At 35.0% G+C, this 72,089-nt stretch overlaps 9 protein-coding genes and 2 pseudogenes across 10 annotated transcripts in view; 3 read left to right on the top strand and 8 right to left on the bottom strand.

Annotated features, from left to right (window-relative positions):
- Positions 1-340, bottom strand: part of LOC120204229 (homeobox-leucine zipper protein MERISTEM L1-like) — a 4,460-nt gene extending 4,120 nt beyond the window's left edge. The window contains exon 1 of the mRNA XM_039204348.1: positions 89-340. The gene's annotated coding sequence lies outside the window, so the exon portion shown is untranslated. The remainder of the gene's footprint in view (positions 1-88) is intronic.
- Positions 341-17,743: 17,403 nt separating this feature from the next.
- Positions 17,744-23,559, bottom strand: LOC120204026 (CRIB domain-containing protein RIC10-like). The gene is made up of 4 exons (XM_039204128.1): positions 23,502-23,559; positions 23,307-23,404; positions 23,162-23,207; positions 17,744-17,898 (listed from the first exon to the last, which is right to left on the bottom strand). Exons 1-4 carry the CDS (start codon positions 23,557-23,559, stop codon positions 17,744-17,746), a joined length of 357 nt encoding a protein of 118 aa, XP_039060059.1.
- An 833-nt stretch (positions 23,560-24,392) lies between these two features.
- Positions 24,393-25,333, bottom strand: LOC120204027 (CRIB domain-containing protein RIC10-like). The gene is made up of 4 exons (XM_039204129.1): positions 25,276-25,333; positions 25,075-25,184; positions 24,726-24,989; positions 24,393-24,443 (listed from the first exon to the last, which is right to left on the bottom strand). Exons 1-4 carry the CDS (start codon positions 25,331-25,333, stop codon positions 24,393-24,395), a joined length of 483 nt encoding a protein of 160 aa, XP_039060060.1.
- A 2,495-nt stretch (positions 25,334-27,828) lies between these two features.
- On the bottom strand, positions 27,829-28,535 carry LOC120204028 (probable dolichyl-diphosphooligosaccharide--protein glycosyltransferase subunit 3B). The gene has a single exon (XM_039204130.1). It carries the CDS (start codon positions 28,378-28,380, stop codon positions 27,829-27,831), a length of 552 nt encoding a protein of 183 aa, XP_039060061.1. The 5' UTR covers positions 28,381-28,535.
- Positions 28,536-29,512: 977 nt separating this feature from the next.
- Positions 29,513-30,580, bottom strand: LOC120204230 (polyubiquitin). Its single transcript, XM_039204349.1, has one exon. The coding sequence runs from the start codon at positions 30,524-30,526 to the stop codon at positions 29,609-29,611; it is 918 nt and encodes a 305-aa protein (XP_039060280.1). The 5' UTR covers positions 30,527-30,580; the 3' UTR covers positions 29,513-29,608.
- A 2,827-nt stretch (positions 30,581-33,407) lies between these two features.
- Positions 33,408-35,139, top strand: LOC120204232 (annotated as a pseudogene).
- Positions 35,140-37,247: 2,108 nt separating this feature from the next.
- On the bottom strand, positions 37,248-39,654 carry LOC120203945. 2 transcript variants are annotated; one of them, XM_039204078.1, is made up of 5 exons: positions 39,353-39,654; positions 39,031-39,222; positions 38,797-38,872; positions 38,315-38,519; positions 37,248-38,209 (listed from the first exon to the last, which is right to left on the bottom strand). In XM_039204078.1, exons 1-5 carry the CDS (start codon positions 39,377-39,379, stop codon positions 38,128-38,130), a joined length of 582 nt encoding a protein of 193 aa, XP_039060009.1. In that variant the 5' UTR covers positions 39,380-39,654; the 3' UTR covers positions 37,248-38,127. The 2 variants fall into 2 exon arrangements, with proteins under 2 accessions (XP_039060009.1, XP_039060008.1); XM_039204077.1 differs by having other exon boundaries at positions 38,797-38,884.
- A 1,014-nt stretch (positions 39,655-40,668) lies between these two features.
- LOC120204056 (NDR1/HIN1-like protein 26) lies at positions 40,669-41,391 on the top strand. The gene has a single exon (XM_039204147.1). The coding sequence runs from the start codon at positions 40,714-40,716 to the stop codon at positions 41,386-41,388; it is 675 nt and encodes a 224-aa protein (XP_039060078.1). The 5' UTR covers positions 40,669-40,713; the 3' UTR covers positions 41,389-41,391.
- A 768-nt stretch (positions 41,392-42,159) lies between these two features.
- On the top strand, positions 42,160-42,936 carry LOC120204029. The gene is made up of 2 exons (XM_039204131.1): positions 42,160-42,568; positions 42,713-42,936. Exons 1-2 carry the CDS (start codon positions 42,358-42,360, stop codon positions 42,934-42,936), a joined length of 435 nt encoding a protein of 144 aa, XP_039060062.1. The 5' UTR covers positions 42,160-42,357.
- A 149-nt stretch (positions 42,937-43,085) lies between these two features.
- Positions 43,086-55,618, bottom strand: LOC120204030 (annotated as a pseudogene).
- A 14,242-nt stretch (positions 55,619-69,860) lies between these two features.
- LOC120204254 (putative receptor-like protein kinase At4g00960) overlaps positions 69,861-72,089 on the bottom strand; it is a 3,565-nt gene continuing 1,336 nt past the window's right edge. Inside the window, exons 3-8 of the mRNA XM_039204369.1 lie at positions 72,014-72,089; positions 71,717-71,927; positions 71,406-71,643; positions 71,184-71,331; positions 70,753-71,096; positions 69,861-69,871 (exon numbers count right to left, since the gene is read on the bottom strand). The exon at positions 72,014-72,089 is cut by the window's right edge and continues 40 nt beyond it. Coding sequence (XP_039060300.1) covers positions 70,764-71,096; positions 71,184-71,331; positions 71,406-71,643; positions 71,717-71,927; positions 72,014-72,089 — 1,006 coding nt within the window. The 3' untranslated portion in view covers positions 69,861-69,871; positions 70,753-70,763. The remainder of the gene's footprint in view (positions 69,872-70,752; positions 71,097-71,183; positions 71,332-71,405; positions 71,644-71,716; positions 71,928-72,013) is intronic.

The raw sequence follows: 72,089 nt of genomic DNA on the forward strand, positions 1-72,089 counted from the left end.
AAAAACAACCATTTATTTCTTAAACGGTTAAACCAAGCTATTCTATCCCCATGGAAGAAGTGAAAGAAACTAGCAGCAAAAAAATTACCTTAAAGATTATTGGAGAAGACGACTGAGAGCAAAGAGCAACAATCTTCTCTTCTTAAATGCAATGGCGAGTCGGTCATTGGAAACATCATGTTGGGAAACATAGACAACCAATGACTTTTAAAACCCTAACCAGCAGCAGCCGTACAAGTTACAGATATCTGTCTCCCTTCCTGCTTGTTAGATTCTAGGCTTCGGATTCCTTACTACGGTTGATATAAAATGTCTAAACACTTATTTCGTACGCTCTCTTTAACATAGCAGAATATTATATAACAAAATATATGAGAGAGAGAATGGAGAAAAATGTTGTCAAAAAAGATACGCTGCCATTAATTAACAAGCTGGTCCAGGGGAAAGAAAACTGGTTTCGAGAGTAAAGACTTTGTCACAGAGGAAATACGAAACGGAAACCCTTTTTGAGCATTTGTTGAGAAAGATTAATGAAAAAGGATCGAGGGTCTTTAAGAGTTTAGGGTTCACTGGAAAAATCCCACGGCCACGGTGGTTTTTGGCAGAAACCTACCACCAAGAGAGAGGAGATTGGTAGAGAAGAAAAATGAAGAGAATTGAAGAAACAGGTGGAGAGGATGAGGAGTTAATTGCAGAGCATTAATGGTGGGTGAGAGCTTTAATTGCTAGTCATATAGAAAAAAGCATCTTCCCTTCCTTCGTTTAAATTTACTTTCCAAATCGGGGTTTTAATTAGTGTTTGCGGTCACGTTTTTTATTGCGTCGTGTTTATCACGGTTGCAGATATAATGGATGCTATTGCGGTCATTATGGATATCGCGATCATGAATATTTTTTCGAAGGAGTTGATTTTTTTAATAAAAAAACCTATTTTTTTAAAAAAAGTTAAAATAACGGAATAGATGTTTGCTATTGTCGCGATTGGCCGCAATCCACCGCTATTGGTGTGATTCCGCTTCCAACGTTATTTTCCGTGATAGTGGTTTCGGACATCATTGCGATCGCGATATAACAACCACGATACTGTTATTCGACCGTTATTTGAAACCTGTTCGAAAGCTTTAAACTAGGTTTTCGCCCCAGATTCAATATCCATAGGTTTTTTCTTATAACCATGCATATATATATATATACACACAGTATATACAGGCTGTTCTGCAATTGCAGATTTCAGAAGCATTATATACGTAAAATAATGTGGATACATGCATGCATATGCATTCATTACATATGCTTGCCTACCATACTCTATGGTGCAAATCTCATAATTTTCAAACAAAATTCAGTCATGTCTCTTTCTTATACCATATATATATATGTATATTAATTATCGACAATTAAAGGCAAAACCAACATCACAAAAAACAGTATAAATTTCCATAAAATAATGTTCTTTTCCATGTGATATTTCAACTATATAAATACCCAAGGTTTTGTTTTAGCTACCAGACTATTGTAACATTTATTATCTTTCATATTTTTTCTAGTAATTTTTTACGAGACATGAACTTTAAATTTATTCATAAAAAATATCATATTTAATACATTTTTTTTTGAAGTCTAGACGATTTTAATGTGGTATTCGTTCAGAACTTTAATCATTAATAATGTACACACATCCTATAAACACAATAATTCAAACTCGGATTTTTATGGTGAATAACATCTTTTTAACCCTAAAGATATTTAATGTATTTATCATATTTCATATTTTGTATCCTTTTTCTTTCACTAAAATAATTATTCTAGAAAAATCACATGTGTTATAAAACAATCATTATATGTGAATTACAATAAAGTTCAAATTTATTGTAAGAATAAAGATAATTAGTTTAACTAAAATATATTAGGTTGAATTAAAAATACAATTATGTCATTAATTATATAAACTTTGATTATTTTTAAATATTGTAAGAAAGTTTTGGACACTATGATAATAAATGAATAAATAATAGGACAATTCTATATATAATTCTAAAATTTTAAAGAAATTATTAATATAAATGATAATAATTTTTCTATTTTTAAACTTTTAAATATCAAATTATGATAACTTAGAAGGGTTCACAATTAAGTATCTTTTTTACATGATAATGTAATAACTTGTCTTAACTATGCATTGTTTTAATGTTATTCTTGGAAAGAATCAGTTTAACTGCTTTTTATACTGGTTATGTAAACTTTACAAGTAAAAGTGTAAATAAACATAACACAAACTATGTAACACCCTAGTTCAATCTGATCCAAAAGTTAACAGACTAGATTCTTACACTGGATCACCGAAGTGATTAACCTAATATTTTTCTATAAGAACGATCTCGAAAAATGCATTTGAAATAGCATCCATGAAATCACATAAAAAATCATAAATAGTTAAATTGTAAAAGTGGGAAGCTCTCAAAATACATCCCAACATAATATATATTAAATAATTCAAAATAGAATTACAACTTAGTACAAAGAGATCTATGAATGATACATTTTCTCTACAAGACTCAAAATGTACTCTGATGCTTCGACAATGTGGAATCACTGATCGATGATAAGCTCATCGAGAGATCTCCTAAGAAATTGTTTGCGAAAGTAAATTCTGAACATTGAGCTCACAAACTCAGTGCTACATTAATAACTATACTATACTACATGCATCTACTATATGAGCATGCTAGCAGGTATAGGCATAAACATACAAGAACACTAACATGCAAAGCTGAGGTAGGCATCATGGTGTGATCGGAGGACTTTGCATCTCAGGACGCACACTCCTCTAACCTACTTATGATATTGTAACACCCTAATTCGATCAATCTAACCCAAGATCCAGAGGATTAGAATATTACACGCAACCTGCAAAGTTGCTAACCATTTTTTTTCATTTAAAACATCATATATTTATGAAAAGACATCAACAATAGTCATAAAATACTTCTACAAAATGGAGCTTTGTGACACGTAGTTTAAATCAAATAATACGACTCAAAGTTTACAAATCCAAATACATAAGTAAGGGTCCTATGAATACACATGTCTACTACAAGTAATCATATAATACTCTATAAGGAATACTGGAAACCCTAATACGACGGTACTCCTTGAATGACTCAATATAATAACCTACGAATGAAAACATCCGAACGCCGAGCTTACAAAGCCTGGTAGTATAATTGCTAATCTAAAGTAACATACGGATCTTATAAACGTAAGCATGCTAGAATATATGGTAATAAGCAGTAGGTACATACATGATCATAATCAAGTTCTACCTACTTAAAGTTCAACAATTTTGCCTCTTTAGTTTAAGTCTCACTTTTTCTTTAGTCTCTACTAAGGGCCTCGCCATGAGTTAACGTATACTAGGTCTCTAACCTCAGTATCTTCTTACAATGCATCATCATGCAACACACAAAGATAGTAACCGATGTTAGGTACAATCACACAATAAGTAAGCATCATGGTGTAGTTCGGTGTCACTTTAGCATCACAAAACTCACACCCCTATTTGCTTACTAGAGGTACTTTAGGTAAGATCTAGGTCATATACCATCAACATCTCACAAGTACCCTAGGTGAGGTCCGGGTCACATATCATCGGCACCTCACAGTATCATATGCTAGGTCTAGGTCACATAACATCAACACCTTGCTACGATAGTCTACTCTTCTAGAGTACTCAGAACGTGTTTGGGTCACATAACATCAACACAACATTCAACTAGCATCTAAAGTACCTTCACACTAACTTGGATATATCTGGATATTTCTCAAATAACTAGACGATCGTCACACACACAAATAACTAGACGATCATCACACACACAAATAACTAACTCGAGTGTCCTCATCGTCTCCCGAGCGGTAAACAAATGCATAAGTCTTATGGAATCTTACCTCATAAGGTTCTTATGATTATCACACATATAATATTGTTAACACATTGTTATCTCGCCTTTATTATCAAGTTTTTCTAAAGTGTTAAATGTCTCAACACACACGTCAACTAATGTCACACGAGGGAAATCAAAGTAGCTCGGTTACTCGCTATTGAACTTATCATAATCAAGTGAGATCATCCCCTTACTCGACACTATCTCACTCGTTCTCTCATATAATATATTACGTAAGGAATTCTTAGTCTTTTAGTTTTTTATATCCTTAAGGCAATTAGTAATCTTTACCCACTTGGTATATTACTACTAGTCTAACACTCAATTCAGGGTTGGTTCATTGATAATAACTCCCTAATCATTCTCACCACATTTCCCATTGAATCACCCTTGAACCAGTAGGGTAACTTGCTCATATTTGATTGTAGGTGTCCATATGGTACTCGATTCCCTCTTTCTTTAACCTCAAGCCATTCTTCGTCTCACTCGCTGAGACATCTTACACAATGATCCTTTATTCGTAATTACCTGATATGTGTTCGATTGAAGTTACTTGGAAGTATTACGTTTAATATAGTTGTTTCTGTTGTAACCCACTACTAATATTGTTTCTAGGTACATTTTGCCAATTAAGTCTCTTACGGACTAAGTACCACCATTACGGGTCATCCTGAACTCTTACGAGCCTTAACAAAGTCAAATTTAACCATTCAAAATGAGTAGTATCGATACCTTACATGCAATATCGATACCCCAAATAAAAAATACCATTTTATCTCTAATTGGGCTTAAACCAAGCCCAATCCAAACCAAACTTGGGATAAAGCTTCCCACATGGCTATTCCATTTATCCAAAACCCTATCGGGTTAGCCCAAAACTACTAACTCATGATTTGAGGCGTTATAAACTATTTGTGAATCTTTCTCGTAATGTTCGTTTATATTCATTTATTATACTAAGTAAACGAGTATGAACAAAAATTATATGTTCATTAAATAAACAAACGAATGAAAACGAACATATGTGTGTTATATTCATTTATGTTTACGGACAAACTCGTTTATTGGCTCATTTATAAATTTGTTTATCGACTTGTTTATTGACTCGTTTAATTGGTTCTCCTTTTTATTTTATTTTTTTGGCATTTTAAAAAGTGGTGAAGATATATATTAAATTGAGCATAAGGTAAACTTTGAAGTTCAAATTTTAAAGCCTAAAGAACTTAATAACTAGTAGCCTAACTTCGTTATTTTTCTTTAGTTTGCAAATAAAAGGATAGAATGAGAGTGTTGGTTGTCGAACATTAAACAAACATACTTGTGAACATTAAATGAACATGTTTATGACTGCTAAATGAATAAATACGAACACCTTAAAAAATTAATAAACGAACAAGAACATGATACTGAAAATTTAAGCGAACATGAACCAAACATAAATACATTCAAAAATAAATAAACAAACAGAAACATAATTTTATTCATTCAAACTCATTTCATTTACATCAATGTTTACAAGGTAAATGGATATTGTGAAATGATTGTAAAAAGTACTTCGCAACAGTCACTGATTCTATAATCGAAGATATGGCCCTTGAAAGTATTACTTTTACGACTAAACTTCCTTATGTTTCTCTTAGTGATACTTTTTTATTACTTCTTATCAAGAATTGATTCCCCAATGAATTGAAAGATTAATTTTATGAGCTTCTTGATAAATATTTCCTTATATTCAAAGTGCCTTCATGAAGAACTTTAATTTTGTTTGTGAAAAAGAAAGATAATAACTATGATCTAAGTAAAGTAATATGTCATGTATTGAGGTGAAATTGTGAAAGAGAACGATGAGAATTAGGATTTTATAAGAAGAAAAAGATTGAGAAATACAACCCCATTTGGTAAGATGCCTTGCTCCCTAGGCCTTCAATTGGCTGACCCAACCATACCCATAATCTTCACATGTTCCCTTTATCCTAACCAAAGTTAATCTTTTTGGTCTCTCCATCTTTACTTCATGTTTTTTACATTCTCATCCCTATTTCCTTTTCAATCCCTAATTGCTACCCCAATTCCTTTCTAATCCCTAATTATTATTGATTATTCCCTAAATTATCTTCCTCAAGCCCTAATTCGAGCTTCATCATGACAATACCCCCTTCTCCAAATAATCCTTGTCATTAAGGATCAAAATCCAGAAAAAGGTCTTAAGGATTGTGTAATCTTCCCAAGTTACGTCTTCGCCCCCATGTTCGTCTATTAGATTAGAATTTGAGTCACCATCGTGTTGTCTTTTAATCATCCGTTTATCCGAAACTATGGCTTTATAAACCTTCAACTGGTTATCTGCAACAATCTCTAGAGGATCGATAGAGGTAACTCCATATTTTCCCATCCTTCTTAAGTAAGCTGATGTGAAAAATTGGGTGTAATTTTGAATTTGATGGTAATTGTAGTTTGTAAGCAACTTTATTGATCTTTTTCAAAATATTTTAGGGATCAAAATATCAAGCAACCAATTTTAAATTTTTTCTGAGAGCAATTAAAGTTCGCTGATAAGATTGAAGCTTCAGTTATACCTTTTTCTTTTCCTGAAATTCTCTCAGTGTAATGCTTATCTGCCATTTGCTTAATTCAATTGCTAATATGTTGTAATTGTTCTCGTAGTAAAACATTTAATTTATCTATTTGCTGCTTAATGTCTTGCACTGTTGCAACTTTAGTTTCCCCTGACCATGCTAGATTAGGAACCTTATAGCCATAGAGTGCCTCAAAAGGGGTCATTTAGTTAGTGTTGTACCACCATTCAGCCTGTGCCAACCATTTTTCCCAATAAGTCAGTTTTAGAAAATACATACATTTGAGATATTACTCTAGACATTGATTAAGTATTTCAGTTTGACCATCTGTTTCTAGGTGGTAAGAAGTGTTGAAAAATGTGCTTGTACCCAAATGCTTATTGAGTTCTTACCCAAATAAGACTTGTAAAAGATTTGTCTCTATCTGAAATAATAATTTTTGGGGGAATATAAGGTTTGTATACTTGTTCCAAGTAGAATTTAGCAACATCTAAAACTATGTAAGGATGAGCCAATGGCATAAAGTGAGCATACTTAGTAAATTTATTTATTACTACTAAGATGCAATTTTATTTCAGAGAAGAATGAATGACTTCCATGAAGTCCTATAACACCCCAACCCGTACCCGACCCGGATACGAATCTGCGGTGTCACATTTGACTTTTCAAAACTTGACTCTTATCAAAAGCATGAAAAATCTAAACTTTTATTAAAGAAAATACATTAATTTACATAAGTTAGACCAAAATAGTACAAAATCGATCATAGCATGTGTAATTCACAACTTGGTTACATGCCAACACACTTAATACAACAAAATACATACTTTGTAAATAACTTCTAATCTGATCTAGTATTAATTGTATGGTGTCCTTGCAACTCCTAATTCTGGTCTTCTTGTTTCTTGGTACCTATGTGTAAACCACTTACACGTTAAGTCATAGACTTAGTAAGCCATAATAGAATATGTAATCATGAATTTATAAAACATGCAATACTAACAATCAATTATAACATTACAATTTACATGTATCTACTAACTATAACATATGTTATTATGATATGCGCATATGAAACTTAACATTTTATTGAGAACAGGAGGTACGTGAGTACACTGAGGTTGTGCACAAAATTTGTCACCATAGCTCAAATAAATTCCCACTAGGGGCACTGAAAATTTGTCCCGAATGACCACTATATCCTGAAGGACCATTGATAATCTCTCGACTCTTGGCATACTAATTATACCTACAGCTCTCATATCGTATAACATGGGCTTAATTATAAACACATATTTCATTTTCATATATCTTTTATCACTTCTCATATAAACACATCATTCACTTCACATGCACACATATAATCACTTTTCTTATTACACATACCTGGATTTGTTCTCTTATAAGTGCATACATTCATATTCTATTATATTAATAGTTATGCAAGTACTCATTATAACCATAACATATGCATGTATATGAAAAAGGAAATCATGACATCAAATATAGGAAATAGACTTATCACAAGTCTTATTTCTATTAAACTATAACTATAGTATGCACTCACCTTTATCTCACTTGATTTGAATCAATACTAGCACTTTATCTCTCTCTCGATCGTTTCTAATCCTTCGATTGTTCCGGAATGGGATTACGTTCTATATCTACATTATCATGCATTAATACATATTAGTATTCCAAATGACATACTCTAATCTTTCATTTATTAAACTAAAGAAATTTTATTTTCTACTTAAACTAGTATCGGTATCCCCTATAGGGTATCGATACATCCCTTAACTGAGGTATCGATACCATGCCTAGGTATCGATACCTATATTATATTCTATAATTTTTCATTCAAAGATAGTATCGATACCTTCCCTAAGGTATCGGTACCCTTGGTATCGATACTGTTCTTCAGGTATCAATACCCTTTATAAGTCTTCCTAAATTTTGCTCTTGAAGTATCGGTACCTGTTGCATAGGTACCGATACCCCTAGCCTAGAAATCACTTTTTAAGCCTAAAAATTCACTCAATTCAGCTCAAACACTTCATGTTTCATCCCCTTACATATTCTTAACTCACATACATATGCTTAAACCCATTAATACTCATTTGTCACATCTTTAACCTTAAAATCCTCTCATACATATGTAAATCAAGAATTACACTAACTTTTCAACATGTTCTAATTCCAATTCTAACACTTCATACTCCTTAATTCCATTAATGACAAGTCAAATTTAGTCTTGAAATCTAATTACCACTTCTCTACCAATATTCCATTTAAGAACCCTTCATTTTTAATCTTTCATATTCCTTTTATCTTGTTGTTTTAAGACAAATTAAGCTTTCTTTAAGCTTAAGTGTCACCTAATAATCAAAACCAAGCTTAAATTTCAACTAATAATCAACTGATAAGAAATCTTACCTTTGCCTTGAGCTTCACGTATGAAAAAGGAAGAAGAAAAAGAGGAGAACTCTGAAAACTAACTTGGCCTCTCTTTCATTTCCACGTGTGACTAATATATAACCCTCTTTAAAGTAATTATCTTACTATCAATTGAACATTTTACCCTTCTATTCCTCCTTCTTTATAATTCAATCCTACATAATATTTCCAATATCAGTCCTTAAAATATTCAATTATTCTACTTTAATCACTATATTATGAAGTTTTACAATTTAGTCACTAACCCGGTATTGAGGATGTTACAAGTCCATAGTAATGACTTCCTAAGCATTCTAAGGAACTGGAATAGACTATAATAACCCTAGTTTAGGAACATGTTCAATCTTTGTTCTCTAACACACTTCACACTTTTGTACATGTTTGTTGATAATAGACATCTTATTTGGTCAAAAAAAGATTTAACCCTTTGAAATGTACCTTGGATACCTGAATGACCCCTTGGGGTGAATCATGCAAAGATGTAACAATTTTTCCTCTAATATCTCTAAAACTACCCACATAAATTTTATTTTTAAAGTACAAAACTCATTTGATGAACTTCCAGTCTCCCCCTTGATATGGTAAAATAGTTAACATGGAGTTTTTTTTCTTTTAATCGTTCATCATTTTCATAGCTCCATTCAATCTCTCTGGAAAAAGTAGGTGTAATTATTGTTAGAGAAAATAACTTCAGTGACCAAAAATTCCTTATAATATACGCTTTTAACCAACTTTCTTTGGATTTGCGAAAATGACCAACAAATTCGCAACGCGAACTCTAATTTCGCAACACAGGTTCCAAAATCGCAACGTGAAAGTCAAATTCACAACGCGAATAGGTAAATCACAACGATAATATATAAATCACAACGCAAATTCTCCAAATTTGCAACTCCAATTTCGCAATGCTAATTACCGATATAGGTAATTAGCGTTGCGAAAACGAAATTCGCATTGCGATTTTCCAAATTCGCAAAAATTACAACGATAATATGTAAATCGATACTCAAATTCTCCAAATTCGCAACTCGAATTTTGCAATGCTAATTACCAATATAGGTAATTAGCGTTGCGAAAACGAAATTCGCGTTGCGATTTTGGAGAATCGCGTCGCGAATTTTGTTTTCACAACTTGAATTTCGCAACGCTAATTACCTACTTCGGTAATTAGCGTTGCGAAAATGAAATTTGCATTGTGATTTTGGAGAATCGCGTTGCGAATAGGTAAATCGCAACGTGAATTCTCCAAATTCACAACGCCAATTACCGATATAGGTAATTAGCGTTGCGAAAATGAAATTCGTGTTGCGATTTTGGAGAATCGCGTTGCGAAAACAAAATTCGCGTAGCGATTTTCCAAATTCGCAACGCGAAAGTTAAATTCGCAATGCGAATAGTTAAATCGCAACGATAATATGTAATTCACAATGCGAATAGGTAAATCGCAACGATAATATGTAAATCGCAACGCGAATTCTCCAAATTTGTAACTCAAATTTTGCAACGCTAATTACCGATATAGGTAATTAGCGTTGCGAAAATGAAATTCCCGTTGTGATTTTGGAGAATCGTGTTGCGAAAATGAAAATCGGGTTGTGATAGTACTGTTTACCTATATCAGTAATTAGCGTTGTGAATTTGACTTATGTGTTGCGATTTACATATTCGTGCTGGGATTTATCTATTTGTATTGCGAATTTGGAAAATCGCGTTGCGAATTTGGAAAATCGCGTTGCGATTTTGGAACTTATGTTGCGAAATTGGAGTTCGCGTTACGAATTTGAGATCGCGTTGCGAATTTGTTGGTCATTTTCGCAAATCCAAAAAAAGTTGGTTAAAATCGTATATTATAAGGTATTTTCGGTCACTGAAGTTATTTTCTCTTATTGTTACCTCTATTTGCAAAAATTCCATGAATCCATCTGTTGCCTTGAGAGTTCATAATTAACTTTATTGGTCCCTTTCTTTTAAATTGTTGTTGCTAATTTTTATTCTAACAGATATTTCACTGGTTTATCATCTGTCTTGATGACAAAAGAACCACTCTCCAAATATTATCTCCAGTGTGAAAATTCCATTAACATGTTTAGGTCTAAGAGCCTTATTGAGGTAGGCTATAGGTCTTCCTAAATGGGAAATAACTACTCCAATGCCTATAGAGATAACATCGATTTTCAAAAAAAAAATTTTAGCTAAAATTGGGTAGATCTAAAACTGAAGCTTGGCACATCATTTTCTTTAGTTGTTCAAAGGTTGCTTTAGCTTCTAGTAACCATTGGAAATTCCCCTTTTTGAGCATATTTGGTAGGGGTTTACTCAATTGACCATACCCCTTTATGAATTTTCTATAGTAATATGTCAATCATAAGAAACCCTTGAGGCTTTAAAATTCTTAAGCAAGGGCTACTCCTGTATAGCCTTGATTTTGGATGGATAGGTAGCTACTCATTTTCTTCATATCAAATGTCCTAAGTACTCAACTTGCTGTTGTCCAAAGAAGAACTTTTTTTTAGCATATATCTTGCTCTTCAACAAAATTTCTAGTATAATCTTTAAATATTGTTCATATGCAGCCAAGCTAGGACTATAGACTAGCATTTCATAAAAAAACCAGTACAAACATCCTCAAATATTTTCTAAACACCTCATTCATCAAAGATTGAAATGTGGCAGGGGCATTAGTAAGCCCAAATGCATTACTTTAAATTCATAATGCCCTTGATGAATCCTAAAAATAGTTTTAGGAATGTCTTCACTCTTTATTATGATCTGTCAATATTTAAACCATAGGCCAATTTTTTTAAAAAAATTACTAAGTTTCTTTCAACTCATCCAACAAGTCTTCTACTATAAGAATAAGGAATTTTTTCTTGACTGTTGTCTATAATGAACACAAAACCTTCAAGATCCATCCTCATTCTTAACCAACAAACAAAGAGAAGCAAATGGACTCTGACTCACTTGAATGATGAAGGATGCCAATATCTCATCAATTTGTTTCTCTACTTTTGCTTTGTGGTGATGTGAAAACCTGTAAGGTCTAAAGGTTTACAGGTGGAGAATCATGTTTTAGCACGATTGCACGATCCTACCTTCTTGGAGGTGTATTCCTTTAAGTTCTTTGAAAGCTTCTTTAAATTATTTTAGCAGGGATTGAAGCTATTTAAGAACTATACTATATGTTACTTTTACAGTCAACCAATAGATTTCCCCTTCATTTCACTGTTATTTTCTGCTAACTTCTAATTTTTTTCACTTGATAGTGCATCATTAACTTTATTGGTCCCTTTCTTCTAAATTGTTGTTGCTAATTTTTATTCTAACATTTATTTCACTGGTTTATCATCTGTCTTGATGACAAAAGAACCACTCTCCAAATATTATCTCCAGTGTGAAAATTCCATTAACATGTTTAGGTCTAAAAGCCTTATTGAGGTAGGCTATAGGTCTTCCTGAATGGGAAATAACTACTCCAATGCCTATAGAGATAACATCGATTTTCAAAAAAAAAATTTAGCTAAAATTGGGTAGATCTAAAACTGAAGCTTGGCACATCATTTTCTTTAGTTGTTCAAAGGTTGCTTTAGCTTCTGGTAACCATTGGAAATTCCCCTTTTTGAGCATATTTGGTAGGGGTTTACTCAATTGACCATACCCCTTTATGAATTTTCTATAGTAACATATCAATCATAAGAATCCCCTTGAGGCTTTCAAATTCTTAAGCAAGGGCTACTCTTGTATAGCCTTGATTTTGGATGGATCGGTAGCTACTCATTTTCTTCATATCAAATGTCCTAAGTACTCAACTTGTTGCTGTCCAAAGAAGAACTTTTTTTAGCATATATCTTGCTCTTAAACAAAATTTCTAGTACAATCTTTAAATATTGTTCATATGCAGCCAAGCTAGGACTATAGACTAGCATTTCATAAAAAAAACCAGTACAAACATCCTCAAAAATTTTCTAAACACCTCATTCATCAAAGATTGAAATGTGGCAGGGGCATTAGTAAGCCCAAATGCATTACTTAAAATTCATAATGCCCTTGATGAATCCTAAAAATAGTTTTAGGAATGTCTTCACTCTTTATTATGATCTATCAATATCTAAACCATAGGCCAATTTTTTAAAAAAATTACTAAGTTTCTTTCAACTCATCCAACAAGTCTTCTACTATAAGAATAAGGAATTTTTTCTTGACTGTTGTCTATAATGAACACCAAACCTCCAAGATCCATCCTCATTCTTAACCAACAAACAAAGAGAAGCAAATGGACTCTGACTCACTTGAATAATGAAGGATGCCAACATCTCATCAAATTGTTTCTCTACTTTTGCTTTGTGGTGATGTGAAAACCTGTAAGGTCTAAAGGTTTACATGTGGAGAATTACGTTTTAGCACGATTGCACGATCCTACCTTCTTGGAGGTGTATTCCTTTAAGTTCTTTAAAAGCTTCTTTAAATTATTTTAGCAGGGGTTGAAGCTATTTAGGAACTATACTATATGTTACTTTTATAGTCAACTAATAAATTTCCCCTTCATTTCACTGTTATTTTCTGCTAACTTCTAATTTTTTTCACTTGATATAGGCTTAAATACTTACTTATGGGTTCCCTTGATAATAACTCTTTTACCTTCCTTATCAAAGCTTAATGTTCTAGTTTTGAAGTCCGTTAAGATGGGACTGAATTCTTCCATTCAATCCACCCCAAACACCATGTCATTTCCCCTAAAGACAACAACCTGAAGTATTGCTAAAATTCATACCCCTTGCATTTTATAGCACACCTTGTTTCTTCCATTAGTGTTGTATAATTTCTCCCCATTAGCTACTGTGATCACTAGAGGTTGTGTATGCACCAATTCTACTCATTTCTTGGCCCATTTAGGAGTTACAAATCTATGAGTGCTTCTGTTGTTTATGAGTATATGGAGTGGTTATTCCCGAATGAATCCATGTATCCTTGAGGTGTTATATTCCACATATCCAATGATGGCATTAATGGAAATTTTGAGAGCCTCCTTTTCCTCTTCTACATTATTCATTCCTCATTATATTCATTCTCACCTAATTCATCCTCCTCTTCCATGCAATCCAATTACTTTCCCTTGCATTGATGCCCATGTGTAATTTTTTCCCACACTTGAAACACAAATTATGAGCTCTCTTGTACTTCAATAAGCTCTATTTAACATTATGGTTGAGAGGAACTAGCTTGTTGATTAGAGCAACACTCACATTCTTAACCATATTATTTTGAGGTGAGTCTGGAAAATTCCTATTAAGAGGTTTATACTTCTTATTTTCAAATCTCATTTGCCAACTTATACACTCTAGCTTGCTTGTATGCTTTAGAAAGTGTTTTCGATTCCAACACTATCACCTTGTGTTTTAGCTCCTCTTTAAGTCCACTGATGAAACTGGATATAAAGTAATCCTCTCACAAATACATGTTATGTGGTAGCAAAAAAGGTCTTACTTCTTCTACATCCACTTGTTAAATTCCTCAATAATATCTGAGTAGTTCTTATCACATAAACTATGGAACAAATCTGGCTCAAAATCACGTCAGGTTACCTTAGATTTTTGAATGATGTATCCATCGAACCAAGTCTCAGTCTTTCCTGCCAAGTACATGGCAGCTATCTCTATTTTCTGTTTTTCAGGAATTCCTAGTAATTTGAAATATTTTTGACACTTTCTAATCTAGCCCCTCAATTACTCCCTTCAAACACTTGTAGTTCAACCTTTGGTCAGGTATAACAACCCCTGTGTTACCATAAGGAATGCTAGACACATTCATATTATCAATATTTCCTTCATTCCTAGTTTTTACTTCACTGGAACTACCTATATTATTGCCCAACTATATCTTCTGATTAGTAAGTAAATGACTTTGAAAAGCCACATGTTTAGATGCTAGAATGAATAGTTCATAGGGTTGATAAGAATACCTCTCTTTTTCTCCTATTATAGTAACTTGAATAGGTTTTTTACCATTTCTTTTGGAGGTCTCAAGTTTGTTTACCTGGTTGGGGTCATTTTTTTCCATTTCCACTACTTGTATCTTCCTCAGAGGTTTCATCATATTCCTTGCTTTTCAAGATCTTTAAAATACTAGTTAGATAGCCCTTTTGTTCTGCAAATCCCGACTCAAGCTAACCAACATTTTTTCCTTTTGTTCCCACATTTAGGTAACTGAGAATCATTTTTGAAGCTCTCAAATTGCTTTTGGATATCATTGACTTGTTGTTGGATGGTAGCTAAGGTTACCTCCTCTCACATGGGTTGCATCTTCTTTTGTTTACCCAGTTTTTTATACATGAACTAGGCTCTACTTTGATTATCAATTGTCACGTGTTGAAGTGAAATTGTGAATGAGAATGATGAGAATTAGGATTTTAAAAGAAGAAGAAGAAGATTGAGAAAAAGAATTTCATTTCATGAAGCATAATTCATTAGATTGTGATAGAAAATTATATATTCACAAGTTCCCTAACAATTGTAAAATCGTACTGCAATTTAACAACTTTAACAGTTGATTTGCTTACTCATGCAGGTCCTCTCCATCTGGATTGTCTCCCCTTGAGGCTCAATGTTCTTCAATTCTGATGCAACCTTGTTTGATAAGATGCCTTGCTCCTGGGCCTTCAATTGGCTGACCCAATCATACCCATAATCTTCACATGCTCCCTCTAGCCCAGCCGAAGTTAATCCTTCTGGCCTCTCCATCTTCATTTTGTGTTTCTGTGACATTTCCATCCATAATTCCTTTTCAATCCCTAATTGATGCTCAAATCCTTTTCAATCCTTATTTATTGTCGATTCTTCCCTAAATTGTCTTCCTAAAACACTAATTTAGCCTTCATCATTACATAAACATTGTAATTAATAAGTATCATTTATCTTGAATTAATAACTTATTTGATAAGTAATTAGTGTTTAAGAGTTTAGTTTTCTAAAATAGATATTTGATCAAGATATTGTAGAGTATTTATTTAGATATCATCGATTGAAAGTCATTGAAGATGTGGAAAATTTGATTTTGACTCAACTTTCACTTTCTAAAATATAATAATCTTATTGTAAAATTACTTATAATATAGTGACATGTGGTGTAATTTACCAAGAAAGTAATAGTAATCAATCGTCAACATCATATAAAATTGCAAAAGATATAGGCCGTTTAGTGTCAAGGGAACATGGCATTGACCATTTAAAATTAATGAGGTCACTCTTCTGCACTTGTGGTTCACACTCCACCTCTTTCCTTCCTTCTTTTTTTCCTCTTTATATATTTATGTATATTTGTGATCACAAGCAAAGCACGTGAAAACTAGGACCCTAATGATACTATATATATATATATAACATGAGTTATTCTAGATAAATTCGATTAAAATTCAGTTAAAATTTCAAATTGAATAAACTTGATTTGTGCTCGACCTCGATTTTAACTCGAATTCTTAATGAGTTGAATCGAGATACTTAATATCCGACTCAAAAAATCCGCAAATAACTCGAAAAAAATATATATTGAAATTTTAGATTTTTTAAATTAAATTAATAAAAATGTTAAATTTTATATATTGCTGTTTTTTAAAATATGCAATATAACACTTTCATGTAATTAATATTTAGGTTCGAGCTCGAGTCTGAGCTTCAATCGAGCTAAGTATGAGAATATATCAAGTTCAAGTTTTTTTGAGCTCGAGTTCCAATTTTTAATTTCAAGCTGAGTTAGAAAATTTTAAGTTCGCGAGTTTTTGAGTCGAGTGGAGCTTCAATTTTTTATTTCGATCTCAATTCAATTCGAGTTTTAATTTTTTATTCTGAGTTTAAGTCGAACTTGATAATTTTAAACTTATGAGTTTTTTAATTGAATTAGACTTGATTTAATAGTTTTCAAGTTGAGTCGAATTCAGTAAAATTCACGCTCGACTTAACTCATTTATAATACTAATGAAAACCAATATTATTAATACTATTTATTTTTTCTGTCAAATTTCTTTGAAGGTATAATTGTAATCTACACATAAATTTATCTGCAAATAAAATCAAACCCCAATATGATAAATGAGTAAAATTATATTAAATATATTTATATAATTACAAAACAAATCAATCATAACCTAAAATTATTTCTCTAGAATTCTAGATGCCCTAAAGATATTAAAATTTTTCAAAGTTTCATAACTTCCAGTTCTTAAAATTTTATGGAGTTTTATAGTTTATGATCAGTTATAATTTTTTGATATGATTATAGATAGATCATATGATATGTTAGAGTCATATATATTATCTGATAATGAGATCTATTTAGAGTGTCAACTTACAAATAACCATCACAATTTTAGATCTGACACTAACATTAAAGGTTGATATTTAAGTAATCTTACAAGGCTAAAGGAAGGGATCTCTCTGGTCTATTTGTAGACAGTGGTTTTCGTCCCTGTTATTATTATTATTATTATTATTATTATTATTATTATTATTATTATTATTATTATTATTAAATAATTAAAATTTACATTATAGGCCAAAATTACAAAACCCGATTGGGTCCAAATTGCAATCCAACCTGGTACCCAAAGCCCAAGCTCGAAGCCCATCAGCCAAGCCCATCAGCCAAGCCCACAAGTGAAGACCCAAGTAGCTAGGGTTTATGAACCCATCTCAGCCGACTCCATCTTCAACCGTTGGATCTGATCTAGATCAAACGGTATAAAATGGATCATAATTAGGGTTTTACCTTAAGGAGTTATCAGTCGTCATCGTCGATGGAATCAGAACCGTCCGATGCCGTGACTGAGGAGCATGCGCCCCTAAGACGGCCACCACCATAGCCCGATGACTCAGAGGGCTTCTCCTCTCCGACCGGTCCAAAGTGAGAGCCACGGGTCCTATAAAAGAGCCCACCTGCAAGAGAGAAAGGAGACCAACAAGAAAGGGAAGAAAACCAACAACAACCAACAACAACCAACAACCAAGAAAAAAACAGGAAATCTTTTCGAAAAGAAAATAGGAAAATAAAAAAAGAGGGAGAAGAGAAGAAACTTACCACCCGGAGTTGAGTTTTCCTATCGCCGGAGAAAGAAGACCATCAGAAACTGAAGGTAATCCCTTAGTTTTTCCTAGATCTAGGACACTAGGGGGAGTTTTTGGTTGAGTGAGGCTTGGTTTCGACTTTAGGGTCGGAAAAGGATTATTTTGGGGTAACTTAAGGGTCGTCGGTCGCCATGTACGTCGGCGGGGAGCTCCGACGAGCGATTGCTGGAGGCTGACGGCTTCCCCCCGGTGATAAAATTTAGAGAGAAGCGAGAGAGAAATATTTTCTCTCTTTTTAGAGAGAATGAAAATTAAGAAAATTAGAGGTTGGCTTATTTTTTGGGTATTTTTACCCATGTCAAAACGACTTAGTTTTAAAGGGGGATTTCTGTGTTTTGGGCGCGTGGGCAAATCTCTTCTCAGGTCCCCTAACTATGTAAAATTTCATTTTGGTCACTGAAATTAATTTCCATGTATTTTAATTTGGATCTCAAGTTTTATTTCGTTTTTATTTTAGCCACTACTTTTATTTACATGTGTTTTGGGTAAATATCTAATTTAGTCCTTAGATTTTAATATTTTTCATTTTAATGCCGAATTGCGATGATAGTTAAATTACATGTCCAGTACCCAACTTGTGTGATTTTTATGTTTATAGCCATAAATTTTTATTATTTTACAGTTTAATCCTCAAATTTAATATTTTTTATTCTAAATAATACTATTGGTTTATTTACGATTAAAGTGCCTAACATATGAAATATTTGCATTGGTTACCTTAATTTCTTGTTAGTTTTATAATTTAATCCCTAAATTTATCATATTTATTATTTTATGTTTGTCAAATTTTTGCTAATCAAAATACTTTCATATATTATTTTATACGAGGAATTTAAAGAAATGCCCTGTAACTAACAAGGAGTGTGTTTCTAATGATTTGCTCGAATAAAATAATATCTTTTATGTTTAAATAAATTTTCTATTTTATGTATTTGTTGTATCTAAAAATTCGGGTCATATTCTTTTGTACGTGGAATCCATAAAAAAACCCCTTAATTGACAAGGAATGTATTTTAGAAAATTATTCGTGCAAAATAATATCCCTTTTAATTTTCTAAAAGGGGTCACAATTTAAATGTATATTCAAGTTTGCCAATTTCAATATTTAGATGATGTATAATCGCTTAGGTATCGATTTCAGGCGTTGCGGGGTGTTAATCCTTTTTCACACGTAATCGACTCCCGAACCCTTTTCAAAACGAATCTCTGGTCAAACACAGATCAATTTTTTATCTTTTAAAATTATTTTTCTTAAAATTATTTTAAAATGTATTTTTAGGTATTCGACCTACATAATCCAAAAGTCGATGACGACTCCAAATTTATTTATTTATATATTTATTTTAAAACCCTACCTTTTCCAAGATTAAGTTGGACCGATCCCCACCATAACCCTAAAAAGTTGTAAGTACAATTCCGACACTATTATTATTCATCATCTTCTTTAACTTATAATTATTCATCTTCTTCACAAAATCATCAGTTTCGACTCTTCATTCATATTAAAATGGATGGCTTATCTATAACTGTCATAAGTTTATTTTCTCATCAAACAATATCGAACCATAACTCAAATGATTGAACCAAAAAAAATAATTTTACCAACATTACCAAATTGACTCGACTCCTGTATATATACATATATTTGCTTTCAAGAATGATAAAATCCCTCATATATTGAAAGCCCAAGTTCAATACATATGCATAATATAACATTAGGGTGAATAAAACTTGACTCAACTCAAAAAATCGAATTTTTTATTTAGAGTTATTCAAGTAAATTTGAATTATTGAGTTGAGATTTGTTAATTTCAAGTTACTCGAAAAGCCGAAAATTTGGCTAATAATTTTGACAATTTTATGATTTAGTCCTTAATTTCTTTATTCCTTCAATTCCTTCTTCATTTTAAGCTCATTTTTTTACTAAATTTGAATCACATGCTCCTATACCACTATAGAATATCTATGTAACTTTAATTCTTATTTTTTTACTAAAAATCTAGTCTTTTCTTTTAATTAGTCCATTAACTTTATATTTTACTCAATTTGATTTTTTGTCTGCAATTGTTTACAAATTCTTTTTTCTCATCAATTCCTTGACTCTTTTATACTCTTATCAATATTTTATCCTCAAAATATTTTCTTTAAAAATATAATATTGTAAATATATTTTATAATTTTAGATTGTATTTGATATATTAAATAACATTATAATGAGAAAATAATATGAATATATATATATATATTATGGTTAAAAAAAATCAAAAAATTGAAATCAATCCTTACCATAGTACTATAAATAATTATAATAAAATTTGTATAGAAACTCGAATAATTTGGCTCAAATAACTTGACTCAATTTTCTTAAACTCGATTTGACTTGAAAAAATTTAAAATAAGTTTAAGTCATAAAATATGATTTGTCAATTCGAATAACTTAAAATTTTGTGACTCGACTCGACCGAATGCTTACCCTTACATAATATCATAACATAATGATGATATAGCTATCGGCCGCCATGTTTTCCGATGACAATGAACTTATTAAAAGCAGATTTTCCTTTTCTGTCAAATCATTAGCTGTTAAGACGAGTTAGTGAATTTAATTTCATGTGGCCTTGGATTTTATTCCCAGCCTTAATACTGTACTATTTCAAAATGAGTGGATACTTTATTTGATTCATCAAAACACAAATTAATCAAGAAGATGCAATGTTTTATATGTTCGTTATAAAAAGGATAATGAATTTTTTTTTAAACTATCGGTATTTGATTTATCGAAATTTTTTATTTTATCGAAGTTTGGATAGAGAGATAAAGGGTTCGGGAACGTGAAAGAGTACCCAGGGGTAGCTGTGTTTGTGAGCACTTGTCTGAGTTTTCAATGTCAATGCTACCTTACCCTGAAATTTCAATTTATGAGCTCCATTGATTACCTTCACCAGCTGAGCTCACTTTGGCTAAGAGTTTGGTCCCGTAATCAGATCATCAATGTCCTCACCTGTTCGAGAATCTTTCGAATATCTTACGGACGGTCGATAATAATTCGATTGATTTATGATCTAATGAACCCTAATCTCATATTGTTTTTTGGATAATTAATCTCATATCTTTGATCCTATATAAATGCTCCAGTTTTGAAGGTTGAACGATATAATTGAGTCAAAATAAATGTGCACACCATACTTCAATCAATGCTAGGCTTCATAAAGATTACTGAAAGCAACACACCAACTTCCTTTATTACCAATGACAACTATTTTGATGAATCAACAACCATGTTTTATGTACTGGCAAAAAGAAGTTGTCGATTTTGAAATCTCGAAACCGGATTGATGGCATCAACCGGAAACGGAGAAGTCGTCGGTATTACCGTCGGAATGTTTTGACTTGAGGATTCATGCTACATTGAACATGTTCACCCTCTTCATATATGCAAGCTCGTTGACGGAGTAAAATCGTAGTATATGTTATGTGACAAATACAAGTTTGATTGAAGACACATATTACGATATTTTTTGTGGAATTTTGAAGGTAGTAAGAATTATGAGGTTGTCTTGCCAAATTAGTACTGTTTTGGGTAATGGAGGCAAATTTTGGTAAGTGTTGGTTAGGTTTAAAATGTTCTATTTTCGTCCACTCCTTAATAGAAAAAATATCTTCTAAATTAGGTGAAGTTAGAACATTTTAGAGTAATTTACATGTTTAGGACTTAAACTATTATATTTGTGTTGTTTTGGCATATGAAGACTGTTCAACTATGTATTTATTTATTTATACATGCATTGTATTTTATCTTTATTTTTAATTTTATGACTGCCGGAGGTCTTCCACGAAAGCTGCTCTCAATCTGGCGTTGGGGGTAGCCTACTACCCTACCTCCCCCTTACCCCATTGCATATGGGAATAGGATTTTGTTGTTGTTGTTGTATTTGTATTGTTTTGGTACCCAAACTTTATTTTTGTTCAAAACCATACCTAATGTTTAGTTTAAGTTTCAATTTGGTACTATGTCAGTAAAAAATTAACAGAACTGCTGAAATGACAATTTTTTTTATTTTTTCAGTTATGATATTACATTATTTTAAGATGTCACGTCAATATTATTGTTTAGTTTTAAACGGTCTAATACCAAAATGAAATATAAATTAAAAGTCGGGTATGCTTTTAAAAAACAAAGTTTGGATACCAAAATGGAACAAAAATAATAGTTCAAGTACTAAGCATTTAGTTTACCCAAAATTGTATTTAGTGATCTTGATTAAAAATATTAATTTTTAATAAGGTTAGAAAGTAGTTTTATTATTTTATTAATTAAAAATATTTATAATTTTTGGGACTACTAAAAAAATTACCCAGTGTAAGGGGGCAAGGGGAAATTTTACTATTTTTTGTACTAAACTTTTATAAATTTAAAGATTGAAATAACAATTTTACCAACTTTAGAGGGGCAAGGAAAATATCACTTTAATTTCATTTGGAAATGGTATTGAATAAATTAGGAAAATATATATATTTTTCACCATGATTAATAAAGTTATCAACAACTTTGGTAAACTCGTTGCTATTAGCTTCAATTTTTTTTTTTTTTGCATTTTGGTACCAAATAGTAAAGAAATGAAATTGAATGATTAAAATAAGATTTTTTTAAATCAACATTAAGTGAATTGTGGGTGTCTTTCTTAAATTTATCATTTCATTTTATTACAGTCATTTTTATAACTTTTCATTTTAGTTTCTATACTTAATTCTTTAATTTAATCCTAAAAATATAAAAGAAAAATTGAAGCCCATTGTACACGAATATAGGCTTGTGTATGCCATAGTCTATGTTCAAGTTGAAGGAATGGGTTGCTTGGGGTAATAGTTTCGATTGATCTTATATGGAAATGTTAAATAAAACAGTACTTATTGATTGATCAATACCTATGACAAAGTAATAATATTGATTTATTATTAGGATTAGGAGTTAGTATTCGATTCAGTCGAGTCAAATTAATTGGAATATTTTGAGAAAACGTAACTTGAGATGACCGTGTTAAAAGACTTGTAGGTTTAGAAGCCTCGAACTTACTGGTTGATTTCGCAGTTCTGTCGGGACTAGTCTTGAATTCATTCATCTGCATACGATTCCAGGCCAAGACAACAATTAAGAGGTAAACACAACACAGTTTGGTCTGAATCAATTGTGGTTTTTGAACCAAAATATTGAAACATACCCAACTGGGTGCAACGGCGGAAGAGTGATCGAGGCCAATGTGTGCCACGTGCTTAACGTCTGTCGGGTGCCCAATTTCCATCTCTCGCTCTTTCACAGCTACAATCACAAGTACCCCAGGGAAAAAAACACGTTCAAATACAACACCTTCATATTTATTAATGCATGCTCAAAGAAAGACAGAAAAGGGTCTCACCAAAGATTTGGGAAATGCATTTGAAACCTTTGTAGATGCCTTTGATCTTTCCGGCCATGGTGCCGGAGTCGGAATGGAACGGACTGTCGAAACAGTGAAGGGATGTTAAAGGTACCAATTTGGAGGGGAATTACATGTGACAAGTATAGGTGCAAGATTTAAGACAGACGCATTGATACAAGGTTCCATGCTTCATATTGCCCGGTAACTCGAGACAACATGCAATACAAGGGAACTTCTAATTAAACAGTGAGAAGGAAAATAAAAATACCCTTTCTTGAGAAACAAACAAGGGAATATAAAAGAGAAATAAAATCCTCAATAGTGAAGGGATGTTTAGACTGAATTAATAAAAAATTTAAATTCAGAGGTCGAAATAAAAATACCCATCTATTAGGGTGTTGCTATTTTGATTATCCAACTCTAAAATCCTCAATAGTGAAGGGATGTTTAGACTGAATTAATAAAAATTTTAAATTCAGAGGTCAGAATTTGTTTATTTATTTAGGATTAAGATAAAATTGATAGAATGCGTAAGTAATAAAGAATAATTTTGTTATTATACAAACTTAAAAATTATAACGTCAATAATTTCGTTCACTAGTTAATGGATCAGTGACTTGATTGATTACTTTTCTTATTGTTAGTCCCTTAATTGGAAAAATTAATTGAATAATACCCTAATAGTTGAGTTATATTCTTTTATATTTTAAAATCATGACTAAATCGATAAATTGATAAATTGAATAGAGATATCTTAATTTGTATAATACGGTTCATTTTTTTATTAGTATGAGGTGAATACAAGATAATGTATGTTGAAAGATTTAACCATTTGATAATGAATGTTCATACACATTTGCAAAGGATACTGCCGTACCAAAGTTAAGATCAATAAGAAGGTGAAGAGGAAGAGTAGAACATGCTGCATGCACTGTAACACTGAGTAAAGAATAAGCATAAGATACTAACATACCAAAGTTGAGTAAATTATTATTTTAATCCATAGCAAGAAAATATTAGATTCCTTTACAAGCTTAATCGGAATCCAATCATCCGAATTAGTGTAACTTTACCAACCAAATGCAATACAAATTTTAAAATTACATGGTAGTTCTAATTTAGATAAGTTTTGTTGAAATTAATTCCAAGTTTCTTTGGTCTTCAAATATATTAATGAGAAATAACCATGCATGATGATCTCTATATTTCGAAGGAGGTCACCTTCGTCTTCGATAATCGTCGTAGAGATTTCGTGGAAGAAGACTCGGCAATGCAAGTGCTCTTCTTTCTCCTTTTTCGTTTCATCGTAACACTCGGAAGATCGGTGCAAGACCGGATTCTCTTCATCTCTGTTGCTGGTTCAGACTCCATTGATTGATCAATACCATGAGAGGACCGTGTTGAAAGAGTTGTAGGATGAGAAACCCTGGTCTTGCCGGTAAATGATTTTGTTGTTTCGCCGAGACCAGTCTTGAATTCATTCATCTGTATTGAATTCCAGGCAAAGTTTAACAATTAAAAACACGGTTTGATCTACACAAATTGTCTTTTTTTAATCAAAATATTAAACATACCCAACTGGGACTCTGGGAGCAGTGGTGGAAGAGTGATCACAACCAATGTGTGCCACATGTTTAACATCTGTGGGGTTCTCAATTTCCATCTCTCGCTCCTTTGCAGCTACAACCAAAAGTAACCCAGAAAATCCATGTTCAAATACAATAGATTCATATTGATTGTATGCCTGAAGAGAGACAAAAAGGAGCATTACCACAGATGTGGGAAATGGACTTGAAACCTTTGTAGAAGCCTTTGATCTTGCAAGACATGATGTTGTTTGCAATCACTTTTGATGAGTGATCGACAAAGCTTGCGAACAGAGGATTCTTTCTTGAGAAAACAAACAAGGGAAGAGACAAGAGAAGGAAAGTTGAAGGTTGATGAAGAGAGGGGTTGTAGGGAGGGAGGATATAAGAAGGAAGAGAGAAGGGTTAATTTTGATTAAGAAGCCACAAGATCTGTGAACAATTATTTGTTGTCGGATATGTAGACTGGTTTTTTCGTTTTGATCTAGTGATGTTCGGAGCTCGGGTACTCTGCAAGAAAATGACAACTTTCTTCAAAACACAATCTTCTTTTTCATCTTCATCTATCAAAACCATTACTATACTCATCCAATTAATATCCGAAAAAGAAATAAGAACTTGCTTTCTTCCCTGAAACCAATAAAAGACCATACTCAAGGAGTGTCAGTCCAAATGTTTGATGCATGGTAAGATTCTCTTGATAGCACCCTAATGACCCTTGTGTGGTCGATGTATGAACCGAGTATGTCTCGTAAAGCACCCACAATACTATGATATGATATAGTTGCAAACCAACTCTCCTTCATCCTTTGAGAGACGTGGGGAGAAAACCATGGGAGTTGAAACTGAATTTTCTCCTTGCATATCAAACCCTCTCAAGCACTCAACTGGAATCCTTCACCAATTCCTAAGAAATATTTGGAGTTCACCCAAATCTTTAAGAGAGAATTGGGAATCATACTTTCGAAAGTTTAGATATAAAATGAATAATACCACCAAACAAACAACTAGATGGGGAATGAAATCATAACCACCAAGGTTTATATAAAAATAACCTAAACCAGTTTGCTGACACATATTCTGGTTCCATGCAATATTGCACCCTACATGGAGCATTAGGCATAAGAAGAAAAAAAGGCCTTCAAAGTTAGTATGCGGTCATTTGGAAGAATAGACATCACAAAAGAGAAGTTTACCTCTCCAAATGTGGCAATTGATAATCAAATGTCTCGCATTTCACGTGCAATTGAGATGACAAGACCATGTACTTTTGGCAAACTTAGCCATAAACAACTCCTAAGAAGAGGCAGGGCAGGTAGACTGAGTCAAAGGCATAATTAAACCGAGCCGTCAAAGCATGATCCAGGGGATCATGTAACCCATCCAAAAGCCTCCAATATTAAACCCAGATTCAGTAGCAATGTCAAACAGTCAAAGGGCTAAAGTCTACGCATAGTTATGAAGTAAACGAACCTACCAATATGATTAACCTTTTCAAACCTAAACTATGTCTCTAATAGCCCACATGACTACTTCGCAGCTTAAAATATGAAATCCTACAGAAAAACAAAGTAAACAGATGGTATTAAGATTATTGGTGCACAAAAGACATAGAAAATAGATAATTAAGGGCAGAAAATATAATCATCGATAAAGATTATACCTGATGCGCATAAGATTTCTTGCATAAACTGAATGAACTGACATCATAAGGCTAATTGTAATGATCAAAGCTAAACCCGTAAAACAAAGAATCTCAGAGAAAATTAGAAACCACGTGCATCACAAAAATAACAGAGATAACTCGACCGAGCAATATGATGAACATCAGAAAATCTTATAGAAAATGTAATTTTTTGCATGCAAAGATGTGAGCATATAACAAAATAAAATTCTATAAGCAAAACCTTTCGCAAAGAGTTATACGTTTAAACATCTAAAATTGATATCAAATTCTCAACTAAATTCTCCAAATATCGAAACCATAGTTCGAATTATAGCAGCCTACGAAACGAAAAAGACAATGCCTTTTTTTTTGGATAATTTAAAATTTTATTACCTAAGAATAACAGAAAACTGCTTCAAAACCAATACAGTCAAAAGAGCAAACGAAAGGGTTTCTAATTACAACAAAAATCATATTATACCCCAGTAATTACAAAGAGATAGGTTAGTTCTATCTAATCTATTAACATTCCTATTACTAAGTTGAGTTCCTACAATCTGCTTGATTAAGACCATAATCTCGTCCTCGGATCTGTAGGTTCCTTTAAAAAGTCTTTGATTCCTTTCTTCCCATATGGTATAGTTGAGAGTGCACCAAGAGAGCTTGAGGATACTAGTAAGCAACGATTTTCCTTTCCATGTGTTATATGCCCAAACTAGCATATTAGTCCAAATAAAAAGAGGTTTATGTATACATGTGAGTTGAAGAATTGAATTTCAGATTGAAGCAGTTGTCTTACATTCAGCAAATAGATGGTCTCTGGATTCCCTTGCTTCAAAACAGAGGATGCACTGGTCATTAGTTTCAATTTCAAATCGTTGCAGCCTATCCTTTGTAGTAAGGTGATCCAAGATAACCATCCAAGAAATTAAGCTGGGAATGTGAAATGAAAACCAAATCAGATTATGCCATGGGAATTTACTGTTTTTCTGTCGAACCTCTTCCCAAATCTGTTTGGTAGACGCTGCTCCGGAAGCAAGAAGAGGTCGAGCTGTTGTTCGAAGTTTCATGATTATCCACGAATCCAATATCCAGTCTTCCAATTGTCCAAGAAAACCACTTTCTGCACCGCCCAAAAGGAAACAATAATCGCAAAAAGCATCGCCCCTCGCTTGGTTTTCGAGTTCTTAACATAAACAAGCAAATGGGTGACGAAAGCAAGCAACAATCCCACAATTGTATACAGAGAACCGACGGTGAACCCTTCCGCTCCGAGCTGCATCCCCGATCCTTGGTAAAAGAAAATCAATGTGTTCGGGTTGTTCCTATCCAGCAGAAACATCGGCATTTTCCTGATTATATTATGCATTGCAACTGAAACACTGAAAAAATAAACAAAAACGGCGCCGGAAAGCCAAATCTTGGGATCGTGTAAGAACGTTTCGCCGGAGAAGATCTTTTTAGCGACGAACGGAGCAGAGATCAACAAAAGGACAAGGATGAGACCCAATTGCGTTTTCGAGAGAATGGGAGGACGATGGAGGGGACCCACGGTTAGTTTAGTTCTCGACTGGACGAACTCGGTCATGGACTCAGACAATCGAGAGAAATCGCCCTGGTCCATATGCTCGGAGTCATCCTTCAACGATTTGGCGTTGGGGCCGACGAGGCGGATGTGGGGGAGGGAGTTGACGCCGAAGAGGTGGAAAGAGGATTGGGATTCGCGGAACTCGATGTCGGCGAAGAAGAGTTTGGTGTTGGAGTTGTTGTGGTTGGTCAACAAGGGCGAACTCACGGCGGAGTTCGGGGAGATGGAGTTCGGATTTGTCGTTTAGTTGGGTGGCGTCGAAGAAGATGAAGAGGTAGTATGGGCGAGGGGTTTAGGTGGAAGTTAGGAATTTGGAGATGGTTCGGTCGTCTAAGTGGATGACTCCCGATTTGGATTCGGACTGAAGGGCCAGGAGATCTAACTGGTAATACAATCTGAAATCGCCATTTTCTGGTTCAAGAACTTGATTCAAATCCATGATCTTAATCTGTTCCTATCTAATTGAATAGGTTGCTAGTTTCAAACCAAGCAAAGATACAGATTCAGTTGGTTTAGTATGAAACTGAAGCTAATCGGAGGTGACTCCACCGGTGTTATAACAGCTTACTCTGTATGCCTTTTTTCCTTAACAATTTTTACAGACATTAACATGAGATATTTCGATTGTACTTTGATTTAGTTTGGTGATGCAAGATGCGTTCTGAGAATGGGACAGAACCAGAACGAGATGACCTGGATTTTGAGTTCTTCGGAAATCAAATTGGATAAACGTGCTACAAAAATGGCGTCGGAGGCTTACATTAGAAATAGGATGATGTATTTACCATGGGAACTAATTGATCGAATTCCAAACTAAGAATCTTCAATTCTGATAACATAAACATTATTGAAAGAGCCTGATTCAGATTTTGGTACGAGTCAAATACTTGGGTGTTTGAAGAACATAGGAACAGAACAGGAAAGGTAAACCCAGAAAAAAAGTTTAATCCTTTAATGTTCGCTTCTATAAGAAACTAATGGAAATAGATAAGATTCTATCAGAAGCTTAAAACTTCTGGAAAATATGCAAAAGATTGAATTGAATTAACATCACGGAACACAACACAAGCATACATAAGAGGAACAAAAGAGAAGATTAATCGAAGACGATGCAACAAAATTTAGATAAATATATAATTTTTATTCACTTGAAACCATAAGACGGATATAATTGAAGATGACATAAGTTTATTTATAAGGCTTCATCAGAGCCAGGCATCATAATCATCGACATAAAATCCAGAAACCCAAATTCATAGGGAGCTTAGAAACCGCCACGAAGACGCAAGACAAGGTGAAGAGTAGATTCCTTCTGGATATTGTAATCAGCCAAAGTCCTTCCATCTTCCAATTGTTTCCCAGCGAAAATCAACCTCTGCTGATCTGGGGGAATCCCTTCCTTGTCCTGAATCTTCGCCTTCACGTTATCTATCGTATCAGAACTCTCCACCTCCAGAGTAATGGTTTTCCCAGTCAAAGTCTTGACGAAGATCTGCATCCCGCCACGAAGCCTCAAGACCAAATGAAGGGTCGACTCCTTTTGGATGTTGTAGTCAGCCAAGGTACGGCCGTCCTCGAGCTGTTTTCCAGCGAAGATGAGACGTTGCTGGTCCGGTGGGATTCCTTCCTTGTCTTGGATCTTGGCCTTGACGTTGTCGATGGTGTCGGAGCTCTCGACTTCCAAGGTGATTGTTTTGCCGGTCAGGGTTTTCACGAAGATTTGCATGCCTCCACGAAGACGGAGGACAAGGTGGAGGGTCGACTCCTTCTGGATATTATAGTCCGCCAAGGTACGGCCGTCCTCGAGTTGCTTCCCGGCGAAGATTAGCCTCTGCTGGTCTGGTGGGATCCCTTCCTTGTCTTGGATCTTGGCCTTGACGTTGTCGATGGTGTCGGAGCTCTCGACTTCCAAGGTGATGGTTTTACCGGTAAGGGTTTTCACGAAGATTTGCATGCCTCCACGAAGACGGAGGACGAGGTGGAGGGTTGACTCCTTCTGGATGTTGTAATCGGCCAAGGTACGACCGTCCTCGAGCTGTTTTCCGGCGAAGATGAGACGCTGTTGGTCCGGAGGAATCCCTTCCTTGTCTTGGATCTTCGCCTTGACATTATCAATGGTGTCGGAGCTCTCGACCTCGAGGGTGATTGTCTTGCCGGTCAGGGTCTTAACGAAGATCTGCATCTTGTTTGGCTGAAGAGAAAATCAACGAGAAAATATGATAATTTATGGGTGAGAAAACAAGGGGGTTGAGGTATTAATTTAAAGGAAAACTCCTGATCTCTTAAACCAATAAAATATTGACACGATAGATAAGGTGAAATATCGACGACCAATAGCCGTAGGATTAGGAATCGGGTAATGACGATTGACAGAGTAAAGCGACTCGGTGCCGTTAGTCTTTCCGTTTTAACGGTGTTTGGTGAACGTCGCTATTTGACGGAAACCGTCTCATTGGAATTAAATGGCCCCTAGTTGTCAACTTGTCAGCCGTCGTCGCCCACAGGATTGATTTTTTGGTATAAAGATTCAATAATTAAAAATTATTAATTTAGTAATTTAAGTTAGTAAGTAGATAAAAATTTATTTATCACTTAATGAATATTCTTATAATAAATTTATTTTACTTCTATTAACTTTATAATATTACTTGAATTTTACATTTATCAATTATTTAAATTACATTTATTGTTAAATCATATGACAAAATATACAATAAAATGAGATAAAAATATCACATGTAAATAGTTTTTTTATCTGACACATAATCAATTTTTATCACCCAAGATAAATATGAGCCCATCTTTTAAAATTTTAATTTTAAATATTATATTTATTTATTAAATGTATTAAACATTATTTTTCTTAAATATTTTTAGAATATTTTAAAAATAATATTTATTATTGAAGAATTATCCATACAAAACAAATTTTGATTACTATTAAATAATATTGTTTCGTTTAATTTTAATGTAATTTTTAAATGATATTATTCTATTTTTTTATCGGAAGTTATTAATGAAATTATTGGTTGGTGAGAGTGGGTGGTGGATTGTTGAGCACCACAACTTTGTTTCCAAGAAACCGAATATTATATATTTTACGAAATATTTTATAAAATTTAAATTTTGAAAAATACTTTACAAAAATTTAAGTCTTAATTTTTTTTATCGATTTATATGTTTTTTAAAAAAATATTCTTTTTAATTTAAGATAATTATAAATAATAATATGTGTTCTAAATATTCTAAATATAATTAAGATAGTTGTAATTGTGATTGTATAAGAAGCATAATGAATAAATTTTGAAATTTGTCATGAATATAATATGTTTTTTTAAATGATTAGAAATCTTTCATAATATATATATATATATATATATATATATATATTTTGCTAATGATTTGTATTGATTATATAGGCTAAATTTTTTGAATAATGCAGTGTAAATAAAAATTACTCGAATAATATCGAACAAAAATTATTCGTTGAAATAGAGCGATTACTATAGTATCATAAAAGATGTATGAACTATCATGCGACATCAGAGTGTTTCTATGTATGATCCATGATAAATGCATAGATTTCTATTTTGTTTTGGTTTTGGTTTTGGTTTTTTTAACTTATGGACACTATAAGTTGTTCGAATCATACCATGTTACCTTAATCAAGTTGCTCAAACCATACCCTGATAAAGTTGCTCGAATTATGCCCTACTATCAAGTTTCTCGAACCATACCCTGTTACCAACTTATAACATGGTTCGAGAAACTTGGTAGCAAATTGCTCGAATCATGCCCTGCTACCAAGTTTCTCGAACCATGTTACAAGATGGTAGTAGGACATGATTCGAACAACTTTATCAGAGTAGTATGACATGATTTGAGCAACTTGATTAGGATAATAATGTATGATTCGAATAACTTGGAGTGTCCATAAGTTAAAAAAAAAACACCAAACTTTGGTAATGCAGGGAAATAAGATTTGAGGGAGAGTGTTATAATCAAACATGATTTGTTTATGTCGGCAAAGCTTGGATTAAACGTGACAAAAAAACCCATAAAACAAATGGCAGGAGACTTAAATGAAGCAAAGAAACGTGAAGCATTAATTTAGGTGACAGTAATAGACTAGTGATTTGGCAACAGTTATCAGTACTTGTAAGAATGGAGATAAAAGGTGAAAGCTTAGTAAAGCTTTATTTTGTGGGTGTTTGTAAACTAGTTGAAGTTGGTATCTTGTTCGTGTTTATACTCGTATGTTTGATATCAATAATATTATACATATTATAAAATTGATCGAGTGTTCATCAACGTTTCCAACAAAATCCAATAATAAAAATTTATATAAAGAGTATCAGTTAAAAAAGTAATATTAAATTTTTTTTAGCAGCACGAAATTATAAAAAAATATGAAATTAGATAATTAATAAAAAAATAAAATGTAAAACAACTAAAATTTTTGAAAGATGCGACTATACTTCTTCGCACCTCTCATCCATCCCTGTCTAACCCTAGAGGCCAGTTTGTAAAGCTTAATCCATGAAAGCAGTTGATGTTAGAAAGGAAGATTTAAGAGCATCGATCAACAACAGTATTTCTCTAATCTGAACCATGTTTACATGATAAGAGTAGTAATTGGATTGTAAAAATTAATTAAAATACAATTAATTTAAGAAATGACTTTTTTATTGATATGATGCTATATTAATCATCAAATTATTAAATATAATAATATTACGTCAATAATTCATTTTAGTCAGTAGAAAAACGTCAATAATTTATTAATTTACGATTCTTATAAAAAAATATTTTGATATAAAATGAAAGGTTAAAATACTCTCTTTAGTGGGAAAATAAAAGAAAAAATACATTTTAGAAATTATTACAAAAACAATGATGTCGGGTTCCAACTGTCTGGGTGGTGTAGTTGGTTATCACGCTACACTAGAGGTGCCCGGTTCGAACCCGGGCTCTGGCATATTTCAATTTGTTCTGTTCTGTGTCTTAAGAATAAATATCTTAAGTTCTTAATATCCATAACCTTTTTTTTTTTGGGGAAGAAAATGCTTGCGTGTCCTTGTTCAGCCTTCAACCTCCGGCCACCGCGACGCCGACCAAGCCCGATGTTTCCGACTCAGAACCCTATCCCAAAGTTCGGAAACTTAAGGGTAGCCCACAGCTCAACAGATGGTACCGTGCACGAGCCTTAAGGTCGGGGCAGAAACTTGAACGACAGAGCAACCGGACTTTGGCGCTTGAGGTGAACCCCTCGGCTCAACGAACGAGTGGGACCTTATCTTTTGAACCCACTTCAACGACATATGACGGCGATCGTGAGGTGGAGGAAACGGCTTCCGGGAAGCCAATTTATATCGTATCCGATGGAACTGGATGGACGGCCGAGAACTCCGTTAACGCAGCGTTGGGGCAGTTCGAGCATTGCTTGGTGGACCGTGGGTGTCCTGTAAATACCCATCTATTCTCTGGGGTATATATATATTTTTTTAATTTACTATTAGTAATTAGTGATGAAACTTGCATTCTTTTAATGTTTGGAAAGTTGGGAAATTAGTGTCATTTATATTAATTCAACTATAACTTGATCTGCAAAGTTCAGATTGATGATGCTGAGCCAATGATGGAGATTATAAAGCCGGCAGCCAAAGAAGATGCATTGATTGTTTATACTTTAGCTGATCCTTCCATGGCAGAGTCTGCCAAGAAAGCTTGCAAATTGTGGGGTATACCGTCCACAGATGTTTTGGGGCCAATTACGGAGGCCATTGCTGCTCATTTGGGTGTCTCACCTTCTGGTCTTCCCCGAGGAGCTCCAGGACGAACCTTCCCTCTTTCGGATGAATACTTCCTGCGGATTGAAGCTGTTGAATTTACGATCAAGCAGGATGATGGGGCTCTACCTCAAAACTTATGCAAGGCTGACATTGTTCTCACAGGTGTTTCTCGTACGGGGAAGACACCATTATCAATTTATCTAGCTCAGAAAAGATATAAAATAGCAAATGTGCCTATTGTGAAGGGAGTAGCATTGCCAAAGGGACTTTTCGAAGTAGAGCCTGAGAAGGTTTTTCGTTTGACTATTAATCCCTCGGTCTTGCAAACTATTAGAAGAGCAAGAGCTAGGAGTCTTGGTTTCGGTGACGAAACAAGGAGTAACTATTCGGAGATGGATTATGTGAAAGAGGAATTGTAGTTTGCTCGCAGGGTTTTTGCTCAAAATCCTACCTGGCCAGTTATCGGTAAAGATGATTAATTTGTTTTTTTTAGTTCTCCCAACTGTTTGATTCTTTGACATGGAGATATTTTTATAGACCATTAGTAACTTAAAGAGGATTAAAAAAATGGTAAAATTTGATATTAGAAAGTTCAAGATGTTCAACATGTTTATCTGATGAATCTTGGGCTCACCTACTGTTACTTGTCCGTGCAGAAGTCACTGGTAAAGCGATTGAAGAAACTGCTGCTGTTATATTGAGGCTCTACCACGATCGCAAGCATAAGTGTTCAATGCCATGAATATCAAAACGTTACTAATGAAGAAATGAAATGGCAAGTTGTCTGTTTTTAAGGTATGCAGGAGTAGGAGTTTGCTGCTTCATAATTACTGAGAATTACTTCATAGCTCAGTTTTTGAATTCCAGGGGAGAGAAAATGAAATATAGCTAAGATGTATATGTTTGTACTTTCATTCTTTAGAGTACCAGCGCTTCACTGGTTACGAACTTTACTAATTACTTACTAGTGTATATTGATGCAATACAGCCATATAATATACTTTATGCTGTTTGTATGAACACAGTTTTCTTTTGTGTCAATTGAACATAAAAAGATTCTTTATAAAGTGACAGCTCTCTATTTGTTACAGGCGGTCTATATTGTCAAATTGTATAATCTGAAACATTGATTTTGTTGAGGAAATTAGTGCCAGAACCATTGAGTGGTTGATCTGCTTGTATATGGTTTTATCCAAGATCGAAGAACAAATCCGTATTTTTTAGGTGGCCTTGAATTCCTTAAGAGGTTTTCATTTGGCTATGACTACAATGTTTTGAGTTTCAGTTTGCTGAAAGGTCATTATGAAGCCGTTTTAGTCCTATTCCTATATGTGACAAGTTTATCAGTGAATTTGTTATGTGCCGTTTCATGATACATTAACTTTCCTTACGTAGTTATGCTGTGTGTTGTGAAGAAGTGGCCTAGGGTGGCTGCTTCAAACATTTTCTCAGCCTAAAAGACCAGTGGAAAAGAATTTTAATATGCTAAGAGGCCATCTCAGTAGTGGTCTTCAACTTTTTTTGTAAGGGGAAGAGGGAGGAGTTGCACGGAATTGAACATGAGATCTGATGTCAAACAGGACTAAAATGATGCCCCTTAATAGTACATCACAGGTTTAGTCGACTCAATCTTGGTCATCGTTGATTATAGAATTGATGCTTATCATTGCGGCGTAGTGTTACTTTGGCCAAGCAAACATGCAGTCCTAGGGCACTCCTAGCCTATGTTATTCAAATTCATGTGTGTGTTGGATACGGGTTTATGCCTAACACGAGTATGATAATATTTTTCTTTTGAAAGTTCCATCATGCATATGGAAGATCCTTTTCATCACGTATCCATGTGTCGGATACAAATGTTGAACACAAATCCTTCAAGCAAAAGGAAAAATCGGAGCAGCATAGCTCCTCACATGCACTGTCACCGCTCTCCTCCCGGGTCCCCTGGGCGGGTTGTGACACTTGGATGTACCAAAACTGCTTGAAAACTTTTCTAAAAACGAATACTTATATCCCCTGCAAATGGAAAGATCAATTTCTCGGATCAGGTGTGGCCTTATAGAACTGAAAGAATTAAACAATGTATCATGTATGTTGCAGCTTTTCTCGACTGAAATTTCCAGTATTGGCTTGCTCATGGTCATAGCATACATATTGCTCATCACTCTGTTTTATTCATTGCCTGCCGCATGATGCATTTCCTCTTTTGCTAAATTCTACTGACATGTTTTCTTAAAGCACCATGATGAGGCATGAATGTATATCAATACGAAGAAGATACTATCTTTTCCACTTCAACCGACCCATCAGTGCGAGTGCTAGGCCTGTGGGAACCAGCCTAGGAGCCTTTGGAAAAGAACCGCCACATAGGTAGCCCTTCTTTATTTCTCAAAAGCCCAAACTTTGGTCCAAAATGGTAAGCAGCTTGAGAATGCGCATGATGTTATGCAAATTGTCACGGGGCTAGACTTCAGCTAGTCGGTCCGTGCGGCACTTAGACGATTTCCAGGTCGAAATAGCGCCTAAGTCAGCCTTATCCACGTCCTTGTGAGTCTCTGGCTCACTAAGCGACGAACAAACCCTCAAGGGTTAAACAACAATGCGGAAACGACACTTAATCAAGGCTAATCCAAGCCACTTGGGTTGAAGCGGATCTCAGAAGCACGAGCACTGTGGGAACTTCCTAAGTCACCAAGACTTGATTAACTTTGGCATTTTGAAAGAACTCGTAAAAGAACACTCTCGAGGTTATCTCAGCCCTCACGATCGGTAACACAAGCCACAAAGGCTTAAGCACAAAGGAGAACAAGCCGACAAGGCTAGAAAGCTAGCAAGCTAGAAAGCTAGAAAGAATGAACTCAGAGAGAGTAAGAGTAAATGCCTTAGTTTTATTACTCTGAAGAGAATGAATGAAGTGAATTGATTACAAATGAGGGGAGAAGCTCTCTATTTATAGTTGAGACCCTCAAGATCCAACGGTCTAGATCAAAGTACATCGACAGCTTACATTGAATCCTACCTTAACCAGAACTCTATCTCTAAGGTATTTGAATTCAAATAAAACATTATCCATAATTAAATCCTTAATTATTGGATAATAATATCCTTTATAGAATCTTCCAAGGAACGAGCCAGGTCTGATGGTTCTGGGCAAGCCCAATACTCTGTATTATTCTTCTACAGAAATCTGCGCACACATGTCTCGGACCGAATCCACGAGCCTCGACAAAATTGTCCTCATCGAACATGTAACACCCTCGTCGCTTCTCTCGGACGCCTCGGACTTGATCCTTCACGAACTCGAGCCTTTACGGACTCGTAAGCATTCTCCAATAACCAGGCCAACTCGCCATGCCCAACAAGTCCAAAGTTTGCGCAATAGAACCCCTTCTGTGAACCTTTGCGCCAATGTCCATGGACCCAAAAGTTTAGTCCGTGACAAAATATACAAATACTTTAGTGCCTGCGCATCTCATGCTCATGGCCATCATCTCCCCATTGCTCTCGATCACATGAAAGCCACAAAAAAACCACAAGCACTTGGAAAGTTGGATTGTCAGAAAAAGTAAAGGATCAAAGGGTAACTTTCTGATCCTCCATGTCAACTTTTGAAACTTTGAAGATAAACAAGAAAAGAACAAAAAAGTAGGATATCGTGTTATGTTCCATCACTTCCATACATGGTACATACATATGTATTCGTGTAATTTAAAAGGGAAGATTCCTTCTCTTTGTCTTAGTGGAGTAAGTCCTTGTCTTCATCCCCAAAATTCCTTAAGAAACCATCTTAATGGCAGGTTGATTAGCTTTTGTCATCCCATGGCCCAATTCGTTTTTTTTCTTCGCTGCCGGGTATCAAAAGCAGACATTTGTTTAATAAATCAACCACTTGCATCCATTTCTATTGATCCTGCATTGAACTCCCACGCCTATAGTGTACTGCAACATATTTTAATCAGCATTGTGTTGGTGATTCATTCTTTTCCAGGTACTAATCTAAACCACTCTCGTCTCCATTAGTTTTGTTCATCGACAAGGTGAAGTATATCAGCAAAATAGTGCCTATGCTCGACCTGTCAAAGAACGGAAAAGTATCACTTCGATATATCGAATCAAACTTGCTGAAAATTGTTTATGTATTTGCAGGTGAGATACCATAAATAGCTTTGCAAGCTTACAATGTGGCAAATAACATGAGTACCCTCTTGGGATCAAGCAGCCATGGCGTAGGAGGCCGCCTGCAACTATTTCTCTTCAGACTAAATCTGCTTTCAGTTGCTGCGGCGATACTGCCGGTTGTAATGGTGATCTGATGATGAACTTGTTGGTTGGTGGCAGGATCGGTGGTCCCGGCGACCACCACGGTTTCAGGCATACAAGACCCTACCAGGGTAGTTGAATTACCAATAATTCAGTGCTCAATGTTGGAAACAAAATCAATGCAAACCAACGGGTGTTTTACACTGAAATTCAAACAGTCCATGCAAAAAGATCGCATCCAAGACAAGTGCATCAACAAAAAAGACAATACTCGTCAACAATCTGTACTCTGTACTAAACTAATTAAGCACCTTGAAGTACATGGTAAATTCAACCTTTTTTTCCTGGAATTTTCTGCTGGTAAAATTGGCTGTGCAAGTCTGGAGAAAAAAGTTTGTACCTTTGGGCGAAGAGCTGGGACCGGGAGCAGTAGTCTTCTTGTTATCTCGTTGAGACCCTTTTCGTGAAAGGTTTCTCTGCAAAATTTTCTTGTCAACCAAACAGAAAAAAAGGATATTTGTGATAATATTGGAATTTTCAAACATGAATGAAACTGGATTTTTTTAGATGTAAACACGTGTCATTACAAAATACATCATGTTTCGAATTATCCTAGAAAAGAAAGGAAACTTACTGTAATTCTTGGATTGGGGTTGATTTCTTTATTGAATCCTCCATGAGAGAGACTTTCCATATCGATAACAAAGCTATCGGATTTATCAGTAGTTGTGTATTGGAATCCATTAGTATGACCCGAAACTGAAATCTTTTGAGTTGATGACATCTCCTCTTCCGACATACTATCCTCGTCTGAAGATGTCAAATCCTATGAACAATCCGACCAGACACGGTCAGAGGGAGAAGAAGACAAAAACAGAACAGCGGTTACTTTGAAATCAAGATCAAAACTGAAGGAACCAATTAAACAGTTTTTTGAACAGAGATACTATACTCACCAACTTTTGATTTTCCTTCATGTCCATCAACTTGTGAGGGGAAGATTAACGGAAAACAAAAGAAGATAGAAAACCAATAAAGGAAGACCCTGAAGGAAGAAGTGATTATACCAACAGCGTATTCAGCGAGTCAGGCAGTCTCAATCAAACCACTTGGTTGGTTACAAAGAAAGAGATTTTCTAACACCAAAACTACTCTTAAAATCAAAGAAATCTCATGATTTACAAACAAGACTTTTTGAAAAATATAACAATAAGAAAACACCATTCAGAGGAAGAGATAACAGTTGCAGAAGAAAGACAACTCCTTTTGTTTGTCAACCGGATATCCATTCCTAAATATATACATGATTTTCATCTCACAATATGATTTTTTTAAGAATTTATATTAAAATTAAAATCATGCAGAGTTGTAAAATTATGAATAAGATATTAAATTATTAATAAAAAATATTATTATAATTTTTTTAAGATGTGATTACTGACAATCCTTGAATATCCTATCGGTGCTTTTATCCCATGTAATGAAAGCGCCACGTTTGCTACCAAGTTTCAATCCCATGCTTAAAAATTTAGTTCATATTAGTATCTATAATTAAATTGAAATAAAAATAATAATTTTAATTGTAAAATTATTATTTTTTATTATTTACTTAAATTATATATCCTAAACTTCAAAATTTTAAGATACCATTAACAAGTCTGGTTTAATTCATTGTTGACAATAGAGATTTCTTAAAATATTACTTTAAAATTAAGACAAATTTCTCATAAGATGAAATGGCCGATGAATGTTGGTTTAAATTACTTCACTGTAAATTCGCCATGTTTGATGAGAAATTTTTATTTAGAATGGAAAAGAAAGACAATGAAGGCAAGTTTTGAGAGAAAATATTATCATATTTTTTATTTTATTGAAATTTTGTAGAATAGAGAAAGAAAATAGTCATGAAATAGAAGCAAATAAAGATGATTCTTCATCATAGATCACATTTCATGTTAGGTATGATCTTTAAAATTACAAAAATTTATTAATATGAAATTAACTCATCAATAAAATATAAAAAATAATATTTAATTTATACAAATATTTTTCAATCTATCCGTTATCATAAAGTTGATGGATGTTTTATAATGGATGTATAAGAAGAAAACATCATCTATGAAAATGGAGTCATTGACAGAAAGGAAGCCTACTGATTAAATAATCAATGGTATTATTCCTTTCTTAGCCATGCAGACTGCTTTAACATTCCCTAGTCTTGTCTTGTCTTCCCCGCCACCTTTACACCACATAAACACCCTTCACACCAACACAATCTACCCCGGTTCCGAAACCTTGTCTATTTTCTAAGAACACAATGTCCAGTTCCGACAGGTTGCCGATCCGACGCACCGGTCAGGACTCCCAACCCATGAAACGCCAGCACACTGCTCGATACTACGCCGAACGGGTTCGTGAAAGCTGCACAGCTATGGTCACCAAAACAGTGTGCGCCATCTTTTTATGTGTCGTTTTAGTTGTCGGCATTGTTTTCTTCATCTTATGGATTAGTTTACGCCCTCATCGTCCGAGATTCCATATGGTGGAGTTCACCGTCCCTGGTTTGACTCAACCCACAGGCTTTGAGAATGCTGAAATAACGTTCAATGTCACCGTCAGGAACTCCAACCAACACATCGGAATCTATTACGACACCATGGTCGGCTCGGTTTTTTACAGAGATCAACGGATTGGGTCAGCTCCATTGATGGACCCGTTCTTCCAGGAACCGAAGACGACTACGGTCGTGGACCGTACGTTCGGTGCGGCTACGCTTACGGTGAACAGCAAGCGATGGGAGGAGTTTATGAACGATAGGCAGAAAGGGATGGTGGTTTTCCGGTTAGATATAACGTCAGTCATTGGATTTAAGGTTTCTACATGGAGGAGTAAACATCATAGGATGCATGTCAATTGTGATGTTGCAGTTGGTCGAGATGGAACGATCTTGCCGGCTTGGAAGAACAAGAGATGTCCCGTTTATTTCAGTTGATTACTGCATGTGTGTGTGTCAATATATATATATATATATGTGTGTGGTGTAGTTCAATCATTCTTGTTTGATTTGATTAATCTGTACGGCAGTACCATTGTGTCTTATGATACACAATTTTAAACCTTTCAAGCTTTTAATCAGGATGTGAATGAAGTAAAACCTTGTTGATTAAGATCTAGATTTAGGAAATGATATTTAACCTGAATTTGATGAATTTTGATTTAATTAGATTATATTTTTAAAGAATTTAAATTTAGATCGTATCAAATTTTATTAAAGGAATGGGGTCGCATTGAGTTTAAGTTTAAGCTGAAAAAAAACTTCGATCAAACCCAACTTAACTCAAGATAATACTATAATTATCCATTATATATTTAAGAATAATTACATTAATATATTTTTATATTATTTTTAACTAAATATTTATTTTACCTAATAAAGATAAAAATTATATATATGGATTATTAGGTCGGATATATTTTTTTACCTAAAAAATTGAGTCAATTTCGAGTTAGATGAGATTTCTTCAAATCTGAATCGAGTCAAATACTCAAATATGGATGAAAAAGTTTAATTTTTTAGTCAAGTCGAGATGGACTAATCACCCATAAGTCATGTCCATTTATAGCTTACAAAATCAGAGATATTAATGGAATTAAGACTGAATTGTTCAATCTAAATTTATTTTTAAGAAATAAAGCTTCAAGGGGTAAACTCCCATGCATCAATTAGTCCTATAAACCTTACAGGTCACATAAAGCAAAGTAACTCACTAAAAGAAAAGAATACAGTTCGTATCTTCTCAACTTTCCATCTTAAACTTGAATCCTAAGGCGAATGAAACTCTTAAGCTTTAACTTTATTCTCACTCAAACCACTATTTCCCTAGACCTCGACATAAACCAAATTCCATTACCATTCAATTCCTGTGGAAACCTCTGTTTTGTTTTCCATTCTTAAACAATAATGTGCGAAACCAACAGCGTTACCTTTTGGCTTCTTCAGATTCTTGGCCTCATAGGTCTTCTTGCTCTTTGTCTATGGCTAGCGTTGCGTCCCAGAAGTCCCAATTATACGATCGTGAACTTTTCCATCCCTTCGGTAAACGATAGTAATGCATCCGATCATGGGATCATCCAATATGAGCTTGATATTGATAATCCGAATAAAAACTCAGGTATTTACTACGATGATATCTTCCTAATCTTTTATCATGGGGTGGATACGGTGGGGAAAAAACACTATCCCATCATTTTATCAAAGGAAGAATCGGAATTTCCGAGTGCTCAACCATGTCGATGTTGACACCCCCTTTGGACAGGTCTCCGCAGCGCTATACTGAATGCCACAGCTGAATTAAGAGTCGATTTATCAACTAATATCAGATACAAAACATGGGGCATAAAGAGCAAGCACCATGGATCACACAGGGAAGGAAATATACCGATAGGTAAAGATGGCAAGATATCCAACAACAAGAAGAAAGTTAAACTTCGACATGCATCGAAAAGGTTGAAACTAAGGGCAAAAAATTACAAAGCTTAATGAGGTTACAACCTTCATCGAGACAACACCAAAAATAGAACCCAAACAAACCTTTTCATATCATAGATGAACATAATCAATCTTTCCACCAAAATCCGACTTAAACTTGCAAAATCCTTTAGCCACATGAGGGAATAAAGCAGTTGACATTAGCAAAACCGAATCTAAGAAATTGAAGTTGTGGTCATGGTCAAGGAGCAATCATACAGTTAGCATTCTATCTCCCTCTCTCCAAATTAATTTCAAAGAAGGAAAATATAGTAAATTTTATCAGGGAGACAAGTACCATATATAACTGTATGAACTAAGCTGTTAATAAACCTCAGGATTTCCCCTTCTCTGAACTCCGTCTCTGAATAGCAATTTGTCTTCGCCAAACATGAATAGGAACCTGCAAAGTGATAACTTGAATATGTTTAGGCCTCTTTTTGTGTCAGCCTTGGAAGAAAGTAAATTGACTGATGAGTGTTTAATCTACAGTTCCACCCTGATAACAGATCAGAGTTATTGAGAATGTAAAGTATCCTTACAGCATGGAAGCCACCATAGTCTCCAGCCTCTCTGATGTCCTTAGTGACACAGCTACTCTGACCTGCAACGGCAAACTTCAGTTAAAAAAAATACACTTCTCGAAATTATTCATAACTTTGCCTCCTCTACTATGCCGATGGAAAATAACCAAATCAACAAGGGAAAAACATACAATAAGCAAGACATTTGAGCAAGTAGACAGTCTGAAGTACACGAATGGGTTCCATTTCTTGACAACCATTTTGCCAATATGAAGATACATTTCTAAACGTGCAAATGAATCGTCATACTGATCATTTAATTGTCATTATATAAAAAAATAGAAGGCCCCTCAACAACTTTATGCAATAATTATTTTTTTCTTCTTAACATCAAGTAAATACCTTTGATACAATAGAGACATGATCACGAACTGCTGCTCGCCCCCTAGAACTACGTAGTCTCCTATCCTGTGGTAGGAGATAAATCAAATATGATCAGAACTCTCAGAAGAAGTTGAAAATTTCATCATGTTCACATACATAACATGAATACACTCAACTACAAGAGAAACTTGAAGGGAAACTGGAAACAAGAAGGAAAAACTTAAGGATAACAATATCATACGTCACTGAACTTGCTATGCCGACCTGTCCACAAAGCATGCAACTTTTCCCAATAACTACATTATGTCCAATCTGCAAAGGCCATCATTTGGTAAGATTATACCAAGAGCATTCCTATCAACATGGGCAGACAGGAAAAAAAATACCCACTTGAACTAAGTTATCTATCTTTGAGTGATCTCCGATTAATGTGTCTCTCCAACTGCAGAATCAAATAGGTGATAGACTTTCGTAAAACATTTGACTTCTCAGAAATGCAGAAACTAGTCAGGAGGGGAAAACATTCATAGTCAAATAGATAACTAGCCTGCCCCGATTAATGCATGTGTTAGCTCCAATATCCACATGGTTCCCTATCCTAAATTTAGCATCTGAGGAAAAACAGAGGGAAAAAAATAGTAAACCAAAATACATTCTCAACAAATCTGAATAAAGTATCTGAAATCCACTTTTGATAATTTCCATAGGCTAACAAGCATCAATTCTTTTCCTTTTCCTTTATTCTTTTCTATATCAATAAGAATGAATTCAATAACATAAGGTACAAGTAATTAAATGTAAAAACAAATCATGGCATTCCATTCATCCGTTGATCGCGTGTAAATGTATAGTGTCATGGCACATAAATCTGTGCAAGTATACATAATCGATGCAAGTAATATAGTAGTGAGTAAGTATCTTCTGCACAGAGATTAGAGGGCTTTTAAAAGATTGCTACAGCTAGGAATATGTGTCGCTAACTAGTCCTAAGTATATAAGTCTAATTATATAAACAAGGGAAAAAATATGCAGTGGCAAATGGTATGAACAGATGGAAAAAGTTTGTCGAGACAAGAAAAGTGTGAAGTGAGTAAACAGATAAATTTTGTCGTGGCAAGAAAAATATGCGATAGTAAATAAACAAAAGTTGTTAAGGCTAAAATTGTCAAAACTCTGGAAATAGACTGACAACCTCACACAATTAGACTTCTAACGGAGCACTTGGGTTAGATTTGCTATGATGAGAAATTATTCTATGTCTAGGATGATCTAGTATGATATGTCTATGCTGCCCGACAGGATTTACTAAAGTATTCTAGGACTTTTGCTATGGCAATACTACTCGGCGTGAACTACAACCTTTGGTTTGTCAAACTGTTGATACGACAATACCCCTCAACATAAACTGTAGCTTTTCGCCTATCTTACTCAAATATTTACCATTTTTAGTCGAATAAAACCCTTTCCTTATCTCTAAGGCAGATTAGAACCTCTCCATCCCAGATTAATTCCCTTGTTCACGTAGATCTAACCTAACTCTCTCGATATTAGGTATCAACTCCTAGAAAAATAGCAATCTCTCAAAAGCTCTTACAAAGACTAGGAATGTTTTGCCGTGGCACCAGACAATCTCTCAAAAGCTCTTACAGTGTCAATGTAAAATATTAAAACAGTGAATAAAACAACACTTAGCATAAACAAACTTAATCATTCTTTAACAATTGAATAAAGTATCATCAAATCATCATCCAACACCAAATAAAATAATTCATGGTGTGGTAAAAATCATCCCAAAAATCAATCTTTAAGTATAAGCCCTTAAAAGATAAGAAAGTGAAGAACAAGATGAAGAAAAACTCACAGAACAGAGCTTTGCTATGACATCAAACCACCACCATGACTGCTCCAGCGGCTAGCCTCTATTGAGGGCTTAGCCGCTGCTCCGTCGAAGATTGGATATGGAGGGCACTAAGGATACACGAGTGGGGAACGATGGAAAAAAAGACGTCGTGACCGCCTTTTTTCAAGCCTAGGGTATTTTCTATATATGATTCTGAACACTTTATGAATAGTTATAATGGGTATTTATAGTGGGAATTTCTAGGGTTTAGTGCCCTTAAAAATTCTCTAAATACTCTTGAAGTTAAACCTTTTTTTGTGAATAACATAGCAGCTGGTAGTGGTCAAATTCCTTGATGAAGGCATGATTGCACGTGAGGTGAATAGGCCACCTGACCAAGTGGTGTCAGCAGTTCCGTCAGACTTGCAAGATAAAACTCGTCTTGGCAAGAAAATTTGTTTCTTACTGTCATCGTCTTCTGTTCCATTGGCCTTAGTAAATTAATTTGTCTCGGCAAATGAATTTTTCCTTAGTCATTTATTGCATCATCACAACCAACAAACAACCTTTCTCCTCAGCAGCATCAATTTAGCCAAATAAACTTTGCCTCGGTAAAACTTATCCACCACATGCAAATATGTCCTAAATACAACTAAATGCAGCTAAAATGCTAATTTAATGGCTTTTAAACACTAAATAACTTGAGTAAAAAACATAAAATATATTCTTCTTACGGAGTTATCACACTCCCAAACTTAAGCTATTGTTTGTCCTCAAGCAATGGATAATGAGTAATAGAAAAATGAAATTCTATGACAAAGTCTAAATCAGAAAGTCAAGTGGTTTAAAATTTTAGCCCTCAACAACAATTTTGGCCTCAACATAATAAACTAACTGAGAAGTAAAATACATTTCCTTAGACTAGAATCCTTTGTTAGCGTGTGTTCGTGATTGTATCTAGTCTATACGTAACGAATTTAGAAAACTCCTAAGTAAGTTCTTTTGTTTTGCCAAGGCATAAAATTATTCAATAAGCACATCGTCACTCATGTTTATTCAACATTTAATTTCAGAGATTTTTTTAACATTGCCTTTTTTTAACAACTGCTACGAGGGGAGTCAGCCCATCACACTTACCATCCCACACTCTAGGTGAAAGGGAGCATACTTTACACCCCCGAGCTAGTCAGGTAGAGTAATCCCGTGACTATTTTCATTCACTCGTGTGCTAAGGCTACCATTTATTCAAGGGGGTTTCTAGGTAATGCTGTGGCACAGAGAAGCATCCCTCTATAGTTATTTCAATGCATTTATTCACAAGTCACCATAATTCAAAACATTAAGGAGTTTAACTTAGTCTTTCAAGCATTGATATGGCAGTTTAGTACATTACCAGAATTTTATGTCACGACGCGCAAAAGTTCTTTCATAAAAATTTTCTAAGTTCTTTAAGCATAGAAAACATACAATCGTGTTCAAAGAGTCATAAAGAATCAATTCCTAGGGTTGGTTCTATCCTCCTCAACAGTCATATACAATAATTTCCAGCCATGACAATTTTTTTATCATCAGTGGCATCATCAACTTATTCCTTGTAACTAACCTGATCCCAACTAATGCTATAACAAAAAAAATCTACTAAACATTATCAATGAAAATGACTAAGTATGAGCAATACCTCCCCTAAACCTGAGGGATACTGTAACACCTCCAACCCGTACCCGACCCGGATACGAATCTGAGGTGTCACATTAACTATTCAAAACTTTTTAAAACTTATAAAAATCATGAAAATTCAAACTTTCATTGAAATAAAATTAATAATTTACATAACTATATTCAACACATTACAAAAACCGATCAGAGCATATGTAAATCACAATTTGTCTACATGCCAACACCTTTGATACAACAAAATACATTATGTGTAATTTACTTCTGATCTGATCTTCGAGTGAAGTTATGTTGTTCTGCTGAACTTAGATCTGATCCTCATGCTTCTCAGTACCTACGTATAAAACGCTTACACGCTAAGTCATAGACTTAGTGAGGCATAAAAATATAATAATGCATTTCCTATAAATATGAACATGCAATCTAATTATTCAAACACAATCATAATTATCATATCATTATTCAATCACATCACATATGATTCAGTGTAACCAATAATAACATGATAACATAAAATAATGTAAACACTTTTTATATCTTTTATAGGCCCATGCACATTACTGAGAACATAAGGTATGCGAGTACATTGAGGTTGTGCACATATGCTGTCACCACAGCTCGTATAATTCCTACTTAGTGGCATATGAAATTTTTCCCGATGACCTCATATATATGTCCCGAAGGACCTATGTATATGTCCCGAAGGACCTATGTATATGTCCCAAAGGACCTATGTATATGTCCCGAAGGACCTATGTAACCTTCGACTCTTGGCATGCTAACTATACCTATAGCTCTTATATCACATAACATGAGCATTATTATTATGCTCCATATATTCATATAATCATTACTTCACCACATATTCATGTACTCATGTCATTTCTCTTATAATCACATATGTACATATATCCATCAATATCATATCATATAGCTTATGTTCACATGGATCATATAGCATGTATCAAAACATATAAACATATATCACTTATGCATGTGTTTATAATGATAATATTATATGCATGTTCATAACTATTGGACCATGAGAATTAACATAGGAAATAGACTTATCATAAGTCTTATTTCCATAAAATTACATATATAGTATACACTCACCTTAACCACACTTGATCCCACTCACTTCTATGACTTGATTTCTCTTTCTTGATCGTTCCTAACTTTTCGGTCGTTCCAGAACTTACTTGTGCTCGATGTCTACACAATCATACATTTTATATACATATCAACATTCCAAATATCATAATTTGATCCTTAATTTCTTAAGCTAAAAGAAAGGCTTAATTCTATTTTCCACTTGAAGTAGTATCGGTACCCAAGGTATGGTACCGATACTTCTCTAACTGCAGTATCGATACCAAGCCTAGGTATCAATACCCAATTTTGATTTTGTAATCCTTGTTTCAAAAATGGTATCGATACTCACCTTATGGTATCGGTACCCATGGTATCGATACTACCCTCCAGTTATCGATACCTCATGAATAACTTGTCAATTTTGGGCTTATAGTATCGATATTGTTCAATCAATATCGATACCCCTACTCCAAATTCATTCATTTACCCTTGAAGTATCGGTACTGAATGAAGCAATATCGATACTCATAGCCCAGAAATCACTTTTAAACCCGAAATTTACCCATATAATCTAACCCTTTCATTCTTTCACCCTTTTCATACACTTAAACTCATATACACATACTCTAATCAATTTATATTCATATAACACGTCCCTATCTTCCAAATCTCCTCTTATATGTTGAAATCAATAATCTTACCAATTTTCCAACATTTTCAAATTTCAATTCTAACACTTCATACTTCTTAATTTAGTTAATAACAAGTCAATTCTAGTCTCAAAATCTAATTACTACCTCTCTCCCTAGATTTCATTTAAAGACCCCTTATCTTTAATCTTGTCAAACTCCTTCATCTTATAGTTTTAAGACAACTTAAGTTTTCCTTAAGCTTAAGTATCACCTAAAGATCCCAAATCAAACTTAAATTCAACAAATAATCAACTCACAATAAAACTCACCTTTGCTATAGTAGCTCACAGCTGGAAGAAGAAGAAGAAGAGATTTCTAGAGAAATCTTTCTTTTTTCCCTTTTTTACATATCTCCACATGTATATATCTCCTCCATATCACATTTTAATTCATTAATTGATCGAATGACCATTTTTCCCTTCCATTCATCCTTATTTTCTATTTAGTCCTACATAGAATTTTCCATATAAGTCCCTAAACTATTCAATTTATCTACTTTAGTCACTAAATTATGAAGTTTTACAATTTGTTCATTAACCCGGTGTTTGGGATGTTACAAATCTCCACCTTACGAAAATTTGTCCTCGAATTTTCACTGTATAAAGAGATTGGGGTACTAATTCCTCATGTCCTCTTCACGCTCCCATGTTGCTTCCTCTACCTTGTGATTCCTCCATAATGCCTTGACCAATGGAATATTCTTGTTCCTTAACTATTTCACCTTATAAGCCAATATTTGTACCGGTTCTTCTTCATAAGTCAGGTCAGGCTGAACCTCTAACTCTTCTGGTATCACCATATGGGAGGGATCAGATCTATATCTTCAAAGCATGGAAACATGGAAAAAATTATGAATATTCTCCATTTCCGGTGGCAAGGCCAATTGGTATGTCATTGATCCTACTCTCTTATCGATCTCATAAGGTCCAATAAACCAAGGACTAAGCTTTCCTTTCCGTCCAAACCTCAAAACTTTCTCTCACGGAGACACTTTTTGTAACACCCCCAACCCGTATCCGACCCGGATACGAGTCCGAAGTGTCACATTGACTTTTCAAACATTTATTCGTATAAAATAGTGAGTAATTTAAAAACTTTGATAACATTTAACTTATTCAAAACGTTTACAAAATATATCAGAGTTCATACAATTTATATCTTTAGACTACATGCCAACTACACTCTATAACCAGTACATATATTTTCTGATCTGACATTTGGTAAGGAGAACTGACCTGTCTTGCTCCGCATTACTCTTTACTCTTCTTGAAACCTACGTGTGAAACAATCACACGCTAAGTCGAAGACTTAGTGAGGCATAAAAACTTATAATGCACTTTATAACATATATCAATACATGCATGTTCTGTTCTATCATGTTATACCAAATTACATGCTTTCTTCGTATCATATAAAATCATATCAGATTAATTACAGAAAATTCATACATACACATAACTCATCATTAACAGTTTATCATGTAATCACATACTTTTATGCTTAACCTTTTCAATCAAACACTATACACACACAACATCATATCATTTCTATAACATTTATCATACCACTAACATATATTTGTTCATATCTCTGGATTAGCCCATGTACATATGTGAGAACTATAGATATGTGAGTTTATGGAGGTTGTGCACTAATGCTGTCACCACAGCTTATATAAATGCACCAAAGTGCCACATAGAATTGCACCATAGTGCCGCGTAGAATTGCACCGTAGTGCCATATAATAATGTCCATAAGGACCACATATCATTCCTTAAGAATCATATACATATACTAGGGATCAAGTATGCGTCTCACCAGACTTCACACATGTTCCAAAGAATACATATATGTCCCGAAGGACCACATATCATTCCTTAAGAATCATATACATATGCTAGGGATCAAGTATGTGTCTCATCAGACTTCACACATGTTCCAAAGAATACATATATGTCCCGAAGGACCACAATGTCCCGAAGGACCACAATGTCCCGAAGGACCACATATCATTCCTTAAGAATCATATACATATGCTAGGGATCAAGTATGTGTCTCACCAGACTTCACACATGTTCCAAAGAATACATATATGTCCCGAAGGACCACATAGACCCTCGACTCTTGGCATGCCAACTATACCCCTAGCTCTCATGACACATAACATGGGCATTGTCATTTAACAGTTCACATTACTTGTCATTTCTCTTCTGTCACATACCATATGTATGTGTAATCATGTATTCCATATCATATCACATGTTCATATAAGCTCATAGCTTCTTTCACATATACATGTAATCACTTAGTCTATTTTCATGTAATTCTTTTCACTTCTCATATGATTTTATATTCATATCTCACATATTTCATATAGTCACTTGGCTTATTTCATTTCACATTGGGCATGTCTCATAGCATATATCACACATGCATATAATCATGTAACATATATAATAACCTATATCCATTTCATGTATCCATGCACATATCAAAATCATAAATCAAATAACATTGTATTATTACATACTTTGTTCCATAGCCATATATTTACATATCTTATACTTACCTAGTTTACTCTATTTCACACATAGTCACATAATCACGTAATATACTTACGCATAGATCATTTTCATACCTAAATCATATAACACCCAATTCTTCCTCATAAAGTTATATATTATATTCATATAATATCATATTATCCTATAAGTAAATACTTATCTTATGGTTTGGTATCATCATTTATACTCAATTCCCTTCACTAATATTATTCTCATATTACTCTATAGTCTAATCTTATTTAACTCATCACCTTTCTCATGTAGTCATATAAATCTATTATATAAATTCTTATAATTGATCACTTATACTATTAACATGTATGGCCACTTATCATATAACCTATTTCATATTCCCATGCAATCATATAGACCATTCATATTAATTCCTATACTTATCACAATACATGTATTCACACAATCATTTAACACATATTGTAATATATATCACATATACCCAAATCAAACATATGCCTATGATCATAAATTAATGCATTATAATATAGGAAATAGACTCGTCGCAAGTCTTATTTCCATTAAACATCATAAACTAACTTGTATGCACTCACCTGGCCTCACTAGTCCATTCCAATCTCTTATCTTCCCTTTTTATCGATCTTACTTGTCAATGATTCCGGAACTCGTTTAGGCTCTGAATCTACATAATTATAGATTTTAAGACAATTATTAGATACCTACACCTTGTAATTTGATACTAGCAACTTAAACGAACTTATTAAACCAATATTTATAATTTTTCTTTAGGGGGAATCGGTTCCCTCCTGTGGGGGTATCGGTTCCCCCACGACATTCTGGAAATTTTATTCGCTTGAAGGGGTATCGGTTCCCTTTGAATGGGTACCGATTCCCCTAGCCCAGAATTACATTTTTGAACTCGAAAATCCCTTCATTTTCAGCTCCATACCTCATACTTCACTTCCATTAATATTCCTAACTTTCATACACATAATTAAACTCGTTTCTACTCCATAATCACTTCCTTAAACTCAAAATCCTATCTTTTACATGATATTCAAGAATCATACTCAAATACCAACATGTTCTAACTTTAATTCTATCACCTTATACTTCTTAATTAGCTTGATAACAAGTCAAATCCAACTTCAAATTCTTATTATGACCTCTAATCCAATATTTCATTCAATGGCTTCTAACCTTTAATCTCCCTTAACTTACAATTCTTTGAGTTTCTACAACTCTTTTTCCTTCTATAATCTTTCTTAAGGCTTCCATAATTAAAACCATGCTTGAGTTTGAAGGATTAATCAAGAGAAATTAAACTCACCTTAGCTTGGGCTCTTCACGTTGAAGAAGAAAGAAGAATCAAGAGTTATCTGGAAACTCTTGTTTCTTTCACTTGGATATTATAATACCCATTATCTATTATTTAATTATTACCTTTGCTCAATGACCCTTTTATCCTTTTAGTTCTCATTCACTTACTAATTCATCCCACCCAACATCTTTAATTAATTTCTTCACTTTTCGATTAATTGAATTTGATCTCTGACATTTTAAATTTTACACTTTAATCACTAACCCGGTATGGAGGATGTTACACCTTTAAAAATACTTTATCTCCAACTTGAAATTCTGTATCTTTTCTCTTAAGATCAACATAAGATTTTTGTCTATCAGCTGCCGCTTTGAGATTGTTCTGAATCACTTGAACTTTTTCTTGCACTTCCTGAATCAACTCAAGACCAAGAACTTCTCGATTCTTAAACTCGTACCAATTCAAGGGTGTACGATACTTTATCCCATATAGAGCCTCATAAGAAGCCATTTTGATACTTGACTGGTAGCTATTGTTGTAAGCAAATTCAGTAAGTGGCAAGTATTTTTCCCATGATCCCTTGAACTATATTACACAAGCTCTCAATATATTCTCCAGAATTTGGATAGTCCGCTTGGACTGTCCATCGGTTTGTGGATGAAACGATGTGCTAAAGTTTAATCAAGTTCCTAATGCTCCATGGAAAGTCTTCCAAAATCTTGATGTGAATCTAGGATCCCGATCAGAAACAATTGAAACCGGTACACCATGTATTCTAATAATCTCCCTGATGTATAGTTCAACATACTTATCCATGGAGAAATCAGTTCTTACTGGAATGAAATGAGCTAATTTAGTCAATCTATCCACGATGACCCAAATTGAATATCTTTAGTTTGGAGTCAAATTTAACCCCGTCACAAAATCTATCGTCACGTTTTCCCATTTCCATTAAGGAATAGACATTGGTTGCAATAATCCTGATGAAACCTGATGCTCAGCTTTGACTTGCTGACAAGTCAAGCACTTGGACACAAATTCCGTAATACCTCTCTTCATTCCTAGCCACCAATATTGACTCTTGAGATCCATATACATCTTGTTTCCACCTGGGTGCATCGTCAATGAACTACAATAAGCTTCTGTTAACATATCATTTTTCAACTCAACATCATCCCGAATCACTAATCTCCCTCGGTAATACATATTCCCATCAGATTTAATCTCATAATCATTAAGCTCTCTATTCTTTACTTGTATCCTCTTTAAACACTTTTCATCTTTGGTTTGTAATTCCTTAATTCGATCCAACCATGTTGGCTTAAGTGTCAATTCCGCACATATTGCACCATCTCTATCCAATGACAACCTGGAAACTCTGCAGGAAAAACATATGGAAACTCTCTGACTATGGGAATTTCTTCAATCCCTTTCTCCTTGGTTATAGTATCCAACACATTAGCAATGAAACCCTGACATCCTTATAGTAATAACTTCTTTGCTGACATTACTGATATTACGTTTTCCAATAGATTCTATCTTTCACTAAATACTATAACTTTCAATCCGTCTGAACTGATTAATGTTACCCTCTTCAATCTACAATCAACATTAGCATGATAGAGATATAACCAGTCCATTCCCAGTATCACTTCGAATTCGTCAAAAGGTAATTCCATCATATTAGCAAGGAATTCAATTCCCTTAATCTGTATGGGACACCCTCGACACACTCTATTTACCTGAGCATTGTACCCTAATGGATTTTTCACTATCATATCACTACTAGTAGCTTCTAACTGAATTCCCCATTCTCTCACCAATTTACTACTAATATATGAGTATTTAGAACCCAGATCAATCAATACTACAATACATTTATCATACAATAGGAAAATACCTGCAATTATCTCTGGATCATCACGGTCTTCATTGGTCTTTATATTATACTCTCGGGCAGTAGAGCACACTTCTTGTTGAGTAGAGGATTCAGGTTGACTTCTTCCTCTACTCCTTCCTCTTCCTCTCTGAGACATCGAAGCAGATCGCTCCGACTGTGTAGGATCTCTGGCCCTCAATGGACAATCTCGCATATAATGTCCCATTTTCCCACACCGAAAACAAGCTCTGGATTTTACTTTGCATATACCGCTATGGCTTCTTCCACAAATCTGACATTGTCTGACCTGACCCTGATATGATCTCCCATCACCAGATCATACTGATTGAGTATGTCTAGCTCTCATCTGATTTGATCCTCTAGAGGAAGATGCCACTAACTTAGACCTTGCCTGAGATCGAAAACCAGAATCTCTACCTCTCTTGGGTGTTGCAGAAATTGATGAAGCCCCAGTTGTTTTGAACGGTTGAGTTCTCTACTCCCCAAACCTTTCATTTTGAGCTCTCTCTAGAGCTTTAGCACAATTTACTACCTTTTGAAACGAGGACAAGTTTAGCACGATCAACATTTCTTTCAACCTCGGGCGCAAGCCCTCCACAAACCATTCACACGCATCCTTCTCCGTTGGAATCAACTCAGCCGCAAAACGACTCAACTTATTGAGCTCACACTCGTATTCATATACAGCGTGATTCATTTCCTTCAGGTTCAAGAATTCTTGCTTCATCTGCTTAATGAATTGATCTCATATATACTTGTGCTTAAACTCTTCTAGGAACAAGGACCATGTCACTTGGTCACTTGTCATCCTCAAGGTGACATTCGTCCACCAGATTCTCTCTTGCCCACAAAGCAAGGTGACCACTCCATCTAACTTCTCAATATCAGAATAGTGGAGTCCATCTAACATGATCTTCACATCATTGAGCCAAAGGTCCGCAGCAGCATGACCTTCATCGCCTTCACCTTTGAACTCAGGAGCTCCTAATCCATTTAACTCATTTTCTACATTCATTCTTCGAGTAGAGGGAGTATGAAGTTGGAAACGTGTCAGGATAGCATCCAACGTCCTAAAGAAAACGTCTTGATCTTGTACAGGCACTCCAGAAAGTGCCTGTTCTTCACCTTGCCTGGCCAGGGCAGGTGAATTACTACTCTCTGCTAGCCTATCATCTTACGCTTCACTTCGGGAGATATCATGTTCGGAAATCTAATAAGATATAACCATATAATTCTATTAGCAAAACAACATACATGTTACTCTTATCAGATCGGAAGTTCTCACTATTATGTTGGCATGTACACATTTAAAGACATTCTAGACTTCAGTTTATGCCTAGAATCGGCTAAACCATAGCTTTGATACCATTAAATATAACACCCCCAACCCGTACCCGACCCGGATACGAATCCAAGGTGTCACATTAACTATTTAAAACTTTTTAAAACTTATAAAAATCATGAAAATTCAAACTTTCATTGAAATAAAATTAACAATTTACATAAATATATTCAACACATTACAAAAACCGATCAGAGCACATGTAAATCACAATTTGTCTATATGCCAACACCTTTGATACAACAAAATACATACAGTGTAATTTAATTCTGGTCTGATCTTCGAGTGGAGTTATGTTGTTCTGCAAAACCTAGATATGATCCTCTTGCTTCTCAGTACCTACGTGTAAAACGTTTACACGCTAAGTCATAGACTTAGTGAGGTATAAAAATATAATAATATATTTCCTATAAATATGAACATACAATCTAATTATTCAAATACAATCATAATTATCATATCATTATTTAATCATGTCACATATGATTCAGTATAACCAATAATAACATTATAACATATAATAATGTAAACACTTTTTATATCTTTTATAGGCCCATGTACAATACTGAGAACTTAAGGTATGCGAGTACATTGAGGTTGTGCACATATGCTGTCACCACAACTCGTATAATTCCCACTTAGTAGCATATGAAATTTGTCCCGAATGACCTCATGTATATGTCACGGAGGACCTATGTATATGTTCCGAAGGATCTATGTACCTCGACTCTTGGCATGCCAACTATACCTATAGCTCTCATATCACATAACATGGTCATTATTATTATGCTCCATATTTTCATATAATCATTACTTTACCACATATTCATGTACTCATGTCATTTCTCTTATAATCACATATGTACATATATTCATCAATCTCATATCATACAACTTATTTTCACATGGATCATATAGCATATATCAAAATATATAAACATATATCACTTATGCATGTGTTTATAATGATAATAGTATATACATGTTCATAACTCTTGGACCATGAGAATTAACATAGGAAATAGACATATCACAAGTCTTATTTCCATAAAACTACATCGCACTCACCTTAACCTCACTTGAGCCTAATCAATTCTATGACTTAATTTCTCTTTCTTGATCGTTCTTAACTTTTCGGTCGTTCCAAAAATTTCTTGTGCTCGATATCTACACAATCATACATTTTATATACATATCAACATTCCAAATATCATAATTCGATCCTTAATTTCTTAAGCTAAAAGAAAGGCTTAATTCTATTTTCCACTTGAAGTAGTATCGGTACCCAAGGTATGGTACCGATACTTCCCTAACTGCAGTATCAGTACAAAGCCTAGGTATCGATACCAAATTTCAATTATGTAATCCTTGTTTCAAAAATGGTATCGATACTCACCTTATGGTATCAGTACCCCTGGTATCGATACTACCCTTCAGGTATCGATACCTCATGAATAACTTGTCAATTTTGGGCTTATGGTATCAATATTGTTCAACCAGTATCGATACCCCCACTCCAAATTCATTCATTTACCCTTGAAGTATCAGTACTAAATGAAGCAGTACCGATACTCATAGCCCAAAAATCACTTTTAAACACGAAATTTACCCATATAATATAACCCTTTCATTCCTTCACCCTTTTCATACACTTAAACTCACATACACATACTCTAATCAATTTATATTCATATAACACGTCCATATCTTCCAAATCTCCTTCTATATGTTGAAATCAAGAATCTTACCAATTTTTCAACATGTTCAAATTTCAATTCTAACACTTCATACTTCTTAATTTAGCTGATGACAAGTCAATTCTAGTATCAAAATCTAATTACTACCTCTCTCCCAAGATTTCATTTAAAGACCTCTTTTCTTTAATCATTTCAAACTCCTTTATCTTATAGTTTTAAGACAACTTAAGCTTTCCTTAAGCTTAAGTATCATCTAAGGATCCCAAACCAAACTTAAATTCAACAAATAATCAACTCACAATAAAACTCACCTTAGCTATGATAGCTCACGGCTGAAAGAAGAAGAAGAAGAGCTTTCTGGAGAAATCTTTCTTTTTTTACCTTTTTACATGTCTCCACGTGTATATATCTCATCCATATCACAATTTTAATTCATTAATTGATCAAATGACAATTTTGCCCTTCCATTCATCCTTATTTTCTATTTAGTCCTACACAGAATTTTCCATATAAGTTCTTGAACTATTCAATTTATATACTTTAGTCACTAAATTTTGAAGTTTTACAATTTGGTCACTAACCCGGTGTTTGGGATGTTACAGATACATTGTCCTCAATGCATGAATACTAAACTAAAGATGAAGTGCAATGCAAGGTACCTTGACTAACATCCATTTTGATGGTGGTGGGGTTGTTTTGCTTAGATTCCTCAGGTGGAGAAGTCTAAGCATGATTGGTTGTCTTATTCAGACGACACTTGGCCAGAAATGTTGCAATTTGCCGTGGCATTTAAGCAGATGGGTGGACATCATCAACAATGTCATCGTTTGTGCCAACACCAATTGAGTATTCTTTCTAAGTGGGTACAGCTACCATAGGGGTTTTATCCTTGGACACATGTTTGAGAGTTTGTTCTTCTAAAAACTAATATTAAAAGTAAATAAAGAAATAAAGTAAAGAAAAATAAACACACAAACACAATAAATAAATAATTAATTAAATAGGGTTGAAAGGATGCAAACTCAAAAAAATCTTTAATTGTTATGGAAATTTTGTCGCGTTCGATCAGAGCACCAGTATAGACCAAAATGCCCCACACATATAATAGTTCCACCTTTAAAATATTTTGCTCTGACATTTCGTGTCTTTCACATCTGAATTGTAGGACCTTTGCAGTAGTCATATATCTTTCAAGGTGCTCTCCGCATGAAGCTTAATGGTAGTGGAGTGAGATCCCTTTTCGCTCCTCTTTGTCGTGGCAACTTTTAATCATTTGGGAAGAAAAATCTTTTTAAGAGGTGGACTTGGTTCTGAATTCGATTATGGATCTAATTTCACTTAGATTGCTTATTAAATCAACCGAGAATCACAACGCGAAATGAAAATCGCAACGACAAAATCGTAACGCGATTTTATTCTCTCGTTGCGATAATCAAATTCGCGTTGCGATTGTCATTTTCGTGTTGCGATTTTCATTTTCAGAAACTATTCTTCTTCTGCAAATTGAAACTTGAATGAATTGCATTACTTCAACCAAAAAACAAAGACAAATAAGAAATTCACAGTGTTGCAAATTTAAGTTTGAAGAATAAACTACTACTCTTTATGTTTATTATTGTTTTTGGTATATCTTCACAGTGTAGTTTTTGGTATATCTAACTTAGTATGTTTATTGTTTTTGTAGAACTTTTATTCAGCTCAATTGACCTTAAGAAATAAAGTCAGTCTGGCCAAAACAATTGCGTCGAAGCTTTCACCTGCACAAAGAAAAATGTTTGAGGATACTTGCTTCGGGCCATGGCTGAAAGTACAACATCCCGGTGGAGATGCGATGTTGACACACCTATTTCTTCAAACCATGACTAGGGATCTACCAGATACTATACAACGTCGTGATGAAGAGACATGGTTTGATTTTCCACCGGCGTATACGTGTTTTGGGCGGGAGGAGTTTTGCATAATCACCGGTCTACGCTTCGGACACGATGATGTAGGTCGGTACACTAGACACATTACCCGCCCATCATGGTTATCCCGGGTTTTTCCTGAGCTGGAGAGGCCGAATCTACACGTGGAAGACCTGACGAGCTTATTGAATAAGAAAGATGGTTTTACTCGGATGGATGACGTCGATGTTGTCCGAGTATGCCTTATAATACTTTTGCATGCCGGCTTTTTAGGCAGAGAGGCCAGACAACCTATTCCGAATGATCTAATCAAATTAGTAGAAGACCTAAATGCGTGGAACCTGTTTCCGTGGGGCTCGTATTTATGGAAAGCTACATGGAATAAGTTATCGTCTGCCTTGGATGATCGAAAAAGTTTGCATGGCGATGGTTCCAAATACACTTTGACAGGCTTTATTTGGGCCTTTAAGGTAAGAATTTTTATATAATGTTTCCAAAATTATAAGTAATTATTTAACAATTACTAATGTTTGTTATTATATTATTTGTAGATTTGGATATTTGAGGCCTTTCCCGCCATGAAGACATATGCAATAAAAACTTCAAATGATATTCTTAGGGTTATTTCCTGGAAGAGGAAACAGACCTTGCAATGGGAAGATTTACTACGGTATACGACAATAAATAATGTAAGTTAACATAAATACTACCATATGTTTATAAACAAGTTATTACTAGTACACGTTTAACTTTGTTTGAGCTTTTATATTGTTAGGAGGCCAATACTCCATTACCGAGGCTGACACCCTCAGAAGCTGAGCTTGCCACTGATTGGTGGCAAGCTAGTAAGCGTTTTTTTGATGGCACGGATGATGAGCAGCCTCCACTTCGGGAGCCATCACCTCACCCAGAGCTATCACCTCACCCAGAGCCATCACCTAATCGACCCAACTATACACCTCTACAACGACAACCATCACCTATTCTATCACATCATCGAGCCTCTTCTCCACCATCACCGCAAGATAGGTGACCGACAAAGATGCCACGACGTTTATCTCCCTGTTCTCCACCTCCACGGGATTAGTTAGGGGAGTTACGTGATGAGGTCAATGTCTTGCGTGAGGAGGTCGGTACTTTACGCAAAGACGATGGTGCATGGGGTGTTGAGGTGTCTACTTTACGCGGTGAGGTAGCCGCTCTACGTGAGATGGTAGCATCGTTGCAGAATGAGGTTCATACTCTACGCAACGAGGTAAGTTTAAGATTTTTCATATTTAACTTGATGATAAATTTACTCGTAATTTCACTTAGATTAACCATTTCACTTAGATTGCTTAATAAATTCATTCGGTTGCTGCCAATACTGCTAAACTGTTTTTGTTAGTATTTGTTTTTGGTTTTGTTTTTGTCTTTTGGTTGAAGTAATGCAATCCATTCAAGTTTCAATTTGCAGAAGAAGAATAGTTTACTTTCGCAACACGAAAATGACTATCGCAATACGAAATGAAAATCGCAACGACAAGATCGCAATGCGAAATGAAAATCGCAACGCGAAATGAAAATCGCAATGCGATTTATGTTTCGCGTTGCGATTTTGTCGTTGCGATTTTCATTTCGCATTGCGATCTTATCATTGCGATTTTCATTTCGCATTGCGATAGCCATTTCCGCGTTGCGATAGCCATTTCCGCGTTGCGATAGTCATTTTCGCGTTGCGAAAGTATGTTTTGTGTTGCGAAAGTAAACTATTCTTCTTCTTGAATGTTTATATATGTTGTCCTTTTAAATGTTTATATAAGTGCTTACTTCTGGAATGTTATCTGATGCATTTTGTGAACTATGATAGAATAATGACTTGGGTGAATACAATGCAAGTTTGAAACATATTTTTCTTTGTTTAATATCATGTCTGTTTATTTACTGATTTATGTATTAATTTTTTTTAGCAGCCCAATAAGGTGGATGCTTTACGTCGGGTTTTTCTTGCACGACAGAGTTCACGCATCAGACGGCGTGCACGTGCTATTACGTCTCCGTTCACCCCAATGGTGTGAAGACTCCGCAAGAAGAAGCCCGACTCACCTGTCATCCCTCAAGAGTCCCCTCCAATCGTTCAAGAGGCCCCTATCATCCCTCAAGAGTCTCCCCCACCGTTCAAGAGGCCACTGTCATTGTTGAAGAGGTCCCTCCCACCATTCCAGACCCTGATTCACATGGGGTAATATATCGAATTATTGAGAAACCCCCACCGTTTCCGGACATGATGGATGAGAGTTGGCTCTCGTATGAGTTATCGGCTAGTACCTTTCCGGTCTCTGAAGTGGAGAGGAGACAACTACCGGAAACAATTCTGGATAATACCCTTTGGGCTAAGACCGCAGTTGATTTTTATCTACATGAGCGGAGCCAAGGGTGTTACACTGACATAAGCAAACTCAACGATGAGATGTATTTGTTGCTTAATCGGTCTTGGTGGGGTGTGTTATTAGGGGTTGAAGACAGTGGCTATTTCGATGGGGAGGTAAGTCTTATATTTGTCTTATATATGATTTTGATTAATTTTTTTTAAAATTAATGTAATTCACTAATATATGTCTTTTTTTGTAAAACAGCATATCGATGCGTGGGTGTCACGTCTTCTAATAATAAGGAAGCTTAGGAAAAATAAAAATTCGCGATATACAATAATGCCGGCGGCTTTTCACGCAGTTCACTTGAAGAATCAACGAGATGAATCATTTTCGTTGGGCAATGGACAAGCTAAACTTTATCCTGCATGGTGGGAGGTCGATAAGGTTAGTGTTTATTTTTTAAATTTTTTAAACGTGTTCATAAATAAGTGCGCAAATAAATAAATTATTACTTATGATTGCAGGTGTTTATCCCTATTTTGGAACGTCGTCATTGGCTTCTCGTCCAACTTCAGCTCCCATCCCTGAAGATAATAGTATATGACAGCATGATAAATTACATATCACTGTCTAATTTGAGAGATATTATCAAGGGATGGAGCTCTCATTTGGCTAAATTCTTGGATGGGATTAATTATTGGACTCATTCTGGACACAAGAAGCCAAAGAAGCAATGTCACAGTTTTCAGAGACGAGTCCGTGCCACAACAATCGCTGGGAGCCAGAGGGGATTGTGGTCCTCTCGTATGCATGTGCTTGGCGCGTTTGACGACGGGAAGCATAGAGTTTCTACCTCCCACCGATAGAGATAGAGCTGCAGTAGGCTTGTGGTTTCGGCACTATATGGCTAGAGCGATATATTCGAGACGCTGCCTACCTGCATCCGCGTTATGAAAGTATCCATTGTTAATTGGTAAGTCAAATGCAAGTTTTGTTAACATATATACTCCTTTTGGTTTGAAAATGTTTGGTTAAGTACCTAGAATTCAATAATTTGCTGTTTGTAGGTTTTAGATGTGTAGGAAGTCTTGTTTGAGCAAATGTTTGGTTTATGCAGGTTAATCCTTAAGTGAGCTGCGTGAAATGGAAGTACGGGTGCAAAAGTTGATTCATTGATTCAATAATTGATGAGCAAATAAGAATTATTATTATTTTTTGATTGTTTAATTGATTTGTAAAAAATGATTTGTAAATGTTCATTTGTTTAATTGATGTGTACATAATTCTTATTTGTGCTTGTTTAATTGATTGAAATGTAATAGTTGATTTGTTGATTTTCAATCTGCATTATGTTGAAGGCAAAACAGACTGTCGCAACACGAAACTGACTATCACAACGAGAGAATCGCAATGCGAAATGAAAATCGCAATGCGAAATGAAAATCGCAACGAGAAAATCGCAATGCGATTTTTATTTCGCGTTGCGATAGTCATTTTCGCGTTGCGATAGCCATTTTCACGTTGCGATAGTCATTTTCGCGTTGCGATTTCCCCGTTGCGATAGTCAAATGAATGTCTAATAAGTGATAACAACTGAACAGATCATAGCAATGTTCAAACTCAAGTTACTAATACATGCCTAACTGAAAATGTTAAAAGTGCACACATCAACGTTTGCATTTAAAAATCACCTAAGTTAACAGTCCCAAAAGGTGAAGCCGGTTGTGATTGGGATTTTGAAGATGATTGCGATTTTGATTGCCTTTTGCTTGACACCATATGAGCTTTGGATTTTGATGAGGATCCATATTTTGGTAGAGGAAAAGATGATTGTGATGGCACTGGTGATCCACATGTCAACCTTTGAAAATCGTATTGCGATTCTGTATTATCTCGTTGCGATAGTCAGAATCTCGTTGCGAAAGTCAGAATCGTGTTGCGAAAGTCAGAATCACGTTGCGAAAGTCAGAATCGTGATTTTTGTGTATATATCTACGCAGCAGCAACAACTCATAACCTAAATCCCTAAATCGCAACTCATTCCATCTCCATCTATCACTCTCTCCGGTGATATCCGTTCCTATATCCAACGACATCCTTCCCCATTCGGCAACAGGTCTTAGTTTCGCAGCTCGTTTGTTTAGTAAATTAATTTACAACCATGAAATCATCTAATGTTGATCATGTTTGGATAGATTTGTGTTTTGGAGGGTCATGGGAGAATGTTCATGGTGTTTTACAATATTTGCCTTTACCCATGAATCTTCAACTAAAACTGTCATTAAAAAAGTTAACTTATAAAACTCTAATGTTACGTGTTTCAAAGAAATTGAATTTAGAGCCCCTAAGTGGATTTAGGCTATCTTATCAGAGAAATGGTAAAGTTTATTTGTTAACCGACAATGAAGATGTTGAACGATTTATTGCTTACATTAGTGTTTCAAGTGATGATGTTACATTGTATGTTGTTGAACCTAGAAGTAGTATTGTTGGGTCAGTAGCGGGTAGTAATCAACTAAGTTTTTCTCAAAACCCACAACCTTTCTCTAATCCAAATCCCAATCAACTTTCAGCACCAAATTCCAGTTTTCGTATTGACCAATTAGACGATGATGAGCCAAGAGAAAAAATTGTGAGTACTAGTCAGTATTCGAAATTTGATCTTGGTCAATACCCGGACTTTGATATTGGTCAATACTCGGATTTTGATGATGTTTTAGAAGAACAAACATACCCTGCGTGTAATGATTTTGATATTGGTCAATACCCAAATTTTGATGATGAAACAGCCGTTGCCGAGGAAGATGTTGTTGATGATAATGAGGAGGAAGTTACGACTGTGAATGAACATGTTGAACATCCATTCTGTAATTCATATAATCATGAAGAAGAAAAAGAAGAAGAAAAAGTCCCCGGAGAAAAGAAAATGCCACGGGAGTATAACTGGAATATGCCAGAATTACTTCAGCTACCGGAAGAAGAGTTGGTAAAGAAAGAAGTTGATTGTTACACAAAAGTTATTCGTATCAAGAAAGATGATTGTTTTGATACAAAGGAAGACTTGAAGATAGCTTTGTATACGAAATGTGTGGAAGATGGCTATCAACTAAAAGTTAACAAATCAAGCAAAGATCGTTTCAAAAAAAGGTGTATGATTGACAAAAACTGTACGTGGCGTATGATTGCAAAGAGGATAAAAGATTGCGAAATGTTTCAAGTTAGGACTTTTATTGATAAACATACATGTTCAAGAACCCAAGTTTTTCCTCACCATAGACAGGCAAACAAAAAGGTGTTGGGTGGTTTTCTGGCTGAGTTAATGTTTTTGAATAACAGGGTATATCGGGGACATGAAATTATGACTGACATGAATGCTCGGTTCAAGATTAGTATATCATATTCTCAAGCTTGGAGAGCCAAATGTTATGCCTTGGAATTGTTGAGGGGGTCGCCAGAAGCATCGTTTGCCCAACTGCCGGCTTATTGTCACAATTTAAAGCTGAAAAATCCTGGGTCGGTAACTCATATCAAAACAGATAGAGATGGACGCTTTGAGTTGTTGTTTATCGCCATTGGTGCTGCGGTTAGTAAATCAATATAATTTTGTTGACTCATTTTTGTTAGTTACACGCATTTCACATTTAAATGATTATATTTTTTGTGTATATTATTTTGTAGATTCGTTCGTTTATTACTTGCATGCGCCCAGTTATTATAGTTGACGGAGCACATTTGAAAGGTCGATACCTTGGAGTAAACTTATTAGCAGTAGCCATGGATGCTAACAATGGGATACTGCCAATAGCTTACGGGGTTGGCAAATCAGAAACCTCTTATTCATGGACATGGTTTATGGGACATCTTAGGGATTGCATAGGTCATATTAGCAATCTGACAATCATATCTGATAGGGCAAACTCAATTGACAACGCTGTTAGAAGGTGTTTCCCAGATGCTTTTCATGGACTTTGTGGTGTTCATTTGTATAGAAATCTAAAATCAAGGTCTGCTGGTATAAAAAATCACAAATGGACATACTGGAAGGCTGTAAAAGCTTATCGGGAAGTGGATTTTAATAAGCATATAAACTGTTTAAGACGTGTTTTGCCTCAGTGTGCTCAAACACTAGAAGATGTCGGGTTTGAAAGATGGTCAAGAGTACATCAACTTGGAGCAAGATATGGTTTCATGACGTCTAATAGTGCAGAATCAATCAACGCTCTAAGTCGTCATTCCCGGAAATTACCCATTACTATGTTAATGGAGTTTTTTCGAGCCTCTATTCAACAGTGGTACTACAAGAAAAGAAACCATGCAGGTATTATTACTTTAAATTTGTAACTTATCATATATTTTACTAAGTATTATTTATTTAAATTTACAGGAACATTGGAACATCGTGTTACACCATGGACAGAAAAAAAGATAACGAAACGTGTTGTGAAGTCAACGTCATGGAGAGTTGAACCATGTTCAAACACTTTGTTTGAAGTACTGAATAATAACTTAAATGGGCTTGTCGATCTAAATGCAAAGATGTGTAGTTGTATGAAATGGCAAACATCTGGTTATCCGTGTGGAAATGTTATAAAAGTTTCTCTTCATCTAAACCAAGATGATTCAAGCGCATACGCTATAGATTGCTACACTACAGAAGTATATCAACAGACTTATGCCGAGATTGTCTACCCTATTCCACATCCTTCTGAGTGGGACATACCAGATGATTTACAAACAGTTTTGCCACCAACCATGGACAGAAGGCTACCTGGCCGACCAAAAAGTCACGATTGTATACCGTCTAAGGGTGAAGAGAAGAAGAGATCGATATGTAGTCGGTGCAAGGAAAGTGGTCATACAAGGTTGACATGTGGATCACCAGTGCCATCACAATCATCTTTTCCTCTACCAAAATATGGATCCTCATCAAAATCCAAAGCTCATATGGTGTCAAGCAAAAGGCAATCAAAATCGCAATCATCTTCAAAATCCCAATCACAACCGGCTTCACCTTTTGGAACTGTTAACTTAGGTGATTTTTAAATGCAAACGTTGATGTGTGCACTTTTAACATTTTCAGTTAGGCATGTATTAGTAACTTGAGTTTGAACATTGATATGATCTGTTCAGTTGTTATCACTTATTAGACATTCATTTGACTATCGCAACACGGAAATGACGTTCGCAATCATCTTAATGTCTATCGCAACGCGGAAATGACTATTGCAATGCAAAATAAAAATCGCAACGAGAGAATCGCAATACGAAATAAAAATCGCAACGAGGGAATCGCAAAGCGAAATGAAAATCGCAACGCGATTTTAGTTTCGCGTTGCGATTTTGTCGTTGCGATTTTCATTTCGCGTTGCGATTTTCATTTCGCATTACGATAGTCATTTTTGCCTTCAACATAATGCAGATTGAAATCAATAAAATCAACCATTACATTTCAATCAATTAAACAAGCACAAATAAGAATTATGTTCACATCAATTAAACAAATCAACTTTTACAAATCATCTTTTACAAATAAATTAAACAATAAAAAAATAAGCAATAATTCTTATTTCCTCATCTACTATTGAATCAACTTTTGCAGCCATACATCATTTTAACGCAGCTCACTTCTGAGATTAACCTGCATAAACCAAGCATTTGCTCAAACAACACTTTCTACACATCTAAAACCTACAAACAGCAAATTATTGAATTCTAGGTACTTAACCAAACATTTTAAAGCCACAAGCCTATAAACTTACCAATTGTTTATGGACATTTTTATAACGCGGATGCAGGTAGGCAGCGTCTCGTATATATCGATCTAGCCATATAATGCCGAAACCACAAGCCTACTGCAGCTCTATCTCTATCGGTGGGAGGTAGATACTTTATACTTCCTGTGATCAAACGATCCAACGCCAAGCATACGAGAGGACCACAATCCCCTCTGGGTCCTTTCGTTTGTTGTGGTGCAGTCTCGTCTCTGCTAACTGTAATATTGAGCTTCTTTGGCTTCTTGTTTCCAGAACGAGTCCAATAATTTATCGCATCCAAGAATTTAGCCAAATGAGAGCTCCATCCCTTAATAATATCTCTTAAATCAGCCAATGATATGTAATTTATCATGCTGTCATATACTATTGCCTTAAGGGATGGGAGCTGAAGCTCGACGAGAAGCCAATGTTTACGTTCCAAAACAGGGATAAACACCTGCAATCATAAGTAATAATTCATTCATTTGCGCACTTATTTATGAATACCTTTAAACTCAATCTAAAATAAATACTAACCTTATCGACCTCCCACCATGCAGGATAAAGTTTAGCTTGTCCATTGCCCAAAGCAAATGATTCATCTCGTTGATTCTTCAAGTGAACGGCGTTAAAAGACGACGACATAATTGTATATCGTGTATTTATTTTATTTTCCTTAAGTTTCCTAATTATTAGAAGACGTGACACCCACGCATCGATATGCTGTTTTACAAAAAAAGACATATATTAGTAACTTACATAAATTTAAAAAAAATAATCAAATTAAAATATAAGAAAAATATAAGACTTACCCCTCTATCGAAATAGCCATTGTCTTCGACCCCTAATAATACGCCCCACCAAGACCGATCAAGCAACAAATAGATATCATCGTTGAGCTTGCATATGTCAGTGAAACACCCCTGGCTCCGCTCAAGTAGATAAAAATCAACTGCGGTCTTAGCCCAAAGGGTATTATCCAGAATTGTGTCCGGTAGTTATCTACTCTCCACTTCAGATACCGGTATGGTACTGGCCGGTAACTCATACGAGAGCCAACTTGAATCCATCATGTCCGGCACGTCAGAGGGTTTCTCAAGAATCCTACATATGACGCCATGTGAATCGGGCTCTTGAATGGTGGGAGGGACCTCTTCAACGATGACAGTGGCCTCTTGAACGGTGGGAGGGGACTCTCGAGGAATGATAGGGGCCTCTTCAACGATAGGAGTGGACTCTTGAGGGATGACAGGCGAGTCGGGCTTCTTCTTGCGGTGTCTTCGTACTATTGGGGTGTACGGAGACTTAATAGCACGTGTACGCCGTCTGATGCGTGAACTCTGTCGTGCAACAAAAACCCGACGTAAAGCATCCACCTTATCGGTCCGCTAAATAATTAAATACAAATATCAGTAAATAAACAGACATGATATTTAATCAGTGAAAACAAAGACAAATATGTTTCAAACTTGCATTGAATTCACCCAAGTCATTATTCTATCATAGTTCACAAAATGCATCAGATAACAAAGGCAAATATGTTTCAAACTTGCAACATTGTCAACTTAGTATTTGTCTTTGTCTATTGGTTGAAGTAATGCAATTCATTCAAGTTTCAATTTGCAGAAGAAGAATAGTTTCAATTGGCAGCAAACGAACAAATTTACTTTCAACCAAAAGACAAAACAAAAGACAACTACTAACTTCACAGTGTTAATAAACAGTTTAGCAGTATTGGCAGCAACCGAATAAATTTACTAAGCAATCTAAGTGAAATGGTTAATCTAAGTGAAATTACGAGTAAATTTATCATCAAGTTAAATATGGAAAATCTTAAACTTACCTCGTTGCGTAGAGTATGAACCTCATTCTACAACGATACTACCATCTCACGTAGAGCGGCAACCTCAACACGTAAAGTAGACACCTCCACACGCCATGCACCATCATTATCGCGTAGAGTACCGATCTCCTCACGCAAGGCATTGACCTCATCACGTAACTCCCTTGACTCATCCCGTGGAGGTGGAGAACAGGGAGATAGAAGTCGTGGCATCTTTGTCGGTCGCCTATCATGAGGTGATGGTGGAGATGAGGCTCGATGATGTGACGGGATAGGTGATGGCTCTCGTGTAGAGGTGTATAGTCGGGTCGATCAGGTGATGGCTCTGGGTGAGGTGATGGCTCTCGAAGTGGAGAAAATGGAGGCTGCTCATCGTTCGTGCCATCAAAAAAACGCTGACTAGCTTGCCACCAATCAGTGGCAAGCTCAGCCTCCGTGGGTGTCAGTCTCATTAATGGAGTGTTGACCTCCTAAAAATATAAAAACTCAAACAAAGTTAAACGTCTACTATTAATAACTTGTTTATATATGATAGTATTTGTGTTAACTTATATAAAAAAATACAGAATGCGCCATTTTTACTGCTAATTCTGAAAAATAAGATACTGCACGAAAATAAGATGTTGCACGAAAATAAGCACAATACAACCAAATCAACGGTAATAAATCTATAAGATCGAAAAATTAACGAGCAAATATTATCAATTAATAACACTCATCAACCGATCACCGCAACTAATCACACTCCCATCACCATCACTATTGAAACAAGGATTCAACATCAATAACGACCGAATTTCTATTTCTTTTTTGGTACAAAGACATGAATAAGCACTGTAGCTACAGAGATGGGGCTGGGTCAGTCAACAAGGAGGTTCAAGTACTCAACTTATTATGTATTTATCACTGAATTTCTAGACAATCATACTGGAAAAAAAAGTACAGAAGATATGCAATGCAAGTACTTATTCGAACTTCATCGAGGATCTAGCTCCGAAATTGAAGCCTCATTAACAGAGGCTTGGATGGCTTCTCTTTCAGATTGATTAGAGAGTGACAATGACTCGGACATTGTTGCCGTCTCCGTGTTGGTAGTCATAGAAAATGCAGGTCTTGATGGAACCGGAAGAGACATGGAATAGCTACTAAGCATGAGAACCACAGAGGCCATGGTCGGTCTATAAGCAATGTTTTCCTGAACACAAAGCAACCCGAGATGGATACATCTCATTATTTCGCTTCTCGAACCATCCCTCAGAACCGGATCAACAAATTCTAAAGCAGTCCCTTCATTCCAATTTCTCCATGCCTGCAAATGTTTGAGGTTATGAACTTACAGTCTTATAGCAAAATCTAATCCATTATATATACCATAACCACAGTATGGAGAACTTACATGGGTTAGCAGAGAGTCCCCTACTTGGTTGGAGAAGCTGTTGATTTTGTGGCCGCTAATGATTTCTAAAACCAACACTCCAAAGGCATAAACATCAGATTTAACTGAATATTGACCATACCATGCATACTCTGGAGCCATGTATCCACTGCATATACAAATACATTTCAATTAATAAAGGTAACAAACAAGATATAAAATCTCATTATTCTAAATACGTACTAGGTCCCAACGATTTTGCTTGTATCGGCACGAGTTTGATCAACCACAAACAACTTCGCCATTCCGAAATCCGAGATCTTAGGATTCATCTGTTCATCCAACAATATGTTGGCTGCTTTTAAGTCACGATGGATAATCCGGTATTGAGAATCTTCGTGAAGATAAACAAGTCCCTTGGCTGTTCCCTCTATAATTTTGTACCTCTTGTCCCAGTTTAGTAGTAATCGTTTTACTGGATCTGTAAAATTTGTAAAATTATAGGACTACAATGCATATTCAATAGGTGTATTTTAGAAGGATTGAAACGGTACCGAATATAAAGTGGTCAAGGCTTGAGTTGGGCAGAAACTCATAGATTAGAACCCTTTCTCTTTTTTCAAAGCTAAAACCAAGAAGCTTAACCAGATTCCTGTGTTGAAGCTTTGCCAATAGCATGACTTCGTTCTTGAATTCTCGTGTTCCTTGTCCCGAATTTTCGGACAGCCTCTTTATAGCTACCTCTCGTCCATCTTCAAGCTTACCCTGATAGAGGATTCACTGTCACATTCATTCTGTCTTTTTTCTTCTTTGATATGATGGAAATTTTCATACAGCAAGTCTTAAATTACCTTGTAAACAGGGCCGAATCCACCTCGTCCAAGCATGTTTCCATCGGAGAAGTTTTCTGTTGCAACTCTCACTACA

This window comes from Hibiscus syriacus, unplaced genomic scaffold (assembly GCF_006381635.1).
Source record: "Hibiscus syriacus cultivar Baekdansim isolate YM2019G1 unplaced genomic scaffold, ASM638163v2 tig00010533_pilon, whole genome shotgun sequence".
Taxonomy (NCBI): domain Eukaryota; kingdom Viridiplantae; phylum Streptophyta; class Magnoliopsida; order Malvales; family Malvaceae; genus Hibiscus; species Hibiscus syriacus.

What these genes read in the sequence shown, in the direction of transcription:
- LOC120204026 (XM_039204128.1), bottom strand. Translation starts at nt 23,559, where the DNA reads ATGGCCGGAAAGATCAAAGGCATCTACAAAGGTTTCAAATGCATTTCC. An exon ending in ATGCATTTCCCAAATCTTTG is followed by an intron (nt 23,405 to 23,501) that starts GTGAGACCCTTT and finishes TTGTGATTGTAG; the next exon opens with CTGTGAAAGAGCGAGAGATG. An exon ending in CCGCCGTTGCACCCAGTTGG is followed by an intron (nt 23,208 to 23,306) that starts GTATGTTTCAAT and finishes AATCGTATGCAG; the next exon opens with ATGAATGAATTCAAGACTAG.
- LOC120204027 (XM_039204129.1), bottom strand. Translation starts at nt 25,333, where the DNA reads ATGTCTTGCAAGATCAAAGGCTTCTACAAAGGTTTCAAGTCCATTTCC. An exon ending in GTCCATTTCCCACATCTGTG is followed by an intron (nt 25,185 to 25,275) that starts GTAATGCTCCTT and finishes TTTTGGTTGTAG; the next exon opens with CTGCAAAGGAGCGAGAGATG. An exon ending in CCAGAGTCCCAGTTGGGTAT is followed by an intron (nt 24,990 to 25,074) that starts GTTTAATATTTT and finishes AATTCAATACAG; the next exon opens with ATGAATGAATTCAAGACTGG.
- LOC120204028 (XM_039204130.1), bottom strand. Translation starts at nt 28,380, where the DNA reads ATGGACCAGGGCGATTTCTCTCGATTGTCTGAGTCCATGACCGAGTTC.
- LOC120204230 (XM_039204349.1), bottom strand. Translation starts at nt 30,526, where the DNA reads ATGCAGATCTTCGTTAAGACCCTGACCGGCAAGACAATCACCCTCGAG.
- LOC120203945 (XM_039204077.1), bottom strand. Translation starts at nt 39,379, where the DNA reads ATGGACATGAAGGAAAATCAAAAGTTG. An exon ending in ACCCCAATCCAAGAATTACA is followed by an intron (nt 38,885 to 39,030) that starts GTAAGTTTCCTT and finishes TTGGTTGACAAG; the next exon opens with AAAATTTTGCAGAGAAACCT. An exon ending in CTCATGTTATTTGCCACATT is followed by an intron (nt 38,210 to 38,314) that starts GTAAGCTTGCAA and finishes GTTCTTTGACAG; the next exon opens with GTCGAGCATAGGCACTATTT.
- LOC120204056 (XM_039204147.1), top strand. Translation starts at nt 40,714, where the DNA reads ATGTCCAGTTCCGACAGGTTGCCGATCCGACGCACCGGTCAGGACTCC.
- LOC120204029 (XM_039204131.1), top strand. Translation starts at nt 42,358, where the DNA reads ATGTGCGAAACCAACAGCGTTACCTTTTGGCTTCTTCAGATTCTTGGC. An exon ending in TAATCCGAATAAAAACTCAG is followed by an intron (nt 42,569 to 42,712) that starts GTATTTACTACG and finishes CCCTTTGGACAG; the next exon opens with GTCTCCGCAGCGCTATACTG.